We start from the raw sequence: 60,948 nt of genomic DNA, 5'->3' as shown, positions 1-60,948 counted from the left end.
TAATTGCACATAGTTCTCAAAATCGCGATTTCATTCATCATCATCCATTCCCTTACCCGAAGGACAAGACGCACCTGTTGAAATTTTCAAACAAAATTTTGAACTGCAATTTAAGTTTAACATTGAAACCACATTCAAAATTGACTCAAATGTAGTAGTTGGGTATTCAGTCACTACTATAGAAAAATTCCAGGCAAGTTTGAGTCCGCCTAGAGTGAGGCTAGTATAATAAATAGATAAATAAAGTTTTAAATCTTTGATAAAGTTGAACAATTGTATGATAAGTACTAAGTAATCTACCAGTAGTTGTATAAAGCGGCGGATCTAGAAATCCATTGTTATAGTAAGTAATTTTTATATAAAGTCGGACCTATTTACAGTAAACAAGTTACATGAGCTAATAAGCTCAAACCAAATAGCAAAATAATCCCGGGAAATGAAAAAATGTAACTAAATAATAAAAATAAAGAAATAATAATCAAAATATAGCGTGAGACAACTCCTGATATTTACCTTGTTGCAAGGTTCGGCTCAACAGAAGCGCCGAGCAAGGCTGTGCTCGAGGTTTAAATACCGTTCTTAACCAAAGAATGAAAGTAAACGTCAGCTGTATTATGATTTGATAATAAACTCAGAAGTAACCAATGAAAAGTTTTGTAATGAAATACATTTGAAAATAAAAGATAACTCTCTTCCTGTTTCATGAAATAAACAAATCGAATACGAAGATAGGCATTTACCGTTTACGTTGACAAGTACGTAGGAAATAATGGAATAGAGATAATATACACCGATCCTACCACATTTAGAACACAATAAACGACACAAGGGGCCGGTCAATATTTAATGGGGAGTTGGGACCGATCAATATTTAATGGGGAGTTGGGGCCGGTCAATATTTAATGGGGAGTTGGGGCCGGTCAATATTTAATGGGGAGTTGGGGCCGGTGCAAAATGCGATAGGACACACATATTTATTTTGACTTACGTACTGATAGTACTACAACTTTTTTTTTTTAATTTTCAACACTGATAGGACAGCGAAATTTTTTATTGCTAATGTATCAATGAAAAAAAAATGTTATGAATTGCATGCATGCTTTATTTCATGCCCAGGTTGAATTAAACTATAGACAATTTGCAATAAAATACTAGAAATTTGGAAATTTTTAATATTAAAGCATGTAATTAAACTCACAAAATACATATTCAGCTGTAAATAGAATGGCAAAAATTGCATGTAAAATTTTTTTGCATAGAGTATGGATTTCAATCACAGAAAATAAAAATGGTATACCCGGTATCATGTTTGTCATAACTTGAATGATACAGACCAGAATTTCACATCTTTGATAACTTGATAAAGAATACTGAGATCTGATAGTGCTGATGACAGAAGTAGTGAGAGTGAAAAAGAAATTTATATACCATCTTCAAGCAGGAGAAGAGTAAATTTTCCAGAAAAAAGCAAGGACTGTGAACTTTAACAATGATAATGAAATAGAATTATTGTTTAATCATATATATATATATATATATATATATATATATATATATATATTTGTTTATTTATTTATATAAATATATATATATATATATTATATATATATATATATATATATATATATATATATATATATATATATATATTTATTAGATAGGACACACACTACACTTTTTAATTACACATATGATGTAGGATAGGCAGTTTTTTGTATTCTTAGAAGATAGGTCATAGTGTTTTTAAAATGGTGATGTGAATGCACCGGTCCCACCTACCCACCCCCAGTGAATATTGACCAGCCCCACCTACCCACCCCCAGTGAATATTGACCACTGACCGGCCCCACCTACCCACCCCACCCCCAGTGAATATTGACCACTGACCGGCCCCACCTACCCACCCCCAGTGAATATTGACTGGTCCCTAAAAAGCAATCATTTTTTCCACACTCAGTGATTTAAATGATAAGATCTTTCGTTTTATTGTTACTTTTATTTGGAGAAACTATATTGTATTCCAAAACCTCTTAAAATTTGTGTCATTAATAATGACAGAAAATTTTATTTAATGACTATATGGGAGACATATTTCAAGCCCTGTAGAATTTTAAAAATCATCTAAATATTTTATACCAAAACAGAATTCTGCATGTGTATTTCTGTCTATGATATTTAGATGAATGTTTAAATACGATTTAATAAATCGTAGAAAATATTATTTTGAACGATATACTTGAGCCATAAATGGGCAAATATGGACCGAAAACCCTTGACTAGCGCTTAGATAGATTAAAAAATCTAAACCTTTTTTAGAAATCATACAAGAACTCTTCATATCGAGGGCATGAACAATAGCTTTAGAAAAATGCATAGGCGCACGGGTAATAAAATACTATGGACGAAATTGGAACAATGATTGTGCCATCCCCCCCCCCCACCCCCTGCATGGTGTGGATTTTTAGGTCCATCCGGATTACTCCGGTGACGAATGGTAATTGGTCTGAATCCTTCGTGCGTTAACAATTGAACATTTCAAACTTTTTGATAACTACTATTCCAATTCTTTTCAAATTTGGTATAAAGCGTATCAAGTTGTGACAAGAGGGACACAAATTTACAACTTACAAAAACAAAAAACCACTCCAATTTCTCTAGCTTGATATTTATTGTAACATTTCTAGGCCAAAGGTACACTTAAATCGGATGGAGACTTTTACATTGACCCTAAAGTCACTTGTGTTATATGATTGTTTGAAAGACAAAAGTCAAGTGCTCAGAAAATGAAACCGAAATTGGGTCGGCGTTGTACAAATGCTTTCAAGTATCAATATATACATGTATTTGCATTTCATTTTATTCAAGTACATTATTCATTTTATTCAAGTACATACATAATCACAGAATTCATACAACAATCATTTTTACATGATTAACAACACGGTTTAAAGACACTTGTATCAAAATATTGAGCTTTAACACCGATAGACTAAATCAACATATGGTACACAGTGATCAATCTCATAACTCCAATAAGCAATACCAAATAGAGAGCGGACAAACACGGACCCCCGGAGATACCAGAGGTGGGATCAGATGCCTAGGAGAAGTAAGCATCCCCTGTCGACCTGTCACACCCGCCGTGAGCCCTATATCTTGATCAGGTAAACGGAGTTATTTGTAGTAAAATTCAGTGTACCAGCATTTGAACACAATGATAGGTTGTACCGTTATAACGACCATAGAATTTGCGAGATGCTGACTTTAAACGAGACTGTTGGAACCCTTGCACCATCAACTTGTTTGTCAGTAGCCTGCTTCGATTTAAAAACTGACTATAAGCAGAACAAGGTCTTGCGTATCGAATCAGTTGAGATATATATAAACACCATATGCAGGTGATAATGGAATATTGCTACATAAATATGGGAAGTTGACGATGGAGAAGCTGAAATAATCTTCCTTTATCTTTAGAAGCTTAAGTCTTAACAGAACGCTTGAAAGTATTTTTACATTTTTTCTGAATGGCTGCGAAATATACCTGAATGTTTCAATACTAATAGTAATTATAAAAGCACCACAAGGTTCCTACTCTTTTATCTACGAAAATGAATTTTCTTTTTGCACTACTTGATGAAAGGTGAAGATAACGAACAGTGACCAATCTCTTAACTCCTGATCAACAGATCAACAAGATTCAATAGCCATTGTTTACTGTCAACACTTTATCATCTTTAATGGTGTTTTTGTTTTCCAGCAGATTAAATACTCGAAAACATGTTCTGTGTTTGATTAATTTTGAATCTGAATCAAGCTACTGACGAACAAGTTGATGTTTTAGGGATTTCAACAGTCTCATTAAAGTCAACATTTTATCCATATGATCGTTATATTATTATAATGATTTTTAGAATTTGCAAAAATTAAACCTGTCAGTAATCAAACAGTAGGTCAGCTGTTTGATGTATTTCATTCTATTATAAGACCGTTATTTACTCACTGATTTTGACTACAGATTACTTCATTTACCATATCAACTTGGATACAATTTTCGAATTTCTAGGTGGACCATGATATTTATATGCAGATAGAATTCAGTCTTTCTAAGACCATGATAAACACTTTAACTGTAATGAAAATAACGTTAAGATCTGTTTTAGCAGAAGGTATGGCAGTGCCATTGTCATATATACATTTAGTATCGTATCAAAGTAAATTATAACGGACTTAGCACGCTACCTTGGACACGCCAAATTTAATATTAAGTTGCACCATTTGGAATGATTCTTTTCTATTTGTCGATTTAAATCAGTATAGATCTACACACATGTACATGTAATATCGTATAAAGCTTTTAACATCACATTAGCAGCAAACAACCCTTTATGTAGTGTATTAGTATGTATCCTAACACACCAAAAACAAAGTCACCATTACAAACACAGAAATACGAATACAGTTGATTCATTTTTTTTTTTAAAAAGTGTCCTCAAATAACATTATATTGCCTGTTGCCCATTACTAATGTAAATTAAAACACAAATATACAGGATAGAAATGAAAGTTAGCTGGAATACCTATTATCTTACCTCGTGAGAAAATATATACATAGTCAATTATATGATTGCTTTATATCAGTGATCTGAGCATGTTTTGGAAGGACAGACATTTTATTTTCCTGGAATAAAAACATTCCACCTCTTCCACACAATATATTATTAAACAGAGGTAGTAAATGTAGATACACTCTATTGTTAAAAAAATGTCAGAGCCCAGAGGTACTATATATAGAGACACTCAGGCTAAAATCAAACTCTCAATTTGTTTTCCAAGTGGAAACATTTTGTGAGTAGGTGTGGATTCGGTACAATAAAGAATTTATTGTCTGAAGTTTAAGGTGTATGGAGATTTAATCATACATTCCTCAGGCGATATCTTCGGGATATATGATGTTGGAAGGTTTTTTCCCCAGGCATACACATGCATGTACAGTATATAAATCTTTGTATTCCCCTAACTACTGCCAGACAATTGCTGACATGAAGGTTGTAAAATTCGTTATGAATGAAATGCAGATTCACTGGATTTTAACCTGTCTCCAGCCCAGTTATTAACCACATTTTTAAAATCAAATATACAATACTCCATGGCCACTCCAAGCCTTTTCAGTTTTCTCGTCTTCATATGGTCTACACGCTTTAACTGAAAAGAGTATATAACAGAGAGGTTTTAAGTTTTGCACAGTGCATATCTCAGGCAAGAGGATAGACTGTTTTTTATTTATTTAAACAAACTTTGATTTTTATTGATAAATTCGATTTATATGTAAGACATACCATTGGTTTTTCGCACAAAGACTAGTAAAATTCCGAATGAACTAACACTGCAGATCATGCAAATTAGAACTAAGACCAGAACCACGCTGTTAACCACTTCACCGGTGTTCCTCGAGCTGAAAAATAAAAACATACTACCCTTTTTAGAATCCCTTTAATCATTTTCTTATTTAATTTTCGTGTTTTGGATTATGCATTTTTAAATACCAGAGATAGATAGCTCGACGAAGGAAATCCCTGCGTTTCAAGGTATCATGAAATTTAAGACATCCCAGCATTAGCTGGTCAGTTTTCTAGTCTTACTTACTTCTGGAGTTTGCCATAGGATCCACCGATTCGTTCCAGGGTTTTAGAGGCAGTATTAGGAGTAGTAGTAGTCGAATGCTGTTTTCTGTTAACACAAAAAGATAAATTATGATTAAATTAAAGCTTTTACTGTAAAGAGTTTTCAGTTTCGTGTATATTTTTACGGATAATTTAGATACTGTAAATTCCTGAACATACGCGAGAAATTTATTATCGTGTAATTTCGCGAGAGAATAAATGATGATAAAATTATTCGCTTTTATTTTTATATTGCTAAAATACTTGTAAAAACATCATCAGAGCCTTCGCAAATTAATGTTCTCGCGATTTAACGTATACGAGTCATTTCGCGATATTAAAAGTACTCGTGTAAAATAAGGAATCTACAGATATGTATATCGGATAATTTAGATATCGTATATCGGATAATTTAGATACCGTATTTCATATAATTTAGATACCATACATTGGATAATTTAGATACCATATATTAGATAATTTAGATACCAAATATTATATAATTTAGATGCCGTATATCGTATTATTTAGATACCGTATATCGGATAATTTTGGCGTGTTGGAAATGTTCGCCTTTTGTAGATGAGGAAAATTTGCCAAAATGAAAGTGCAAATTAAAATTTCCATCCATATAATTGATAAACTTGTTTAATGAAAATGCGCCAAAAATGAAAAGCTAAGATATTTTTCGAACAAAAATCCGCTAAACATTCCTGGCTCCCGGTAATTTGAGGATGAGAATTCGTAATGTGATCACACCATGAAATCAACAAAATATAGACATCCGCAAAAATTATAAAAGATCAAGTTAATAACAGTTCACCAAGCAACTCATGGCTAGAGTATTTACCTTTGTAGACAATCAGGATCTGAAAAGATAAAGTGTTATTAAAATTTAATAAATCTGTCATAAAATCTCTTTTATTCAAATCACGATTTAAAACATAGTAAGTATATTAATGTTACATTTGTAGACCGTATTTGAGAGATAGTGGCCACGTGGACAATCTGCGTTCTCTGGACAGAGGCTGACGTCGATGCTTCTGATTTTAACATTATACACTGGGCAGTAGTCTGAAATGAATGATGAAAGTGTTAGTTTCGAGACATACATGTTAGACAGCTGGACATGCCATGTATTTGAAAATCCCGATCCAAAGTCTTTCCGTAGGGATCCGGGTTAGAATAGGTCCTCAGTATCCTTGCTTGTCGTATGAGGCGACTAAATGGGGCGGTCCTTCGGATGAGACCGCAAAAACCGAGGTCCCGGGTCACAGCAGGTGTGGCACGATAAAGATCCCTCCATGCTCAAAGGCCGTAAGCGCCGAGCATAGACCTAAATTTTGCAGCCCTTCACCGGTAATATGGACGTCTCCATATGAGTGAAAAATTCTCAAGGGTGACTTTTAAAAACAATATACAACAAACTATCTGCAGTCACTCATTTTTAAAATCCCGAAATTCAGAAAGCCCCGATTTATGAATTGGAGACAAAACTTCCTCTCTATAGTCCCGTGCCAGACAACGTGGGGTAGATATGAGGCGGCAGAATTTGACACTTGCCTAACTGCCATATACTTTTCTGTGTTTAGTAAACCAGAAGTGATGAAAGGATTAAATAGGTTACTTTCAAGAGGAGTATGCATTGGTTCCAGCTGACAAAGTTTGTGATAACATTGTCTTTGTTTGTTAGGCTCATTATTTTTTAAACTGTAATTTAGAAGAACTTCGCTTTCATTCTATGTTAAATTCCCTTTCAAAAGACGAAGTTCTTCCAAAACTTTTCTAAATTCTTTACAAATAGATACATTGTAGGATTCAGTAAATGTTGAAGCTTCTGCCTTTACTCCTCACGAAATACTAATTGCTCTGTAGAAGATACTTGATAAATTTTGACGTATTGTACCACGACACGAAGTGATGTAAATCAAATGTGGATTATCAAACAATGCAAGTTAGTATTAGTAAATTATAAATTACATAACTTTTCCAAATCAACAGTATCAAAATGTTAAAATTTTCAACACTTTGCATCACCATTCCTCACAATAGACTAGATAATCAAATCTTTTGACAGCTTAGGCAGCTGTTTTTCCAACAAATGGAACTCGGAAATATTCGTGTTTTGTTATCAGTCACCCAAAATTTGGATGACTGACAACAAGATGATGACATTTTTTGTCAAACATCATTCTGAGTCAACGCACAAGTACTCGGAAATTGATACTGAAAAGTTGCTGGAGTTCTTTTGGATATCAGATCTTCCAACAATCTGTTGGAATTCCAAAGGGTACAAGCTGTGCTCCTTTATTAGCTAGCCTAGAATAAAAAAATCTTTTGCTGTAACCTTCAACTCAATATTTAGATACATCGATGATGTTTTATTAACATGATTCACATTTTAAAAATCACCTGTCAATTCGGTATATCCCAATGAACTCGAAATAAAAGTCAACACAAAGTCTTCCACATCTCTTGTGTGACTATAAAGGTTAATAGCAACTAAATTTTATGACAAACTCCAGCTTCTCCATTGTTAATTTCTCATATTTATGAAGCAATAGTCCGTTATCAGCTATATATTGTGGTGTTTATGTCTCTCAACACATTCGACCGCCGCTGTGGCCAAGAGGTTAGAGCGTTAGCCCCGCATGCGGGAATCCTGGCCGCGACAGACCCAAGTCGTTAAAACAAGTAGTGACAGTTCCATCGCCAAACGCTCGGCATCTAGGTGTGAATGTCACGGGTCCTCGGAGATGACCTTAAAAACGAATGTCCCGTGTCACAGTAGGTGGGGCACGCTAAAGAACCCTCACTGCTCAATGGCCGTAAGCACCAAGCATAGGACTAAATTTGAAGCCCTTCACCGGTCTTGGTGACGTCTCCATATGAGTGAAAAATTCTCGAGCGAGACGTTAATTAGCAAGATACAATCAATCTCAACTGATTCGATACGCAAGATGCTTATTCCTCCTAGGCACCTGATCTCGCCTCTCCAGGGGTCCGTGTTTGTCCTACGGTACTCTCACTTCCGCATTCGTTATAGCAAGGGGTAGCTCCACTTTGAAAGGGGGGGGGGGGGGCACAACCCGGAAATTCAAAAATGTTTTATCACAATAATACGGGCACATACCATCGGTTGGCTTTTTTTTTTTAAAGTGAAGGGGGAGGCCCGCAGCCAGAGGAGGAATTAACTTGTCTAAAATTATTGACAATCAGAAACAAAAAACACCAGATCTTATTTTCATAACTAATGAAAACAATACTATGCTCTGAAATGAACATTAAGACAGGGTGTTAATACATATTAATCCACTTGTTTACAAGTTTAAAATTTGTGATAAATAAATTGTTCAATATTGACCCTGAATGACCCCGGGAATATTGTATCCATAACAATTAAGCGTCCTGCAAGTTTCAAGCATTTTATCAGCCTCTTTATTGTACACCACTCATTTTGTCTGATTAAAGCAGAAAAAGAAACATTATCTTTTTATTTCATAGTCTAGCTGTTAGAGGTTATTTATAAACCTTGTTGGCCACATACAGAGTCCTTGTACATATATGTAAATATACGCTTCCTAGACTCTAAATATTTAGAGGATGTAGAAGTATTCTTGCACTTAATTTTTTACTCAAAGCAAACACGAGAATAGAGGGAAAACAACTGAAAATCCTATGATACAGTTAATTACACTAAAAAAGAGTAACAATTCCATTTTTAGTGTAACAATTGCCCTGTTAGGGAATTGTGTCCAACCCTTTAAACAGTCGTAGTGATGAACCATCGGAATATTTTTTCATGATTGATTATCAGTATAATCGGACGCACTATAATTGATTAATAATCGATTAATTTCAAGTATTAAACTTGTTTATTATTGATTGAAGAATGAATTGGTAAAGAATTTGGGGTGATATCTGAAATGCATTTTTGATGTATTTTTTATCATTGGATTCATTTATCAAATTAATACTTATGAATTAGTTACATTCACAGAAAACAAATCAAGTAGCAACCACCACCCATTTTTTTTAAAAAATTACCCAAAACAAAAAACATCAGGTGTCGTTACCAATTTTGAGTATGCTGATTTCAAATCTGGATTCCTTTTACTTCAATTTCTTATAGAAAATGAGGTATAGTGTCTTAAACACCCTACCGTCAGGTTGCCAAAAACGGAAAATGTTTCATTTCGCATCAAAAAGTGACCCAACTTTATTTCTTGAAACACCATTACCCAAAACAATAAAAAGCAGGTGTAATTACCAATTTTGAGTATGCTGAATCCAATTCTGAATTCCTTTTACTCCACTTCCTTACAGAAAATGAGGTATAGTGTCTTAAACACCCCTACCGTCAGGTTGTCAAAAATTGAAAATGTTCCATTTCACATTAAAAAGTGACCTGAAAGTTATTTCTTGAAATAAGGCATACAACAGAAAAGGAAAACAATTAATACTAAATTGTTCCATGAACATTCTTAGTTGTTTTGGAAAGAATATATCTCACCTCTGGACTTCACAGATACAGGAAAGGAAGAGGTATACGGAGCGGATCAACGATCTTAAATTTAATCAGATTGGGCCATAGCCTAATGAACTGATGAACAGGAGCAAAAGTAAAATTAATAGGAAAACTGATTTATTAAACATCAGCAAGTCTTTTCCGAGAACTTCTGGTAGAGCTGTCGAGGGGGGGGGGGGGGAGCTGAGTTGCATCATTATCAGAATTTACCGAAACAGTGGACTCTCTGGCCAGTCTGGGGGCTGAGCTAGTTGCATCAGAACTGACAGAAGCAGAACTCTCTGGCCAGCCGGGGGGCTGAGTGGTATCAGAATCTATTATTTATTTATTTTTATTTTTTCAAATTTCGGAAATTTAAAAACTGCATGATCAGATTTTTTGTAACACTAATAATTAATGTCCCTTTATTGCGATGACTCTTCAAGTACAAACCATGATATTAAAAAAAAATGAAATGAAATGACAGATAAATAAATAAAATACTTGTAAGTTACTTTATTTATCTGTGTAACTAGTGGCAGTGCAACTTGCAAGTGAAAATTGTATCATCTGTAGCTTATGACCCCTTTTGCCTTGCCTTGTAATTAATATTGTTGAAAATTTGGCAAATAGCATTTTAAACCCCCCAGTCCATACCCCACTTTTCTTTAAACGTTAAAAATCCAGCTAATTCAGTGAGGAAGAAATGTCACTACCATATTTCGAATTTCCTCTAGACTATTCAAATTAAATACCGCACTGCTATCAGTCACAGATTGACACTGGTAGGGGTATGGGGACCTGGTCTGCGAGTGTGATGGAAAAGATTCTGATGAAAATAAAGATTCACTCATCATTCAGAAATGTATAAACATTGTATTATTGTATACCACCGGTACGTTGTGAGTACGTTAATAATGGAAGTTATCTTTCCTTGGATATCTAAATCAATCAAATACTATATGAACACGGGCAATTATCGTCCATGTTTGACCTCAGTATAATTTATTCATGCATAAAATGTATTGATATGTCACTCTTTGTTGCGTATTTCACCGTTAAGTAAATGTTTACATATACTCGCTCTGCTTAATCGCTTCAATCTCAAAGGGATTTTCTGGAATATGCCTAATCATGTGAGATACGCTAAATATAGCTAGTTTAGATCCGAACGATCAACTTCGCATCATCCGTAGGCTCTAGGTTTATCCATACTAGCCCGTAAAAAATAGGGTGGAACCTCGTCCCACTTTTCCTGTAGAAATAAAAATAGAACATGACGCGCCACCTAGCGAGCGTGGTTGTTGCTAAATCAAGAAAGCATGAGAATAAATTACTTTAAGTTATATTTTGATTAATCGATTATCAAAAATTTTAATAGATTATCTATAATCGGGGACCATTTCGATTAGATTGTAACAGGAAGGGAGAAAATGCAACGGACCAGACCGGGATTCGAACCCCGGTCCCCTGAATTCTTTAGTCAGGTGTTCTACCAACTGAGCTATCTGGCCACCGGCGATCGAACCCGGCTGACCGCTACAAGATAATCGAATTTTTTTTTATTAATCAGTACATCATCGGAGAAGAAACTCTACTTATGATAAACAGAAGGAATGAAACTCATAGTAAAAATATGGTATGAATTTGCTTATCAAAATATCTTCCTTGCACAAAATAAAATAATTTACCTCAGACTTCGAAAGGCCGGGAACATAATAGCTCCGATCGAGGGAATGTCACATAAACTGGTCCTACAATATGATTCTATAGTCTGTTTCCCAAAAGATTCGATGTAGCGCGCGCCCTCTGTCGTCATAATGGTAAAACAACGAACAAATGTTGAAATGCAGTAAACCAATGAGCAAATTCGAATGTCGAACTATCATCGGACGGATTACCAAAACATTTTACTGTAACTCTCAACTGCAATGTGCAAATGCTCAAATACGGATGACGATGATCTAATTTCAAATTTATATTGAATAAATAATGCATTCACTTGTTACGCATCTACACAGACATTACATTCCTTTACATATTACGCCATTCAAATAACGAATATACCGTTAATACGTTATAAATTATGGAGAGCCAAAGAGTTCAATATTCTATCTTTGTAATTATGTATTTGTTGTTACTAAATGCGCCATTGGTTCAATGTAAAATAGAAAAATGTTATAAGGCTTTTGTGGTAATCCTAACAGAAAGGTGAAGATAACGAACGTTGATAGAACCTTATAACTTCTATAAGCAATACAAAATAGAGAGTTGGGCAAACACTGACCTCCTGATATACCAGAGGTGGGATCAGGTGCCTAGGAGGAATAAGCATCCCCTGTCGATCGGTCACACCCACCGTGGGCCCTATGTATTGATCAGTTATCCATAGTCAAAACAAGTGTGCCAAGAACGGTCTTACAATCGGTATGAAACACGTCAGACAGATCAATGATAGGTTGTATGGCAAACTAGATTGTTATAACGACCATAGTAATGTTTCAGTAGTAAACAATACTAATACGACCACTGCAATGCTTAACATCCACAAACAAGCTTCATATAATTATTTTCACTATATGCAGGTGTAAGGATTTATATATTTTTCTTTCCTTTTCTCTGAAAAAAAAAACAACCCAAAATGCGGCGTCGGGGTAGGAAGGGGGAAACTTTTCTTTTTGTGGAGGGAGGGAAGAAGGAGACGATTAGTTGGATTTCATACCAAATTACTCGAATTAAATCTACTACTGATATACAGCAGGTGCGTTAAATGTCTGTATATAGAGGTACCGTCAATATGTCAAAGCTGTAGAGATGCACAAAGCACAGAATAGCGCGATTCCATGGCATACTCTGCTATTTGCTTACATGTTGTTTCATTCAAACATAATACTTGCATTGGATGACCGAACTAATACTGTAAACTGTCAAAACACAGACAGAAGTCAATTTCGTCTTCGCCTTCATTTGTACGTTCGTGAAAATTCAGATACAGAAAGTAGTGTTTTAACGGAATCAAAAGGAAAACAACTCAACTCAAGAAGAGAAACTACATTACAAAAACAGGGCCTTAGTTAAGTTCAGTTCAGTTTTAATACTAATTACATAACTGATGTAATTCGAAAGGGGGCATAAACATGGTTGTGCCCCCCCCCCCCTTCCACTTTGAAAAAAGGGGGATGTATCCACTTTTCATACGCGCTTGTTATAGAATAAATGAAATTGATCGCTGTTCATTATCTTCACCTTTTCCATGTCTATAAAGTAAGAATGATACTTGTATGTTTACATAAAGTTATCAATTACAATACCATCAATGTTGATTGATTGATTGGTGTTGAAAGCTGACTCGGCATATAGCAGCCATATTTGGGGTTAATTTTGCTACACATGTACTTGTAAATAAACCACCTAAAATATATTACAGGATGTCGTGTCACGAATGGAAATTTATCTTCACTTTTAAGTTTGCAAAGGAGTGATACATCTGATTTATGTATGAGCGGCAGGAGAATAGGAGAACTAAAATATACCTGGTTCTATATTCTTATGAGAAAGAATTAATTCAAAAGCTTCTACATAAGAAGAAAACACTCTTGCTAAGGCCTTCAACTCGACATTTGAATTATATCGATGACGTTTAATTCATTAACATTACTCACCCTAATTCATAAGTCGATTCGATTTTTCCCAGTTCACTCGAAATATAACACACGACAGAATCTTCCACATCTGCTTCGTATTTACATATTTCATTGAACATAGATGTAAACGGCAAATTAATAACTCAATTTTATTACGGGATAATTTCAGATTTTCTATCGCCAATTTCCCATATTTATGACCAATATTCCATTATCACCTGCATAAGGTGTTTATGTCTTTCAACTGATTCGATACACAAGAGCTTGTTCTGCGCATGATCAGTTTTTAAATACAGACATACTACTGACAAAGAAGTTGATGTTACAGGGGTATCATCAGTCTCGTTTAAAGTCAGCAGTTCGCAATTAAATTCTATGGTCGTTGTAATATAACGGTCTGATTTGTTAAAGCAACCTGTCATTTGAGTCAAATGCTGTCTGAAATGTTTCAGACCAATTGCTAGGCCGTTCTTTACACACTGATTTTGACTACGGATTACTTCGTTTATCTGATAAAGATATAGGGCTCACGACGAGTGTGATCGGTCAACAGGGACTGCTTATTCAAGGCACCTGATCCACCTTTGGTATGTCCAGGGGTCCGTGTTTGCCCAACTCTTAATTTTGTATTCCTTATAGGAGTTTGATTCCTTATAGGAGATTAATCACTGTTCGTTATCTTCACCTTTTCATGAATGTAAGACTAGTAACTTCTTGATCATTTGGTACCTTGAGATCACGTGAGTTTCAAATATACATGCACATGTTAAAACCATTTATCAATCCCAACGTGCATTCGTTCCAAAGTATCACAGAACTGAAATTCTCTAAAATGTACAATTCTTGATTGATTTCAGTCTTGTTGACCTTTGTACTGTAACATACTGTAAAATTACATTTGTAACGTATTTGCATGAAAATTGTACTGTAATATATTCTGAATAATCATTTAAAAATTGTATATTCATTTGTCATATAACACCTCACTAGGAACAAAATAACAGCCCAGTCAAATAAAGTCTTTGAATGTTCAAGTACATATATTTTTAAACTCATATACTGATCAAAAACAAACAATGACATAAAATATTACCCTCTTCAACCCAAATTATATCGGCACAAAATTCCACAAGGTTTCCGTCTTCTTTGAGCATGCAGTGATACTGCGCAGGCGCATTGCAGAAATACCTCTCGGATCTCTCCTGCCAATTTTCTTTTGAATTTGGACATCGACGTCTGTATTCAAAAACAGATATTAATTGTGTTCCCAATGCTCCGTTTAAGTGAAAATATCCACACAATATTAACCAGCTATTTAACATTGAAAACATGATACAGCTCTGTCCGAGAGTAAATCACAGTAAGTACTATACTTCAATGTCACAGCTAGGGTTCTCACACTTCTAGTCATCAGAAGTACACTTCTAGTCATCAGAAGTGGCTACCTATGAATAATAATGAATAATAAACAAGAGACTAACAAGATTAAGTGGGGTCCGGGTTAGAATAGGCGACTAAATGAGACGGTTCTTCGGATGAGACCGCAAAAAACGAGGTCCCGTGTTACAGCAGGTATGACACGATAAAGATCCCTCCCTGCTCAAAGGCCGTAAGCCCCGAGCATAGACCTAAATTTTGCAGCCCTTCACCGGCTAACTTATAGAGCGTTCGTTTCGTGACCGGGAGGTCTTCAGTTCGATCTTGCTCGTGCAGATAAAAATGCACTTCCATATCTGCATCACTCTTTTATCCGGTCTAAACTAGACTACGACTGTATAACATATGGAGTATGAAGCGGTACGAACATCTTATATTAAACTAAAAGCCCTCGATGCAATCCACCATCAAGAACTTTGACTATGCACGGGGGCTTTTCGAACCTCTCCTGTAGATATATATGCTAAGGCATACCACCTTTCGATCTATATAGTTAAATCAAAAGCTAGCACTGACAATCCTGAATCTATCCGCAGTTGAAAGATTTATATAATATGACAAAAACGAGATGTATATAAAATCAATTGCTATACGAGTTAAAAAAAAACAACCCATATACATGATTCTGATTTACCTTTGGACATGTCTTTGAAACTCGCTGTGAAATTAGCTAGACATACGCTGAGAAAATAACTGCCATTTTTTAAATCACTTTTACCATTATCCGTCTTCTAATTAGGGGCGGTGGGCCTAATTTGAAACAAATTATATTATAAAGATTTTATTAAAATTTTGATATGCGGTAAATTATGCATTAATAAATTAAAATCAATTAAAAAAACGTATCGTCAGCGACTTCGAATTTTCGCGGGGGTGCTTTTAGATAAGTAGGCTATGAAAAAAAAACGTAATTTCAAAGGAAAAAAACAGGGCAAAATTCCCTCCTACAATATGAAAATTTGAACTTTAAAAATTGTACAATAGACTTTTAATCTAATTCGAAATATGACTTGAACTCGAAATAAAAGACAACACAGTCTTCCACATCTGGTTCCTACTTGCATATTTCATCGAGCATAGATGGTAACAGCAAACTAATAACTCAACCTTATGACAAGGAGGAAATTTTGATATATACACAAGGGGTCTGTATTTGCCCTACTCTTAATTTTGCATTCTTTATAGGAATTAGGAGATTGGTCACTGTTGGTTATTTTCACTTTTCCATGCACATTTTACATAAAGTTTCTAAACCACTACATCTAACGAGAAATAATTTTTAAATTCGTTATCCAGTGGTTTCGTGTTCGTTTAGATGCATTCCAATTTTAAAATGCAATAGGAAATGTGCATGACTAACACATGTATTTATAGAAACTAATGTGGTATTTATAATGATATACATGTATTACACAGAGGAAGTTGAATATTGCTGTTAATTAACAGTCACCTAAGTATGATATGATTTTGTAAAACTCACAGGAAAGACACAATGAAGTTGCTCAATCCAAGCACAAGTATTACAAATAAAGAGGATTATTGTCAAACAATTTACAAACGAAAACCAGGCTAATAATCACGGGACGCGGTTACTCACAAGTATACTTGTGAAAATCTGTACTGGTAATGATATCCTCCATAATTCATACTTACCTAATTAACCTAGTCATGATCACTCGAGGAGCAAGTCATACAATGTTCTCACATACAGAAAACAGACTGTATCGACAACCTAACAGAAAAAGGACCGTTCAAACAATGTCCTAGAGCAGAGAAAACAGAACATACAAAAAATGTCCTAGAAGAGAGAAAACAAACCATACAATGTCCTAGAGCAGAGAAAACAGACCATACAAACAATGTCCTAGGACAGAGAAAACACACCATAAAAACAATGTCCTAGTACAGAGAAAACAAACCATACAAACAATGTCCTAGAGCAGAGAAAACAGACCATACAAACAATGTCCTAGGACAGACAAAACAAACCATACAAACAATGTTCTAGTACAGAGAAAACAAACCAAACAATGTCCTAGGACAGACAAAACAGACCATACAAACAATGTCCTAGGACAGACAAAACAAACCATTCAAACAATGTCCAAGGACAGACAAAACAAACCATACAAACAATGTCCTAGTACAGAGAAAACAAACCAAACAATGTCCTAGAGCAGAGAAAACAAACCATATAATGTCCTAGGACAGACAACACAAACCATACAAACAATGTCCTAGTACAGAGAAAACAAACCAAACAATGTCCTAGCACAGCGAAAACAAACCATACAAACAATGTCCAAGGACAAAGAAAACAAACCATACATACAATGTCCTAAAGCAGAGAAAACAAACCATACAATGTCCTAGTACAGAGAAAACAAACCAAACAATGTCCTAGAGCAGAGAAAACAAACCATATAATGTCCTAGGACAGACAAAACAAACCATACATACAATGTCCTAGTACAGAGAAAACAAACCATATAATGTCCTAGGACAGACAAAACAAACCATACAATGTCCTAGGACAGACAAAACAAACCATACAAACAATGTCCTAGTACAGAGAAAACAAACCAAACAATGTCCTAGAGCAGAGAAAACAAACCATATAATGTCCTAGGACAGACAAAACAAACCATACAAACAATGTCCTAGTACAGAGAAAACAAACCAAACAAAGTCCTAGAGCAGCGAAAACAAACCATACAAACAATGTCCAAGGACAGACAAAACAAACCATACAAACAATGTCCTAGAGCAGAGAAAACACACCATACAAACAATGTCCTAGTACAGCGAAAACAAACCATACAAACAATGTCCAAGGACAAAGAAAACAAACCATACAAACAATGTCCTAAAGCAGAGAAAACAAACCATACAATGTCATAGGACAGAGAAAACAAACCATACAAACAATATCCTAGGACAAAGAAAACAGACCATACAAACAATGTCCTAGTACAGAGAAAACAAACCAAACAATGTCCTAGAGCAGAGAAAACAAACCATATAATGTCCTAGGACAGACAAAACAAACCATACATACAATGTCCTAGGACAGACAAAACAAACCATACAAACAATGTCCTAGAGCAGAGAAAACAAACCATATAATGTCCTAGGACAGACAAAACAAACCATACAATGTCCTAGGACAGACAAAACAAACCATACAAACAATGTCCTAGTACAGAGAAAACAATGTCCTAGAGCAGAGAAAACAAACCATACAATGTCCTAGGACAGACAAAACAAACCATACAATGTCCTAGGACAGACAAAACAAACCATACAAACAATGTCCTAGTATAGAGAAAACAAATCATGCAAACAATGTCCTAGGACAGACAAAACAAACCATACAAACAACAAAATCAGGTTAAATGACCCCGGGAATGAAATTGCTATGATTTTTACTATGGTTTTTGAATAATGTAATAAGATCACACTACAAAATCAGCCACAACAATCAACAAGGTTTAGACAGTTAGACGTCGGAACTGGGGACTGAGGGACTCTTTTTGTAAAAATTAATCGCGCGCGTGTGTTTGTGTGATTATTTCGTTCCAATCTTGATGACCTTGAACTTTATACATGCAAGTTATTTACCCTGTTTAAAAAATGCAGTAAAACACAGATCAGTAGAGTTAGCTACTAGAAACCAGCTACTAGTAGCTGGCTACTTAAAAAAAGAAAAGTTGGCTACTAGTAGCCAGCTACTTGAACCAGGAAAAGTTAGCTACTAGTAGCCAGTTATTAGTAGCCGGCTACTAAAAGTAAGAAAAGTTAGCTACTCGTAGCCAGCTACTACAAAATATAAAAGTTATAATTACTGATAGCCAGCTACCAGATAAAGGTTAATGAGTTTGAAAATTATTATCTATCAGATTTATTTCTAAAGAGGACGAGGAGTCGTATGAAATTTCATGCTCAAGTATCCCCAAGTACATAACGTTGCAATGCAAAATACGAATAAACTTTTTCAACTGTGTTTACTTTAAAAATGATACGGATTGAATTTAGACCTTCATTCATTTGATATACCATCCATTTTGAGATATCTGCTACTTTTACAATTTTATTCGAGTTACCCTGAAATTTCAACATTTGTGTGAATACCGTAAGAAACTTTGTGTTTATATTAGATATCTGACTAATTTACAACTATCCATGTGAAGTGGAGTGGTATTAGGTATCTTGATATGCCATAAATTTTCAGATATCACCCTTAAGGAAATCAACTGATCATACCATTTGATTCCTGATAACCTGAAATTTCAAGGTTTTCATAAATATCTTAAGGAACTCTGTGTTTGTATTAGATATCTGACTAATTTTCTTGCCATCAATTTTCAGATATCACCCTTAAGGAAGTCAGCTACTTATACCTTTAGATTGCAGGCAACCTAAAACTTCAGGTTTTTCGCAAATACCTTAAGGAACTCTGTGTTTGTATTACATATCGTATTGGAGTGATATTAGGTGTCTTGACATGCCTTCAATTTTCAGATATCATGCTTAAGGAAGTCAGCTACTTATACCTTTTGATTCTAGGTAACCTAAAATTTCAGGTTTTTCGTAAATATCTTAAGGAACTCTGTGTTTGTATTAGATATCAGAAATTTAAGGTTACCTAGAATCAAAAGGTATAAGTAGCTGACTTCCTTAAGCGTGATATCTGAAAATGTATGGCATATCAAGATACCTAATACCACTCCTCTTCACATGGATAGTTGTAAATTAGAGCGATATCTAATACAAACACAGAGTTCTTTAAGATATTTATGAAAAAACTTGAAATTTCAGTTTACCAGTAATCAAAAGGTATACGTAGCTGAAATCCTTAAGCATGATATCTGAAAATGTATGGCATATTAAGATACTTAATATCACTCCTTGTCATATGTGAGATGATAAATTAATTAGATATCTAATACAAACACAGAGTTCCTTAAGATATTTGCGAAAAAAAACTGAAATCTTAGTCTACCTGGAATCAAAATCCTTATGGGTGATATCTAAAAAATGATGGCACATCAAGATACTTAGTATCACTCTCCTCTTCACTTTGATAGTTATAAATTAGTAAGATATCTACGAAAACTCTTGAAATTTCAGGTTACCAGGAATCAAAAGGTATAAGTAGTTGACTTCTTTAATAGTGATATCTGAAAATTTATGGCTTATGAAGATATCTAATACCACTCCTCTTCACATGAATATTGGTAAATTAATGAGATATCTAATACAAACATAGAGTGCCTTAAGATATTTGCGAAAAAGTTGAAATTTCAGGTTACCTGCCATCAAAGGGTATAAATAGCTGACTTCCTTAAGCGTGATATGTGAAAAATCATGACATATCACTATACCCAATATCACTACTCGCTATACGTATCGTTGTAAGTCAGTTAATTATATAATATAAACACAGAGTTCCTTAATGTATTCACACATATCTTGAAATTTCATTGTACCGATAATCAAAATGTATAAGTAGTTGATTTCCTTAAAGAGATATCTGAAAATTCGTGGCGTATCAAAACACCCTCTTTCACTTCTTGCCATGTGTATAGTCGTAAATTCGGCAGATATCTAATACAAACACAAAGTTTCTTACGGTATTCACACAAATGTTGAAATTTCAGGGTAATTCGAATAAAATTGTAAAAGTAGCAGATATCTCAAAATGGACGGTATATCAAATGAATGAAGGTCTAAATTCAATCCGTATCATTTTTAAAGTAAACACAGTTGAAAAAGTTTATTCGTATTTTGCATTGCAACGTTATGTACTTGGGGATAATTGAGCATGGAATATCATATGACTCCTCGTCCTCTTTAGAAATAAATCTGATAGATAATAATTTTCAAACTCATTAACCTTTATCTGGTAGCTGGCTATCAGTAATTATAACTTTTATATTTTGTAGTAGCTGGCTACGAGTAGCTAACTTTTCTTACTTTTAGTAGCCGGCTACTAATAACTGGCTACTAGTAGCTAACTTTTCCTGGTTCAAGTAGCTGGCTACTAGTAGTCAACTTTTCTTTTTTTAAGTAGCCAGTTACTAGTAGCTGGTTACTAGTAGCCAACTTTACCGATCTGTAAATCACGCTCATAACGAAATCATGCTTGATATAGGGAAAAATAACGAAAATATGATTGGTTATAACAAACCGTTATTCGATAGCCCAAGAAGTTTGCTATAACTGTGTGTGTGTGGGGGTGGGGGGTGGGGGGGGTGGGTGGGGGGGGGAGTGGTTGTTAGGGGAAACTCATTTACAAAACAACTTTATATCTAACATCTTTTTACCTTATTCATCCTCAACTTTTATTGATGAAAACTTAGTTGTTTCTACTAATATCGATGGAAAATACAATGAAGCAGAAGATTATCACTTTAAAAAAAATCGGTAAAACATTTTGTATTATAGAGTCCTTAAAAATGATATCAAGATGAAAGTGATATCCAGTGTCAATGATTTTATGTATATATAAAATAAACAAATGTTATGAAACATGTAGAATTATTACGGAGTTTACAAAAATGTGTTTTATATGAAATATGTGGTTTATAAAAACAAATGTTTCCAAATATAATTATATTGCATCAAATTGTACGGGTAAATTCCCCCGGCCAATGCGGATTTTGAATTCCCCCGGCCAATGCGGATTTTAAATTCCCCCGTCAATGCGGATTTTGGGGCTAGTAATATTGACTTTTCGTTAATCCACTATGTCACTGTGCGGTCAGAAATCGAATTCTATTGGACTAAACCTGATCCAAAGTAAACATTAAAATTATTGAACATCTAATTATTAGAATCAATCTATCAATTCCTTTTGCGAAGGTGGGATAATTTATCAAGGCATAACCAAATATATTATTTATTCACCTCATGTTACCAAAAGTCCCCTATGTAATAATATTTATTATTATATGATTGAATGATTCCTAGCTCTCTAATTGGCTGAGATCCAACAATGTAGAAATCATACTACGTTATGTTTACCTGCACGTGACCTTTCAGGTGAACATAAGGAATTATTTTTTCCACATAGGACCAAAAATAGACATTCCAGGTGAACATAAGGAATTATTTTTTCCACATAGGACCAAAAATATGTCGTTGAAACTTACAATTAAAGCAAAGAACAATCTGGAAGGTTTTTTTTAATCATTTAATAATATAATAAAACAATTATTGCTGTTTTTGAGGTCAATACGATGATTTAGCCACCTTCGAAGTACAATATTCGCCTCGCCCTTCGGGCTCGGTGAATATTGTACTCCTCAGGTGTCTAAATCATCGTAATGACCTCAAAAACAGCAATAATTGTATACTATCAATAACTTGAACTAATTGATATAATCATCACTTGCATACCATTTTGAGAAATTTGGTAAAAATCCCACCTGCACTGAATATAACCCTATAATGCACATATATAGAACACTGCCGAAGGTTATAGCACGTACTAGAATAAACCGACGTTAGCATAACCTTTAGGACATGCGGAATAAAGAATGATAAAATCAAAATAATCATTTAATAAAAACATAAAATCATGATTTCTCAGTAAGAACATGGAGTATTCTTTTTAGCGTCCGAATTTGCATCTTTTCATGAAAATGCTGTCGCAATGGCACTTCACAGGAAATTTGTATTAGTTTGTATATTCTGCCGGAACAGTCTATGTCACGTGATGGGAAGGAACAGAGATGCATTCAGATCACCCACACTGTCTCCGATGGCCCTTGCTTGTAACAAATGTGGCCTTTGAGCACCAGTCCTAAAGTCACTATAATTACTATTTAAACTCTGATTCACAAGCATTTGGTCTTTGATGTCAACATTTCCTGAAAATCTCTTTAGGTTCACAACATGTTTTATTCCTTGCTTTGGTGTAGATGTCCCAAGGAATTCGTCTCCAAAAAATATACTGAAGTCTTGTGGTACTTTTTCGTAGCCATAGTTACTGTGTGGTTTACGTATGCTGTCACTTCCTTTACCGATTACATGTGCGCACGTCTTGTTCTTGCTTTCACAAGCGTCCTGAACATTGTCTTTTTCACTAGACTGCGTCAACAGCACGTTGCCTAAAAAAGGATAGTATATAAAGTACAAACGCACTAGCTGGTATCGAAAATATTTTGCCTGTAAAACCTACAATTGGATGTCTTTCTTAATATCCTTACTTGTTAAAGATCCATTGCTTTTCCGCTGACGGCGTCTCACACAAATATAGCAGAGGACAACGACTATGACACAGAATAGCACACATACTGCTACCACAGCAATGAATACCGGAAGTGGAATGGCTGAGGTTTCAGATAGACTATCTAAAGCAATAAACAAAATAAAAAATAAAAATTCCAGTACCTCCCTTCCGAAGTTTAAAGAAAGCAAAATAGAACTCCTTTTTCGTAAGCTAAAATCTGAACAATACTGAATATCGGGACATTTTCGCCTTTGCTTTCCGTTCGCTCTCAACCTAAAGGCCACCTCACACTTGAGCGAATTTAGGGAGACGAAGGGGAACGAATGGGGAAAATGGAAAAAATGCGCGCGAATTCGACGAATTCAAATAAAATTGCCTTCAAATCATCCGATTATAAACTATTGTCAAATATGATCAACGAACGGTAAGTGAAGGATAAATATGACTTGCGAAGGATCACGATTTTTCGGTTCACTTCTTAGAGTAAATTGTAGCCGAAGGCGAGCGAAGAGTTGATATGGCCCGATAAGACGAACGGAAAAAAAGCGATGGTTTGATATGACGTGCGATTGAAAACGAAGACGAACGAATAGATCGGGCGTTATCGGACATTTGTGTGTAGGGGGGAATATAAAAAGGCGACCAGTTGTGTTCAAATTTCATTTCTGCCAGATAGATCGCAATACAAGGATCGCAATATGCCTGCAAGAGATAAAGGAAAGGGAAAAGGCAGAGGGAAGGCACCGAAGACTGCATTACTGTAGTGAAACCCACCTCCGCGGAAAGCTCACAACGGCAGTCTAAAGTATCGCCTCCTCCTGAGAGTCCCACAGAGTCACGGTCTACGACAACATCAAGAGGATGTTGCCAGTAATGCCAGTGGTGATGATGAAGATAAAGATCCTACTCCACAACCAGGCAACAGCGCAAGGTAATATTATGATTTTGAAAAACAATTATTGAAAAACTCGTTTGTAATTATTACAATAATTTATTATTATTATAAATGTTCGTTTCATTTATTTTAGTCAGGCAACGTCTGGTGACATGAAGACAGCCGGTGATGGTGAGCCCAAATCTGGTGGTAGAAAGCGGAAGGATGGCAGTGGGCGGTCCAACTACCGCAAGGACATACATCCGGGAAATGAAGACGAGATGGTGGAGTTTTTCAAGGACCATCGGTCGCTGTGGGACCTCCGGCATAAGGATTATGGGAACAGGGACGTCCGCCAGTCGTTGTTACAGCAACTGTTCCAGTCGGTCCAGGTCTCAGGTAAATATTTCAAACGATTTTAATGAAACATTGAATAATCCAATATGATATTATAACATATATTAATATCAATATATTAATATAATATTTTTATATTCTAGTGACTGACATAGAAGGCTGGTGGAAGGGGATGAGGGATACCTTCACTAAGTTGACAAAAACCAAGTCTGGTGATGCACTGGTACAGACTCTTCTGCTCAAGTACCAGAGCTCTACTGACGATGAGGAAGAGGATGAGAGGCAATCACCAACACACAAGAAGTCTCATTGCAGTGATATGCAGTACAGTCAGCAGCAGTCCAGTAGTGGTGCCTGTGGTGGTTATGGTGAGTGGCAGCCACAGCCCGTCAACTGGATGTCAAATCCACCTCAAGCTAGTCCCTGGGAGTCTGCTGGGAGGGGATATATGCATCAGTACTTCAACAGGATGCAGCAGGATCAGCAACAACAGCAATACAAAGGCCCGCCACAGCAGCATTATGTCCCTCAGCCTCAACAGTCTCAACCTCTGCATTCTCAACCCCAGCAGTCTCAGTCACGGCCTAGTAGCTCTAATAAAGAACCTGATTCTAGCAATATTGTCACCAGGGCTTTAGTGGCATCAGGCATCAACATGGACTCATCCCAGGTGAATGATAATTCCCTGATTGACTCGGTAAATATGACATTTGCCTCAGCGACAGAATGTAGTAGATCATCATCCAAGTGACTGTCTATATCATAATGACTGTTTGTATGTCATACTTACCAGTGTATATTGATTGGTTGTTTGCTGGTGTTAGTTGTTTACACTTATAAACATTGAAACACAACACAATTCCAAATACAAACAAAAATTTATTTTACCATTTCCCCTCCCCACATAGTCTCTGGCATTTGACTTGGTTTCACATCTAGGGGACCATTCTATCCTGCCATGGAACACTTCCTACTTCAGAATTGCACCAGTGCTTCAGTAGGTTCCTGATCTTCTTACCGTCCTTGTTCTGGTTGTTGTTGCCCGTGACAATGACGGTGTCATGAAGATTGCGGCCTCTCCTCCATGCTCCAGGGACCGGGTTGCCTCGTATCTCATCATGTTCAATCAGGGCATTATTCATTACTGGGTAATGCATCCTCATCAAGTTGTGAAGGATACAGCAAGTCTTGACTATGAGTCGGGCTGTTGATGGCAAGTGGTTCATCTTGGAGGCTAAGATCTGGAATCTGTTGCTAATAATTCCAAATGCATTCTCAGAGACACGACGAGCCCTGGACAGTCTGTAGTTCAGGATCCTCTGCTCCCTGGATAGATCCCTCTGACCATAGGGTTTCATCATGTTCTTGGCCAGGCTGAAGTCATCGTCTCCCACCAGGAAATATGGTATGTCCATATTGTCATGGGAGAGAGGGTCTGGGTCTGGAAAGTTGATCGATCCATCCTCCACCAACTCCTTGAACTCCGAGTTATTGTAGATCTGAGCATCACCACTTGACCCATAGCCTGAAATGACAGAAAGACAAAACAATATAAGTATATGCTGTACTTCATATTTGGGTATTTTTCTCGAACATCACCCATGCGCCACTCCGAGCACAAAGTTGTATGACAAAAGGGAGGATTGCAACTTCCTGATTGTAAACATTTCATTCCTATGTGGCAACATACCATCACCACCAGCATATGGCGTGTTTATGTCGCAGCTGATTCGGTACTCAAAAGCGTATTCAGTATATGAAGACTTTCGCAGCTGCGCTAAGTAGCTGGCACGTAAGTTACTTGCCCAGGGTTTTGTAGACTTTAGGCTAAAAAAACACTTACGCAAGTTCCTCGGTCGTCATCAAGATCTTCTGTGTCATTACGGTGTCTCTGTTACTAGTATGACATGGAACATCTTTGACAAGTGCTACTGATTACCCTTTATTTTGAGGTATGGAACTTCATGACGGGTGCCACATACTCACCCGTCACGAACACATGATTTCACCTCATGGTCTCCTGCCAGATTTTTGTTGTCATGTAGTTTTTGTTCCCTTAAGTACATTGTTTTGTCTTTGTCTGTGGATATTTGTCATTTGTTTAACTCTTCTGCACGATGCGAGGTATTCTATACTTACATTCACGATAATAAAAATAGTATGTCATACATATAAAAAGAATGTATCACACTTACCACCAACATCGCACCAGACAAATTTGTAGTCACTGTCCACTATAGCCAGCAGGATGATACTGAAGAAGCCCTTGTAGTTGTAATATAACGAGCCAGAGAGAGGAGGCTTTCTGATGGCCACATGCTTTTCATCAATAGCAGCCACGCAGTGGGGAAAATTCCAACGCCAGTAGAATCCATCAGAAAGTTGTCGCCATCCATCAGGGGTCGAAGGGGCTGTCATGACTTCATCTGCATACTCTTCACGTATGGCCTGACACACCTCTCTGACCACTACAGATAGGGTGTTTTCAGGTACTCTCCAACCATACTGCATATCAGAGTACATGGTGCCAGACACAAGATGACGGAGAGTAGCTGCCAACTTGAGACCTTCGTTCAGCGGCTCCCTGAACCAGGTGTGCTGCCTCCAGATTCTTCCTCTGACCCTCTCCAGGATTTCATCGTAGAGTTCAGGGGGCATGCAGAGAAATTTCCTGAAAGTCGACGGATCTTCTCTTCGGAGCTCAACCAACAGCTGGTCAAAGATGCCAAAGGTCCTTCTTCTGGCAGGGTTCAGCCATGTCCTTCTCCAGATACGACGTCGTCTGAAGCCTCGTCTCCATCTGAAGCGACCTCTAATAAATTGGTGTAGGTTCAGCTGCTGGAGTACAACTTCATTCTGAGCCATTGCCAGTAAATACTGGACTCTCAGGCGGGCTGCGTCTTCCATTTCACTTTAGAATCTTTAAAAATGTGAGTTGAAATATAAAACTGTGAAGTGCTTTTGAAATTTAGGCCAGGAATGAAGCACAATCATGGTGATGGGCCTTTATATATGAGTAACGTGGTGCGTGGCAGGTCCGAGAGGCTCAGATGGCACCCAATTTTTCGTCTGGTAACTCGCTCGTGTTCGTATCAATTCGCAATCCATAGTTTGCTATAGTGACTCTTACTCTTGCGTTCGTGTATGCATCGCTATTCAAATTTAGTAAAAGTTAGTCTTAGTTGCCCTTCGCATAGAAGATGGCAAGCGAAAATACGTTTGTCATAGTAAGTCTTCGTTTATACACGCATGTCATATTTAGTCATCGTGTCGCTTCGTTTTGGGTTGTTTCGATATCGGTCCGTTTTGGCAACAGTGCGGTGAGGGACGATGCATGACAATAACACACGAACGATAAACGAATAATTATCACAGAGTAAATAAGAGATGCGAATTCAAGCAGATAATAGACGATTTTTCAATTCGTCGGGAAATTTTAAACATGTTCAAAATTCCAGCACGAATTTGAATAATCGCAACTGTTGGTTCAGAAGGTCAACGAAACCAAAAACGAAGGCTAACTATAATTTACTATCAATTACCATGGAAAACGATTTTTTCAAAACTTTGATTCGCCAGCCATCGCAAGGCTTATTTCATGCAATTCGGTCTAGTGTGATGCGGCTTTAAAGTAAGCGCACTCTAACTGGGCGACACTGAATTTAATTATTGCCGTTACAGAGTAATACATGGCTGAAGGGTTAAATTCAAAATGGAGTCTCTCTTTCCAGTGTGTCCAGGCGAAAATAGCGTGAAATAATACAGTATACCATTAACGGTTACCGCACTGGTTTAACCTGTGTCTGATAGTAGGGGTTTGAATTAGGACAATCTTTAACGTCCGTGTTTGGTAATAATTAGCAACATCGTAAAACAAACTTCGCAACATCTATGTAGATTTGGCTATTACTGACTATCTCACAAATACTGTAACGTTATATACATGATCTGTTTTACACTCCACTCATAAATTATGACTATACATTAGGTCCTACATAGTACAGGTCAGGTGCGATGAGTACGGGTTGGATTTAAAATGAAACTTCTCAGTCTTGTTATTCAAATGGTGAAAATTTCTCAAATAACTACGTAAAATAACAACAGAAAAGATCGCTGACTTGTTACCCTGCAACCTGCAATGGCTGAACATAGGCTGGGACCCCACCTGACCTATCCACAGACCTATAGTTCTCCGGGGATATAGACCATAGGATCGTCTATCTTAATTTTCACCCCCTCCCCGAGAATTACAGATATGGAACTAAGCTGATCAAGAATCTGTATTGAATTGACATTCAGGGGAAAGGGCGGACAATGTGGACATTCTGTACTGAGTCTGTAGATCAGGTTAGAAGTCGTAAGGTACCCATGTTAATTTGTGTTTTCACAACGGTTGTTAGATTATATATAAATTCGCGGGGTCTAAACAACAAATTAGGAGGTCCCTATAAAGTCAATATTTACAATTTTCAAAACACATATGTAAAATCATTCTAAAAATCAACAACCAAGAACGGTAAACTAGTGCACAATCGAAAGGCCTCCATGTTTCGGGAAAATATCGCCATATACGGATACATAATGCGAATTCTGATAGATACAAAGTCCATCACTGAACCAGTCTACGACGTTTTCTCGGCGAGTTTGTGTAAAGGTGGTCAATGAGAGACGATGGACGACAGTGCATCATAACTACATGTAAAACATAGGGTTAACTTTAGAGTAAGGTAATTAATTGTGTTTTCTTACTATTGCACATGAGTTCGTCGTTTCCATTTTCACATTCCTTAACCCCGTTGCAGAGGAGACTCTGAGAAATGCATGTGTCGTCTGAACAGCTGAACTCTTCTGGTTTACATGCTGCAAAACATTTACATATATACATTTAATATAATGAGATATATATATATATATATATATATATATATATATATTTATATATATATATATATATCTAAACGGTGTCTTCCCACTTAGCCAACATTTTGAAAAAATACAGGTAACTCTGTGTTGGCTAAGTGGGAATTGGGTGCAGGTAGAGAACAAAAGAATTTAATTACAGGTAGGCTATAGTCTGTTTTCAGATATAACCAGAATAAGGCAATAAGAATATTTTGTAGGATATATACATGTATAATGATAGAATATATTGAGATTCTGTCCCTTTTTAAAATAATTCATTTAATGATATTATGATTTCTATAATCAAATGACTTTAAAAATTATCTTTTTTAAATAATGAGCTGGTTTGTTTTCCTTCTATTTATGAATTTTATTTTGCTGGATATATAATAGTTTGTCTTCTTTGTCTTTTTAATCTTAATTTTGTAAATCAATCACTTTAAATTATAGCTTAACGTTAATGTACCTAAAAAAAAAAATACCAAGTTTCAAATGATAAACATTAAATATTTATTTAGTTATTTTGTTTTATCATGCAAATATACATGAAATCTCAATTTAGAATTACATTTATGGTAGATACTATTTCAACTCTAAAATACATGATATGAAATAAAAAGTGCTTGTATAAAGTAATAATATTTTATTAATGTTGCATATTAAGGTAGATCTATACTCGGCCTTAAATGGACTCAATCATGAAAAAATTGCCTTTACAAGATAAATATACATTCCAGTAATAGATAGACATTGAAAAATATATATGTTGACATGCTATTTTCGTTGTTATTGCTTCTCAAAAGTAAGCACCCCATCAACATTAATGAAAATGCACTCCTCCTTCTTTATTTTTCTTATTAATTATTATTTTCCCAAACAAATGGGCTGTAATAAGCAACATAGACTATATACCCTTTATTTAATGGTATGTAATCATTTATTCTAATAAATTGGAATAAATATTTTCACAATGTATACTTTATGAGCCCAAACATGTGAAAGGAAATACTGTAGGAGATACCATTTGACGTCAATATTGGTCTTTTCCCTAATTTTGATGGACTACACCTTGAATAAATTGATTTTGATTTACAGATTATTATCTTAGAATAGGGATTTGAGCAAGAGAATCAAATGTTGACATCTTATTTTAGAAGCTATCAGCTCAACAACAAGTACACCCCCCCCCACCCCCACCCCCCTTAAAATCTTGAAAAATTATACATCATCATATTTTCGTAAGACATGTGAGCATATTTACAACCTTGAATAATAATTTGAACTACATATGTATGCTAAACTATAACTATTATATGATACATGTGGTTTACAATTAAATTTTACATTTTATCTGAAAAAAATTATAGAGAGGCTTTGCACAATGTAAATGTAAAACGAAAGTAACAAACTGAATTTTGATGATTTTGCTTATATGATTAATGTATACGTGTAATGTGTGATATATCTTATATCCTGAGACAAAGTTTTATATGAATCTCTACAGGTCATGAAATCATTTCATGTACATAAATTGGATGTATGCACATGTACACGTACACCACTTACGCCAGTCTAAGTAGATGCAATCTCAATAAGGAACTAATAGATGCCGTCCCAATAATTTTGAAAAAGGAGAGAGGATGAGGAAAAAATGACAAATTCATGACGGTCGGTGAAATAAAACAAATTATTTGCAGCTGATCTTTGAAGCTTGTGTCAATATCAGTAACATTGTAGCAGCGAACACAACTACGATATCTGTGGTCACTGGAGCAGCAAAATGTGAACTTTTCTTTTTTACACAGCGTACCATGTATTTGTTGATGATAATTTGGAACCTATTCTAACCCGGATCCTCATAAATGAAATATTATCATCAGTGCTCGAGCTGGGCTTCGCCATTTTCGCCAATGGCGAATTTTTTTCAAAAATGGCGAAAAAAAATTGAAAGTGGCGAAAATCCCTTTTTGCAATAAATTGTATTTTTAATCCTTTGTCAGTGACACATTATCGCCTGTTTGTTTATGCAGTCAGTCAAAATCTGTTTATTCAGTCAACGCGTGCGACCGGAAATCTCGCGTCGCTCCAGTGCACACAGAGCTGGTCACAGCCTCAGGTAATTTATGGCTGCAAAAAAGTCGGTGATTATGTAATAAAGTACATCGGACAGCTGTTTACCCTGCTGTGGTCAATTGTTTAACATTTAAAGTCGTATTCATTATCGTGTTATCATCTCCACATTAATGTCAATTCTTAACCAGAGAACCGACCGGTAATTAAATTGGCCGTATTATTGTGTATAATGTATACATGTATATGAATACATCAGTTGTTTGTTTTTGCGGCCAAACTTGGTGATTACAAGTTTTGATTTTGATGTGTTTGATTTTAGTTCGAATATTTCATAAACAATGCGGTCGGTCACCATTGATATGGACATAGCAATTTTAATAAATAATTTTCTTTGAAGTTCGGTGCGCAACAGTATAAAAATGCTAATCTCATAAGACTATGCACCCCATTCTATTTTGACACTAAACTTGTAGCTTCTGACCCTAGTCAGTCTAAAATTAAAAAATATCTATGTTTGGCTTTACAGTCAACCCCACCTGCTCAAACATCTGATTCTCTCCAAATTGCAAAATCTTCCATACAAAAACGGAAATTTAATAGGGAATGGTTGAGATACGACTCTAAATTGGGCTTGATGTTTTGTGACATCTGCATTTCGGCCAATGTGCACAACGTTTTCACTGAGGGGTGTAGCATCATGAAGTTTATATTTATATGATTTATTATCTGAATTTTGATTTCCATAATAGAATTTATCAAACAAATCAACTTCTTATTATTTCAGAAAGAAATGTTTAAGTATGGTAGCTGGATATGATTAAGTAATGTAACTGATTCAAAATGCTAAAATAAGTGTAATGAATAAAATAATATATAATATGATGGAAATAATTGTAAAGCATGTGATTATTTGTGCCGCGCCACTCCCCGAAAAAGTGGCGAAAGGGAATTCTGGTCCAGTGGGAGCACTGATTATCATGATGCTCGTGGAAATCTGAATTGGTCTGACCCCCCCCCCCCCTTTCCCATCTATGCCTTTGCCTATCTAGCAAATACTCTTTGAGAACAGCAATCTAATCTCAATTTAGTAATTATACATCCAATTTAAACCATAAATAATTATTACTATGTACACTATTCTAATCAGGTCTATAATAGGGTTAATGTAAAATCTTGTTTAAAAGAAATGCATATCTATATTTCTTTTCAAGATTTTATTTATTTTCATTTATTTTTTTAAATTTTTTTTTTTACACAATTAATCTTTTTTTTTTTTTATGTCATAACAGATAATTTCAATTTTTTGTTTATCAATTATATGTTACATGTACAAATCTGGATATTGAAAAGTAGATTTATATATCAATCAGTATAATACTTTCATATGTATTTATGTTACCTAACATTCATAACCATTTTTTAACATAAATATATGCTTTTGTTTATTTGTTTTCATATTATTTTAAAGCAAGTCCTTCTCAGGTAAAACATTGACCTGTGAAAACAGACTATAGCTTGCTGATCACTCAGGTGTAAAAATCAAAATGTTGGCTATGTGGGAATAGGATTTTTCAAAATGTTGGCTAAGTGGGAATAAACCATATATATATTACTTTCGAACGTATATACAGCGTGACGCACAAATTAACGTGACCCCCACCCCCTCCCTTATTGCTGCACGAGTTATAACTTTCAACAGACTTACGACATGATGCGTTGACAGGAACACATGGCCACTGTCCGCATGTTTTGTACATCTCTGGGATCTCTCCACAGTCCCCAACCTCCCTCTCGTACACATCCATTCCGAAATTCTGAAAATAAAAACATCAGATTTTCTAAAACATGAGTTAAAGTGTATGCTAATTTAAAATTGTTACCTAGCGATACAAGTAATTAACAGCATGGCAGTTGACGAAATTGCATAATCTTGGGATGTTTGAATAGCCTGTGCCATAGACGAGCAATTAATATAAGAGTAGACGAGCAATTAATAAAAAAGAATTAAACAGCTCGAGACAAGGTTTTACGGACGATAATTGTCATCGGATGACTTTCAGGAGGACAGTATACTGAGAATCATGGTAGGTCATCTACAAGCAATTATCCTTCTTATTTATGGTCACAAGTGTTGCCAATGCTAAGGTTTGGTTGCCAAGGGGTGGTTATTTCAACAGCAAAATATCGTTCACGGTTTCAAATCAACCAATATTGCCATGGTAAACATTGGAACCAAAGGCATCCAATGGTAAGGTTATATCGCTGCCATTGGGAGTACTGTAAATAAAAAGGCATCCAATGGTAAGGTTACATCGCTGTCATTGGGAGTACTGTAAATAAAAAGGCATCCAATGGTAAGGTTATATCGCTGTCATTGGGAGTACTGTAAATAAAAAGGCATCCAATGGTGAGGTTATATCGCTGCCATTGGGAGTACTGTAAATAAAAAGGCATCCAATGGTAAGGTTATATCGCTGCCATTGGGAGTACTGTAAATAAAAAGGCATCCAATGGTAAGGTTATATCGCTGCCATTGGGAGTACTGTAAATGCACTCGGTGTCGGGAATTCTTCCTGGTATTGCCCTTCAATTAACCTGCACCATTTCTATCTAAATTGTGAATACCAATAGGTTCCCGATTCAGCAAAGTCATATGTACACGTAACAAACTCTTATCCAATTTTCAAACTTAACACCTTGAATGAAAACTATTGACTTTCGAAGGATGAAACCATAGGAGGGGGAAATCCAAACTGTCTTGCATGTATGTAAAATCAAATTCCAATGACACGTACAAATGGTATCTTTACAATTAAAGATTCGGGTTCCTTTTGACATGGAGGGAAAATCTAAAGTTACCACCATTGCATATACACATTTGTAGCAGATACCTTGTATTATAAAGACCTGGGTTACTAGCATTATAAAGACCTGAGTTCCGGGAGCCAGCGAACACACGACCTGTGCTTGTAAACGAAATCGACTAGACACAATATCGCCATCGAATTCAGTTACAAGAAGATAATGAAATCATGTTCAATATATCCATACAAACTTTTATCATCAAGCCCAATATTAACAGGATCAAATAGAAAGGTCAATTTATCGCAGTGGACAAAGCAAATTTATAGCATCAAGTAGAGGCGAACTATAATGCTCTATTCAAAACAAAAAACACTGCCCATTACAATTTGTTCTGACAACTCGTGAAGACACCAAACTCAATTGTGGAAGAAGAAAAATTCAGAATACAAAACGAGCGAAAGCTCAACAATCACATATCTATAAAGACATTGGATAAGAGAGTTTCAGGTAGCACACAGATATACATACCAGTGCGCTGAAATCCTCAACTGTTTACACATAAACCTGTCCCTTTCTGAACATATGTTAATTGCAAGGAGCTGACAATTATTTCGGAGGTTTTCACCAATAAATAGCGCAAGACAAATGACGGGGGAAAATCCATATCGGATGAGTAAAGAGGATCAGTCTGGCATCGGATTTAAATCACAATGTGAGAAAAGGAAATACAAAGGGGGGAAAACAAAGACGCTTTAATTCACTGGCCTCCTGTGGGTACCGTTGTACACAATGACAGTGCTCCAAATGCGATTTTGTGGCCGATAATGGAGCAGCGGTGGGCGTGGGAATGATCCGCGCGTGCCAAAAAAAGAGACCATTTAGAAAAATATTTAACAATCTGGTAGGTTGACTAATTTAGAACATTTGGGAAATTAACAACTGATGTTAAATTAACTAATTTAATCCCCCTACGAGTTTATTTAAAAATATGTTATCAAGCAATTGCCCCACAGTTTCTCTGTCCAAAACATAGTTTTGATACAGGTAATATTTTAGATAAAATTACGTAAAATTATTTCATACATAATCTTCTCAGATAATTTCTTGTTTACTTTGACATAATCTGATAACGTTTAAAGATTACAACGTCGTGTCAAAGGACAATTAAATCATGGACATGTCATAAATGCATTTTAACCTCTGACAAAATATCCCTTGGAATTGTATGTATTTCATTCTATTATACATTGTACACAACGTAACATTTTCTTTTTTCATTCTATTATACAATGTACAATAACATAACATTTTCTTTTATTGGTATTACCTTTTTATACGGAAGACTCCTATTATACATTAATAACGATATCCATCATCTAGTTTCAATGTATGTATGTTCACCGAAAGTACATGTATCTCCACAGTCATCATAGTGTGACCACGTGGTCAGCATTATACCCACGGAATGTGACCTCCTCCATAGTGTGTGTATTACACTGAGAGCAGCCGGTCCCCCCAGGGGACGCGCTGATTACTATAGTGTATCGCCTGATTTGACGCACAAATTCCAGTCTATGTGAATCAGTATATATAGGTACAAATGATCGGAGAGCAGGTAAACAAAGGCAAAAAGTCATACAAACCCACCAATTAATACACTGTATGTACGTAGTACAGGTATTTATGCATAAAGGGTTTGATTTCCAAGATATCAGGAAGTATATAGTAAAACCATATTCATATTGGGTTAAAAATGTGTGGGATTTTCACATTCAGAGAAATTGTGCTTATTTGGAGAGACTCTTCGTTCGATAATTTGGAAACCGACCATTAATAATTTGCGATTCTATTTTACCCCCAACAGAACAACTGGAACTGTGAATTGTAAAAGCCTTATGAATGTTTTTTTCCCCTCAAAATAAATAAAGAGATTTACAACCTGCAACAAAAGCTAGATACATATTCAGATGTTTGTGATGGGAGATTCAAGTAATCTGTCCACAAATTATTTGAAATAAATTACATAAAAATTTTGTAGAAGGTCAGTAGCAAAATATTTTGCAGTGTAAAATAACGCCATGTGTATATTAATGCTAAAAAGAAAAAAAAATGTAAATATCCCATTACAAGATACCAAAAGCAGATAAAACACCGGTCGTGGTCTTGCGATATATGAATGAAATTTGGTGAAGCGATGCGTTGCGAAAATAGCAACACTACATAATCCTTCTCCTGACTAAATCATTAAAAAGAAGTTTGATATAATGCTTTGGAATAGAACAGGCCCTGAGAAATGGACTTAATGGCCTTACAAATCGCAGTGTAAAGGCAATCGGACCCATTTAAACAAGGACACAAGTTAAACGGTTTATCAAAGTGTGATTCATTCCATAAACAATGGGAAGAAATTACAAGAGCCAAAACGTTTAAAAAGCTAAAATATCGGATTACGGGTCAATCGGAGCGGATTAAGTAGAGCTGCGGATCAATTGGAGTGGATTATACGAAATGAGGTGTCAATTTAGTCACCGATCATAATCATTTCTGCATACAAATTGAGGAAAATAGGACTAACGTTATTCCCTCACCAAACACTAAAACAATACAATATATCTTGTTAAAAAAAATTCTATAGCATGGACAGTCAAACAGACGGACAAACAAAGGATGATCAGAAAAGCTCTCCTAACTTTAAGATATATCTATAGGAACATTGCTACAATATAACATAGCATATAAAGTTCCGTGCGCGAGGGTTCCAAATTCTACGAGAAGTTCTGGTGCGACGATAAATCTTGACAATATTCAAAAATGCACAATAAGATTTTATTTTACGACCGATTTTATATACGCCTCTCTTTCACATTTTCGGTAAACCAACAACTATATACATGTAATTCATTCAAGATTCCATTTCACATTGCAAAACTTACATTTTGCGCTTTTCCTTCTCCACTTCGATGATCAATTAGGCAGCAATACACATTAATTCTTCATCAGCAATATTTCGGAAAGATTAAGTTTTTCACAAGTTTCACAGTTTTAGTATTTCCTGTGTGCTCTCTACAGCGGCAGTGGCCACACTTACTCGACTGGTTGATTATTGTTGATGTCACCTTGAGAAATTCCTCACGATAGAAGTTTATTTGAGTTAAATAGGAGCTTTTTATTCATACAGTTTCCTTTACACGAGATATTCTAATCACACCTTTCCTATTTGAAGCGGTGCTTTGACGCTTATATATACAGTAGAAAGTAGTGCCCGACGGGGAAACGTTTTACAACTTATACATAAATGATTATCGGTGTGAATGGAAAAACTTTCAGTGTTTACTTACGCTAAAATAAATAAAATGTATAGGATGAAAAGGAAGATTTTGATAATTTTTATAGGAACCCGACCCTTAAAACTTTATCAAAACAAGTAATTATACAACTTTGACATTGTAAATTCAAAGACAAATTAACGACGACCCAACCATGATATTCATTAACACATAAATCATGTCTTGATATAGGATTTTAGCGAACGAACTATCTCTTTCATTCAAGGTGATTTCATTCTCCATGTATGTTCCAGTAATTCACGAGAAGGGTGATATTTCATTTTTGGCAGCTGTCCTATATAGATTTACACCAATATTGGGGGAGTGTTGACGTTGAAATGTAAATGTTACAACTGAATGATCAAGTAAAAAAAAAAGCGGAATTCTAATACTCTCCACAGGTATATAGCATGCATATTCATTTATCAATATTTTGTGGCAGCTTTCAAGACCCTCCAGTGACGACTCAACTGTAACTTTTACCTTCATGCACACCCATTACATTGGTTGTTTTTAAAATAAATTTTCATACTAATGAAAAACGCTTTAAATATATAATTTAAAAAGAGTACAACACATTTACTAGGTAAGTACAAAATTTAACAAAGATGAAGTAATGGTGGTTTATACGAAAATCGTTTCATTTGTTTAAAGACGACAACCCAACTTGGATATATATTCCTGTTGATTGCTGCCGGCTGAGACAGACCATGCCCTTCGGCAAAATTAGATATGAATTGAGCAACATTCCTCAAAAAAAATCAAAACCGTATGCATTCTTAGGCCGCCTATATTTATTTCCATGAGTTCTTGAAACCAACCCATTTGTGATCAGATGATGTATCAGAGATTCCAATGTAAACTCGCCAATGTTGTATGTTATCAAAAAAGTTTGTCGACAAACTCCAACATCCTTAAATTCATAAATGTACCGAAGACGTTTTCTATTTGAATCTCCATATTTTGACTGTCTACATTTAGATTTTATTTCTAACTTCGCCATTTTCATTTCTTGTCATCTCAGATAAGGAAAAAGCGTGTTCTCTGTTGTCTGAAAAACTAAATGTAGAAATAGTTTTTCGCACACTCGCATCCCTTTCCAATTAAAGATTGTAATTTCATATCATCTGTGCAATGATCATGGAGTGATTTGGCAGTCCCTTCCCCCTCGTTGTCACTGTCATCAGACAAATTGCCGTACATCTGATTTTCAATAAACATGTGTACCCGGGTCTCTAAATCGGTTGAAATATCGTCTGATTCACTGTCATCACTGTTTTTGTTAACAGAACACGCACCTGCATTCTGATTAGTAAGATTTCTTGTGGGAAAATATTCATTGTTGATATTGTCTAGATTCAAAAATTTTTACAGAATCTTTTTTAAACGTTATACGTGAAATAGAATAATTTGATTGATCATCAGGTTTTAAAAAATATTTTCAATTTATTCATCAAGCATATTTTCCGAGAGGGGGGGGGGTGTTAAAGGGTAAATCTACAGATAGAATTAAAGTAAAACTTTTGCTGTTGATCTGTTTTAATTTTGGAAATATATTAGTATTTGCAAAACATATTTCACAATTCCAGGTTAGTGTTGCCAAAATACAATCAACAAAATTCGAATACTTTTTTTTTTTACGTGCAAACAAAAGATGAGCGACATAATTATTACTAAACGTACAGCTAGGCCTACAAATAGGCCAATGGTAAATATTGTCGGCAATTTTTAGGATTCAATGCTATTTTTGTACATATTTACAGCATTGTAAGATACGTTCACAATAAAGGAATAGTATACATATTGTAAAACTTTATAAAAACAAAAAAAAAAACAACCAAAAAACAAAAAAACCCACATAAAGTAACCCAACAGGTAGCACATTAATTGATTGGCTGTTTTATATACATGCAACTCATATTATATCAATCTAATATTTCAAATAAGAGGGGGGGGGGCAGACATACGTTACTTTTAAAAAATGTGTGTTCGATATATGTCACACATAGATTTAGGATGTCTGATGAAATATTTCCATTTCTATAGACTTTCATTTTACATGTAATTCCTGAAGAAAGGAAACATCTGTAAACATATTATTCTCGACGGAAATCCAGTATATACATAGCACTAATTAACATCAATACTAAACACTTAAACCGATATAATATATAATAATTGTATATATAACAGATAAATGAAACTTGTGTGTTTTAAAGTGCGTACTGACAGTTCCATGACTTCTCAAGGAAGCGCCTAACACGTCAGTGAAAAAAACAATGTTACAGAAAGTCATGCTGTCATATCGTAAAAACGTGACGTCGACTTTACCGCTTGATTTGTCGATAACGTCATAATGAACTTAACATATATATATATATATATATATATATATATATATATATATATATAAGCAAATCATGCTAGGTTTTTTTTGCCATAGACTGTCGTAATCTGTAGATTGTAATCGTTAATTTCAAATATGTACATACTATAAATATGTTTTTTTTCCTGTTCTGTTCAAATAAGTTTATAATTTGATTATGATATACGCTCCATTACTTTGGAGGAAATAAAGAATATCTTATCTTATATATGAACAACTACTAAATAAATCTTAGGGACGACCTGTCCTTTCCCTAGGACAAATAGAAACACTGTTCCTAATAAAAAGCAAATGTAAGGCCAGGCAAACACGGACCCCCTGGATACACCAGAGATATGACCTGGCGTGCGCATCCCCTGTGAACCGGTCACACCGGCTGTGAGCCTGATAACATAAGTCGTACGTTAAATTATACTAATTAAAAAGAAACGCTTAGAAATGTTTCGCTGAATAATTTTAAATAACTTTTTTCATACTTTTTTGGGTAAAGAATGAATCGCGTAATTACCCCTTCTTACAGCTAACGCTATGGTTTACTAGATAGATAGTTTACTAGATATATAATTTTAGGACAATAAAATGTGTTTTTATAAAATCCTAAAAATCTGTCTCTGTTGTAAGTTCACAATGCACGTGATTCAGGTATCAAATGCATGGGTTCACGATATTTGATTGAGTTGGCTTTTTTTTTTTCTTTTTTTTTTTTTTTTCTTTAGAAATACCGCGTCTGAATGATGCTCAACGCAATGATTGTACGACTTGAAACAGGTGTGTCACAATTTGCAGTTGTCAATGTCAAGATATGTCAATATTTTACAAAACACATTTGGAGCAGATATCAACAGCATGGTTAAACAATTGATCGTCATAGAGCGGGTAGAGCACGCGTGACGTCAGCAGCACAGGACCGTTTCATCCGATTGCGTCATTTTCGTAAACGATATACAACAACGTCATCTACAGCATCTTCTGTTGTTGGGATTCACATAATAACATATCAACTACGGGATGCTGGGATTAAAGTGCACAGACCTTTTCGTGGCATTCTTTTAACTCCGCAACATCGTCGAAACCGACTTCAATGGTCTCAGATTCAAGAATATGGCTGCGGCAACGCTAGTAAACAGTTTGGTTTGATAGATCTCGATTTTTACTGCAGAGGTCTGATGAAAGATTCAGAGTTTTGCGCAAAATTGTATTCAGAAGGCAGACCGGTTTGGGGGTGGGGTAGTGTTATGATGCGGGCAGCAATACCCTATACAAGCAGGACAGCATTCGTTTACATACAGGGTACTTTGACGGCTCAACGGCTTATTGATGAAGTCATACAGTCACACTACTGCGGCATCCAGGAGCAGTATTCCAACATGACAACACCAGACTCCATATTGCTGTCAAACACGTGATGTTCTGCAAATACACAATATCCAGGTTCTTCCTTGGGCATCCAAATAACCAAATTTGAACCCTATCGAGCATACATGGAACAAACTGAATAGGCGCATCCACCAAAGACAACTGCAGCCCCAGACTCGGCAACAATTGACCCTAGCCCTGCAGTTATAATGGAGCAACTATCACAGATTGACGGAGCTCTTGTCAAAATGTAAGAAAAATGACGAATTTCACAATACTTTACAATGGTTTTTTCTTCTACACTATATATTACATCTTTTTATCATAGTACACTGAATTGAATCAAATGAAAGTTCGCTTGTCTCCACATCCTCGGGTCCTTGTGAACCAGTTGTGTAGTTCATTATCCCCAACATATTGCAGGCAGAGGTTGATAATGACGTGAGGCGATGTGTTTCCTGTATTGGAATGCCGTCCTTTGGTATACTTGTATCTTGACATCTGTCACAAGATCTGTAGAAGCTGTCAGTAGCCATTGCGAATTATCTTTTTAAAAGTGGAAAGTGCAAAAATCACAAATCTGAACGAAACTCTCACACTTTTGTGTATAGTGATAGTAAATGTTTAAAAAGCGAAAATTACGGGAACCATGCATCGTGTTTCTATGGCAACGAACCGTGCCCACAGTTAATCATTAGATGAAGAATTTTTTAATCGATTGACAAATATTTCTAATAAAACAATTTCCCAACAATGTACAGTTAAAGGAAATTCTTAGATTATTATAATTGTGTTTTACCAAAAAAAATACATATTCTCCTCCTTATTTTTAAAATAAGTCATAAATTAAGGTAAAAAAGAGCATTTATGACTTCTTTTTTGACACTATTTTCTCTGAATCACAGCAGGGCTGACGTTAATTCAACATGTCTTTTTAAGACAGCTATTTATACTACCAATGTAGTAAATAAAAACAGTAAGACAATTTACTCTTTTTCTGTAAAACCGTCCAAACTATACTAGTGTCTGTTATTTTACACAATGATTATCTCCCTTGATGCCAACTCTCTAGAATTAAAGGAAGAAATGAATGAATATCATTTAGCAGCCATCTTAAAAAATTCTGGATGGTCATCAAGGAATTGATTTAACAGAAAACTTAAAAGGTAATGTAACACAATTTTATATAAGCCTTGTTTATTTACCTTAAACTCAAAAAATATGCATCACATACTCTTAACTGTATTTATTTTGGACTTTAAAGATGTATATTTCACTGTTCTTTCAAGAACTTTGTCCTTGTTACCATGGTAACAACAAAGTGATCAATAATATTGTATTATTTGAGTTTAAGTGACTCACATATGCAATTACAATGATTTTATCAATAACACTACATAAAATTTTAGCATTCTTCAATGATTTTTTTTTTTTTTTTTTTGCACATTCCAAAAAATTCTCCATGATTACTGACAGCGTCTCCTTATCTCTGGCTGCATTCCATAAGGATTCTCTTGATAGTTCAGCTTATGCCCAAATGTCCTGACATGATTGACTCATATTATTTACCAGAGTAATGAGTACGAATGATACGAAGTTCCTGTTCTCTGTGAATATCCTCTGGTCGACTGTCGTCCTTACATCCCAGCTCTTTTCCCGCTGCTATGACCACACTTAAACTTTCGGTCGACATTTTTACCAAACCAAATACGTAAAGCAAATACTTTCCCTCAATTGAATTTTCACAAGTACTCAACACGGAGCGCTAACAGAAGATGCAATGTTTTTTCTATACAAACTGGTGAAATGTCTTCATGATGCAATAGATAAATTAGCAGAAAGAAAGTGAGTATGGGCGATGCAATACTGTAGTGTTACTTACAAATATGACCTATTATCGCCAGCTAATTATGCCGACAGCCACTTTTGACTACAAACCAGATCCTCCAACTTTCACGCTAAGGTGATAAATTCACTTCCGAGATCCAAGAATACAGCAGCCGAATCACGTCTTTCGTGTACAAAGATGAAGGGGGGGGTTACAATCGAATGACAAATAATTTTCTAAATGAGCGAAATAATTGTATTTAATTACAATTTCCAACAGGGTAGAATATATATTTAATCACATTTATTCCATCTTCAGTCATCTCGAACCTGCGAAGCAGAGCTGACTTCAGTTCATCCTAATCTAGAGCTTTAGTTGAAGACATTAAAGCGTACACGTCAAGAGCTTCCCTGCCCAGGTTCTTTTGTTCCAATGTTGTGCAGTGGCGTACCTCTCAAACCTTCTAAGATCACTGTCTATTTCGTCACGCGTTTCATCAAACGGAGAGATTTTTGGTGTTGTAGTGTTTATTTGACTGTCTGAAACTAAGCTTTTGACGCTACGTGAATTTGAAATCATTTCAAGTTCATTTTGAGCATTTAATTCTTTCAACTTTATCTACTGATCTAACTTCTCTAAATCTAATCTGATCTAATCTCTCTCCTCTTTCTCTCTCAAAGCCATTCTTTTATCTCACAATCTTTCAATGTCTCACCCTTACCTGCTACGCCCAAACAAACTCATAAGTGGTATTTCGATGCGAATGTATACGGGGTATCTAAATTTAGATTTGAAGTGAACACCACTAATTTTACCTGTATGGAAACAAGTTAGTGATAAAATTATACACATTTGAATCTTTGGTACAAGTTTAAAACTATGGAAAGTTGTTTGGACATAAAATGTGACAACATCACTAGACATTTTTTGTAGAAACTTATTTGCGGCCATGGTAAGGCGCTGTGAGGCAGTCATTGTGCTGGGGAGGACACGATATATTGAACTTGGGTGACATTGAACTGTTAATTATTGTATATATCATTAGTGGTTGGGAACCTTCGATTATTAACCCAGCGTTTACATCATTTTTGTGTTATCAATAAATCATTTATGATGTATTTCTCATGTTTTTAATTTTACTATGCGATTTTTATCGATATATATTTTCCACTAATTCTACAAAACAGTTTTGGTTGGTTTCATATTGATTGACATCCCGTTCGAGAATTTTTCACTCATATGGAGACGTCATCATTGCCGATGAAGGGATGTAAAATTTAGGCCTATGCTCGGCGCTTACAGCCTTTGAGCAGGGAGGGGTCTTTATCATGTCACTCCTGCTGTAATACGGAGCCTCGGTTTTTGTGGTCTCATCCGAAGGACCGCTCCATTAAGTCACCTCTTACGACAAGTTTTGGAGTATCATTTGTATCCCTCCTACCACAAAATCTCGCTCAAAGTAATTGTGTAAAATGTCACGATGCTGATCAATCCAATATTTCACCGCTCCTATTTCCAAGTCCACGGGTATATTTGTTAAGAGACAAACTACGTCGAATGAATAAAGTTCCGTATAAAGGGACCTCCCGTGTTGCGGCAGCGTTGGCACGTTAAAGAACCCTCACTGCTACGACCCTGAACGCTAAGCATAGGTCTACATTTGTGGTACTTCACCTACAGCTGGCAAAGTCTCAAAATGAATGAAAAATTCTCGATGGGACGTAAAACAAACAAACTATCAACCAATCGTCTGTTGAGGTTGTGGTTGTTTCGAAGTCTTTTTTCTTTATGTTCGCGCATAGTCCAATAACCCTAGAATATATGACACCTTAGACGCTTTATCAGAATCCCAGTACAATAGTACCATTGACCTTAAATCAGGCTACTGACAAGTCAGCTTAGCAGACGACAAGCAAAAAAAAACATTTTCTTATCCAGAGGTGGTCTTTGGCAGTTTACAGTTCTGGCTTTTGGGCTTTGTAATGCTCCAGCAACTTTTAAAAGACGTATAGAGTTCTCCATGGATCATTTTATGACGTATGTTTAGTCTACTTAGATGACATCATTGTTCATTCAAAAACATTGGAAGAACAGATACAGGACCTTAAGAACGAATTTTGAAAGAAGTACTTTTCCTGGGACATGTAGTTAACGAAATAGGTGTTTCAACTGACCCCAACAAAATAAAGACTGCTAAAGAGTGGCCCACACCAAAATCTACAACAGAAGTTGCATGTAGAAGCTTCTTAGGATTAACATCCTACTACAAAAAAATATTCTGCACTACAATGACAAAGCTTAACCTTTACATAGGCTGACAGAGAAGTCAGTTAAGTTCCAGTGGAATGAAGAGAGCAACTCCTTACAGAGTCTAAAACAGGTCCAACCTTATATCCAAAATAAAATGGCCTCTTCATCCTAGACACCTATGCCAGTTTTGTTGGCCTTAGTGCAGTTCTCTCCCAGGTGCAAGATGGAAGAGAGACTGTCATATACTACAATACTCTAGGCAAGAGGAAGTTACTGTGTGACTAGAAGAGAGCTACTTGCTCACTGAAATACTTTCATCGTTACTTGTATTGACGACAAACAGTGACAAGAACATACCATAGTGCCCTACAATGGTCACTATTTTAAAACTTCAAAAGTCCAAAAAGGCAAATGGTCCGATGTTTTGAGGTTTTAGATTCATACGATTTTGAAATCTAACACCGTGCTGGTAGACTTCACAATAATACAGATGTCATTGAATATCCAAGGAGAGACAACTTCGCCAAAGAAAGTATGCGTGACTCATGCAGTGGCGGATCTAGACTTTACTGGGAGGGGGTTGAGGCCCGAAGGGGGAGGGCATTGGGACCCCCTTACAATGTGAAATTATTTTAAAGATTGATTCAAAAATTTAAATGCATTTTAGACTGAAATTCTTGTTCCTTCTCCCTTTCATTTAGTTATCACATCCTTTATAGAATTTAAACAAAAAGAACTTGTTGATGAAAAACCAAAGAGCGGGATGGGGTCCGACCCCCCCCCCCCCCACCCCCCCCCCCCCCCCCCCCCACTAAATTCGCCACTGTTGACAACTTGATAAAAAAAAGAATGAATCACCAGACTCGACAAATATATTACTTCTAGAACCACTAAAATAGCAACAAAGAAATGACTTAACACTGAAATACATCACTGATGCCAAAGAAAAAGGCTACAACCCTCAACGGTTAGACGACAGTTATAAATACCATGGGAGTCACTAGAATTGAAAGATGATATTTTATAGTACAAGTTTGAGAACAACAGAGGATTTACCTCATGGTTGGCTGTAATTCCAACATCAGTAAAGGATGCTAATCTAAGCCAGCTTCATAATGGTGTTACAGGAGGACACCTAGGAATGAAGAAAACTTTACTTAAAGGGACTGATTCACGATTTCCCCCCAAAACTTTGTTTTTCACTTTTAATGATCAAAATCTACTGTCTAATGTGTTTGAAAGATTTCACATGAAAGTTAAGGTTATGCATTATCACAGAAGCCCATTTTAGAGAGTTTAATATTTGTTTTGTAAAGAAAGATTGTGGTATACTATTGTTTACGAAATTTTCAAAATAAATGGATATCGATATAAGTGTATTATACCTTTCACATTTCAAGCATTTTTGGGGTAAAATGAGTCATCTAAAAGTTAAAATTTGTGACTATGCAAAATTAAGATCATTGTACATGTATTACAAAATGAATGTTTCACTTGTTTGTTTGTTTACATTAAAAGACTCGAGTTTTTGTTTACATAACACAGATTTAACGCTAAAATATTGCTTTTATTCTTGCATTCAGAAGGTTAAAATTTTGGTTGTCAACTTTGAATGAGTTATATTTTTAATGATTAACATCAAAAATGAAAAATATTGTAATATATTCAACATGTGCCTGCCAGAAAGTTGTCGTTTACGATTTTATTGGGAATAACATGTCACCTTATCTAGTTACGATTGTTGTACTTCTTTATATCATCGTAATTTTCTTGTTGTTGCCTCATGTAAAATCGTAGGATTAATAATATCAGGGAAAAGAGGGTGGATTTTACATATCATGTTTTGGTAGCCATCATACTTTTGCTCGGATCGTCACTTCCGGTTTAGTGACATATTAACTATGTGTTCTATAATTCAAGTTTACAATATTGGATCAGATTCTACATTTAAGTTTCAGTTGTGTATTTTGAAGCTATAAGTAGTTGTTTATTGTTAACATAGATCTTATAATCAGTCAGCATAATCGGGACTACATTTGTTGATGTTATCATCGGTAGTTGCGATATTCATACGCTACATAGTTCTGTGCTTAATGCAAAGTATAGGGATGTTTTAAAATCATTGAAGTTATTACTTAATTGGCTTACTTACGTTTATTTCAATTGTTAATTTTACCTTGTTTTATTTATTACGATATTGTACAGCAGCTTGTGTGGCAAAAGTAGTTCTGTGTGGGACCTTGTGTGGGAACTCTGCTTCCCGTACAAGCTATTGATTAGTTGATAATTCGTAGGACATATTCTTATTGGATAATTTGAGTCATGTGAGTCAATGTGACAGAGGATATGAGGTTCTATAAGAAAGCAACGTTCAAATCTTAATGAAGAAAAACAAAGACACCGAGGTACCTATAATGTAAATTACATCTAATTAGCCTACCACACTCGACGACCTAAACTTGTGTTTCTGAAGAATCAGCTTTGTTTCTTGATGTTGTTATATATAGAAATCCTATCACATCACGACCTATGTGTACTACCTATATTATTATGTTATAAAGAGATGCTGTATGTTTAATAAATGTTGAATATGACTGATCATCATCTTGAGTATTATTCAACAAAGTATCTACATGAGTGGAGTCTGGTCTATTTACAGGAGAACAATTAAATTAAGGGCACATCCTGATAAAAAGATGAGTTAGGCCTATTTAGATGATGAAGCAATGACCTGTTTACATGCTGAGGATTCAGAAATACTAGCCACCCCTGAGGTAGCTACAATATGTCTATAAAAAATCGTGAACCAGTCCTTCTGGTTTCATCTTAAGAGAGACGTTGAACGCTGGTGCAGATACTATCATTTCTGTGGAAGTCAAGACCACCACCAAAGACGTGGATGGCACATCTCTGATAATGTAGAAGCACCTTTTGAACGTGTTGCCATGGGCATATTAGATTCTTTTCCTGGAACTAATGACCGCCGCGATGACCGAGAGGTTGGAGCGTTTGCCCTGCATGCGGAAGGCCGGGGTTTGAATCCCGGCCGTGACAGACCTAATCTAATTAAAATTAGATGTTAGATCCGCTCGCGTACTGGCATACATTACATCTAACAACATCCCATAGAGGGTCACGTCAGAGGTCAAATTTATGTAAAAATATCGATCAATCATTGCGAAGACGGAAGTACCTTTTGTGACCAATGAGAAACAGTTGTACAAATTGTGTTTGGTTGTTGAAGGAAAATGGCGGCGAAAGACAGTACATGCGAGGCGATTGAAAACGTGTTGAAACAATTTAATATAAATTTGACCTCTGACGTGACCCTCTATGGGATGTTGTTAGTTGTTATGTATGCGATTACGTGAGCAGACCTAACATCTAATTTTAATTAGATTGCGACAGACCTAAGTCGTTAGAACAGGTAGTGACAATTCCATTGCCAAATGCTCGGCATCAGGAGTGAATGTCACGGGTCCTCGGAGATGACCTTAAAAACGGATGTTCCGTGTCACAGTAGGTGTGGCACGCTAAGGAATCCTCACTGCTCAATGGCCGTAAGCGCCGAGCATAGGCCTAAATTTGAAGTCCTTTACCGGTCTTGGTGACGTCCATATAGGTGAAAAATTCTCAAGCGAGACGTTAAGCAAGATACAATCTATCAATCCGATAACTAACAAAGGAAACAAATATCTAATTGTAGTTTGAGGTTATTTCCCCAAGTGGTTAGATGCAATACCTTCAAAAGATCAGGGGGCGCCCACTGTATCTAACCTTTTATAGACAGAATACTGTTACATAAATATTTGCTTCACGGATTTTGTATATTAATTTGCAAGTGACTAAGTATCACTGCGCCGAGTGTCCCAACCTCTGTCTTAGCAGAGGTTGGGACACTCTGTGAGCGTCACATCTTTGAAAAACATATTGTTTTGGGGTTCGAGTGTTCCGTCTGTAGAAAGATCTTCAATAGACCGAGCAAACATGCCAACTGATGTGACGGCAGTAAACTCGTAGTACTGAAGAAGCGAAGCAAAATAAAAAAACAACACATTTACATCGTCATTTTATGAGGGACCTAAATAGAAATTGTTTTATTACCAAAGAGGAAAAGAAGATTATGAGTCCTAAGGAACAGAAGAGGACCCAACACTTGCACAGGAAGCGATGTCACCTGAGAAACATGAGTGAAAGTAGACCAGGGAACCAAAACAAGGATAAGCAACAAAAGAGGGATCGATCAGAAGACAGAGGAGAATCAATCCGAGAGAAAGAACAGTGCCCACCATCAAGAGTGTGAACAAAGAAACAACCCCCTACAGTAATCTAGAATCAACGTCATCATGCAGGCAGTTACGTCAGCAGTGGTGCCCATAGTGCCAACAGGGGATGCTTACTACTCCTAGGCACCTGATCCCACCTCTGGTGTGTCCAGGGGTCCGTGTTTGCCCAACTGTCTATTTTGTATTGCTTGTAGGAGTTATGAGATTGATCACTGTTCGTTATCTTCACCTTGCATGTTGACGAGGTGAAAGGTGAAAATTACGAACAGTGATCAATCTAATAACTCCTACAAGAAATACAAAATAGATAATTGGGCAAACACGGACCCCTGGACACACCAGAGGTTGGATCAAGTGCCTAGGAGGAGTAAGCATCCCCTGTCGACCGGTCACACCCGCCGTGAGCTCTATATCCTGTTCAGGTAAACGGAGTTATCCGCAGTCAAAATCAGTGTGCCAGGAACGGCTTAACAATCGGTATGAAACACATCAGTCAGCATTTGACCCAATGATAGGTTGTATTGACGAACTAGATAGTTATAACGACCATATAATTTGCGAAATGCTGACTTCAGTCAAGACTGTTGAAACCCCTGTACCATCAATTTGTTTGTCAGTAGCTTACCTCGATTTAAAAACTGACTATACGCAGAACAAGCTATTGCATATCGAATCAGTTGAGATATATGAACACCATATACAGGTGATAATGGAATATTGCTACATGAAGTTCACGATGGAGAAGCTGAAATCATCCCGTTTGTCATGCAGTTGAGTTGTCAATTTACCGTTAATGTCTACTTTCAATAAAATATCTAAGTATGAAGCAGAAGTGAACGACTCTGTGGTGTCCTTTATTTCAAGCTCACAGGGATATATCAAATCGACATATGCACTGTCATGATCGTGTGCAGGATTGGACAAAACAAGATGGCAGACGGCATTTCCAAACAAAGGTAGGCTCTTAAAACTCTTCATTTTACCGACTTATTAGACGACGAATTTATGAATTTGAAACACTGCCTGGCCAGGGAGGCATCATTAAGTTGATTGGTTGTTGGAATTCCTACTCATGTACACGTACAACTCTAAATTCATTGATCGAAGTTGACGATGTTGCCTCGATAGAATTCGAAGCGGGCGAAGATGTTTCTAATCATGTTTTCATGCATTTCAAGAAAGATACTTTCGGTAAAATAGACTCTGCACATATCTTTTGATGAAAACTTGAACCAGTGTATGCGATTTGTCCCTTAAATTGCCTTGGTTAGATGGATATCTTGACTTGAACATTTGCTAATGTGCAGGATTGGACTCTGGTCGTTTCCACGATAAACGTGCCGGATTGGACCTCAATTTTGGTTCAGGATTGGACCCTCTTTTTATCTTTATTTTCAAAATCCTTTATATTTTCGAATCCCCACTTCACTTTATCATATTTTAGTTTGATTAATGTAGCTTATTAGATTCTCAGACATTTCCAACATTACCATGGTGTATTTTGATATTTTTTTTTTACTGTTATCAAATTACATCGCCGTTTAAGTTCCCAACGACGACAATTGCTACTGTAAAAATATCCATTCGCTATCTCCTTCAAATTGAACCAATATAGCAGATCTATACATGAATCACCAATCTTTGCATACGACCAGATGTAACGTTGACTGTTCGTATTCAGGATATATAAGGCCATTTTGACCTAAAAAAAAAAAAAAAAAAAACACGTGGGAAATTATCATCATTTTATAATCCTCTGTAACAATATAAATTCGACGTTTCCTGAATTCAATTAACCCGCTTACATATTCCCTAATTCCAAATTCTGTTATATAGACGTTCTCCTTTGTTTCAGGTATCAAGCCCAAGAACTTCATTCCATGAGATGGGTACACTTCGAATGTGCGAAATTTGTGGTGAGGAATTCAAGACCAATTCTGAATTGCGTAGGCATGTAAAAAGGAAACATCAATCAGAGAAATTGTCTTCGTTTGTGACCAGTGCAACACACGCTTTTGCACATTATAAAAGAAACATGAAGTAAAAAAAATTACATTGTTTTCTGAATACACGAAGTGCATACATATACCATGGCAGCCGTTTTTTATATCCGTTTATGTACATTATGAAACGATTATTTTTACGGTATTATGCTTTGTTTTACAGAGATACTACTAATCTTTTACATTGCATTTTACACATGTTGATTTGTTATTTCATTGAACCAGAAGTGTTCTTAATTTTTACTTGTTATTAAATATATTTCAAATTTATTGCGTTTGTATTGAACTGATAACAACTAGTGAAAAAATTGTGTTGAAGAGTAACCTCTCATCTGAGCAGCAAATATTGAAGAAGAAGAAACATCATGGACAAAACTGCTTTTGATTTAGGTTCATATTTCAGCTACAGGAGTGATATTGCGAATTTCTGAGAAAATATCCTTTTATATTCTTTCATCAGTATATGCACTCTAAGGTTGAATTCAATGTAATTATAAGAAACGAAAGGTTTTTAAATACAAAAATGCTGATATTTACTACATTCCAACAAACACTTTTACCGTAAGTAAATATCCTTGTAAGTGAGTTGGCCTCGATATCTTGCACGACATATGCACTCAAGATTATTAGAATTAAAATGATATGGAAAGTTCAAAAGATGATAAATCTCGTTTTAACAATCAAAACTGGTTCCAGCAGAAGCATACACATGAAAGGCACAAGTGCATGTGGACAGATGATTAAGTATTGAAAACATGAACACCTCAACATCTTATTGTCTTTATTGTCATTGAACAGCTTTGTGAAATGTAAACCATCGTGCCTAAAGAGATTATTATACGTCAAACCATGCTCAGTTTTAATAATTCCATGCAGATATCACAAATTTTAAGTGGTTGGGAATCGAACATGGTCTACACGTGTATATACAATATAAATGTATTTGCTTCTGCAAAATGAAGACTTTTCAACATGTTGATCTCCGAGAACAAGGCTCCTTCTAGCGTGTGGCAGAACTTTAGACTCATGTGCGCGGTGAAATTCTCAAACACTTAAAGATTTTTGAGCTGGCTCTTCCGGCTTACTGATAGTTCCTTGCTCCACGTGCTCTTCTAGGTTTGTCAAAACCATGGTTTTAGTAGGAGACATAAAATAGAACACACTTCATTCACTTGCAACTTTTAAGTTTAAGGAAGTCCGCTCCTGACTGGATCTGTAAGAAAAAAATGCATGTACAGTATTTAAGAAAGGGTCCAATCCTGAACCAAAATCGAGGTCCAATCCGGCACGTTTATCGTGGAAACGACCAGAGTCCAATCCTGCACATTAGCAAATGTTCAAGTCGAGATTTCTATCTAACCAAGGCAATTGAAGGGACAAATCGCATACACTGGTTCAAGTTTTCATCAAAAGATATGTGCAGAGTCTATTTTACAGAAAGTATCTTTCTTAAAATGCATGAAAACATGATTAGAAACATCTTCGCCCGCTTCGAATTCTATCGAGGCAACATCGTCAACTTCGATCAATGAATTTAGAGTTGTACGTGTACATGAGTAAGAATTCCAACAACCAATCAACTTAATGATGCCTCCCTGGCCAGGCAGTGTTTCAAATTCATAAATTCGTCGTCTAATAAGTCGGTAAAATGAAGAGTTTTAAGAGCCTACCTTTGTTTGGAAATGCCGTCTGCCATCTTGTTTTGTCCAATCCTGCACACGATCATGACAGTGATATGAATGAAAGTTATAATTAAAATAGACAAAACGTCATCGATATATCGAAATGTCTAATTGAAGGCCACAGCGAGAGATTTTTTCTTCTCACGTAGAAGATTTTGAATAAATTCTGCTTCATATGAATTTAGAAATAGGTCAGCTAACAAAGGAGCACAATACGTGCCCATGGGAATTCCAGCAGACTGTTGGAAGACCTGATCACCAAAGACCACGAAAATATTGTCAATGACGAACTTTAGCATATTTTTTTATTTCAACTTCAGAGTACTTGTGCGTGGAATCAGAGTGGTGTTTAACAAAGTAAGTTTTTGAATGACTGATCACTAGATATGAATATTTCCGTTGTCCGTTTTTGTTGAAGAAGCAACTGTCTATGATATCAAAAAGTCTAGTCTTTAATATATCGTGAGGAATGGTCGTGTATAGTGCTGAAAAGTCATAGGTTTTAATGTTGTTGATTTTGGAAAAATTCTGCAATCTCAAGTTTACTAAAAGTTCTTTAAAAATTTTTAGAATCCACATTTGATTAATACCACTTCTGGCATATGTAGTCGCACAGTAAGTTTGAAGTTTCTCCTTCACAACTGTTAATATTTTCGTGAGGAGCAAAGATAGGGGTAGAACACTTACTGGATCCAGCAATGTATCTTTGTTTGCAAGGGTTTTTATGTAGTTTAGAAATCCAGTATAGGTACGATAATTCATATTCATTCGACCCATTGACTGGGATATTAAATATGTCTAAAACTGAAGCATGGTTTTGAAGAACTTCATCTTTTGAAAGGGCAGTTGGAGTATAAGTACGATTACCAAAAGTGGAAGTAATGCCAAGTTCGTTGAAAATTCAGTTGTAATAATGAGCCTTACAAACAAAGACATTGTTGTTACTAGCTTTGTCAGCTGGAATCAAAACATATTCCTCATGTAACCTATCTAATTCTTTTATCACTTCTGGTTTACTAAACACAGAAAGATAGATGTTACGTACTTTTGTCTAATGCGGGATTTTAATATTCCTCTTATGCTTTTAACCCATTCTGACAATGTATCAAAATCTTCTTTTTCATATTTAGCCCATCGTCTAGCATAATCTTCGACATAATTCATAATAGAGACCGAGGTTATCTGTATTTAGGACCTTTTAGAATAAGTGATTTGAGGTCCTCATTTTCAACTATATCAACATCACCAGTAATGGCATGTCCAGCTGGACTATAGTTGAAAGAAGATGAAGAACAAGAACACGTTGGTGGATTACGTATTAAGATGGTCTACATCTAGGCATTGCAATGTGTGTTTATAATTAAAAAGTTTGGATGCATAGCTGTAGGAAATACAGGGTGTAGACTTGAACTTGAAATAAGTTGGAATACCCGACTGAACCCTTTTATGACGAAGAATGTTGCTTATGTTGAAGGCATCTATTCCTTTGTTTGTAAATTAGAGCTTAAGGAACTGGTGGCATGATTTGGAAGGAATATCATAAATGACCCGTGCTGGTTTAAAGAGCATGTGATGGGCAACATCCATAATCATAGAGTTCAGTCTATATTCAGGTGTTGAAAAATCCAAGTATAGACTAGCCATAGCTTCTTCAAATAACGTGTATAAATCTCTCAATGGAACAGAGTAGTCTCTCTCTCTTCGCTGATGAATTTTCGGAAGATGAGCTGTAAGAGGCCTTCCATAACATAACGAACCTTTATCTCCCGACCTACCTTTTCCTCCTGTGGTCAGAAGTGTCCGTCAAGTCCGAATCTGCCATCCCCAAGTCATCTGTCTCTGAAGAGTCTCAGATGAATGCCAGTCTGATTGGTTACGTCTCACCCGATTCTTCTGTTGTCTTTGCTCCGTACTCTCCATCTGTTTATAATCCAACACAAAAAGACAATATCAACACGAAATTACTGAAGATTAAGGAGTCCCAAAAGAAAAGATTGATTTTGAATGTTGGGGGAGGAAGTTGAAACCGTCATCGTGTGGAGGAAAGATTATGATCCTTCATTTTGGGATAACTGCTTAAGGGAGGGTTAGTGTTACAACCCTACAGAGTTACAACTTTCATTCAGTGTTTAACCTGTCAAAAGGAAATGTAGTACTGATATTGAGATATCTATTAATTGTTCAGTGATCGATTTATTAATCCAATCATTTATTTATTAAATTGTTACTTTGTTAATGATTATTTGCTAAGTCTTATTTACATGGCTCGTTTGCTATGATGTATAGTTATTCAGTGTTTAACCTGTCAAAAGGAAATGTAGTACTGCTATTGAGATATCTATTAATTGTTCAGTGATCGATTTATTAATCCAATCATTTATTTATTAAACTGTTACTTTGTTATTGATTATTTGCTTAGTAAACAACACGACTCGTTTGATATGATATATATTTTGTATTGTATTGTACATCACCATACGATTACAACAACACGGGATATCGATATTTATCGTGATAACACAACAACACATACTTACAATCATATTAGATTTTGCTCAAATCAATCGTGTTTATCATCTTAATAATATAAGAAGTTATTTTAATGTTTGTTACTGCCTGATTCGCTTTTCTCCCTTTACCGTATTGTCAGCTGCTGGCAATGCTGCAATGGAATGTCAGTTCGACCTTGCCTCGACGCCTTGCATGTTGTTGAACATTAAATACATTATTGTTTCTCTATTTTCCAATATTATAAGTGCACATGGCGACTCACTGGGATACACACATCGTTTTCCCACGATCATGAATAAAGATTATTTCTGTCACGTGACAAAGATGATAAAAGTGAGATCCCGACGCAAATTTTTCACTTCGGTCGCATCAACTTGCAGAAATGAGTCGGAAACAGATCGGGCAGTAGTCCGACACCAATGAGAAGGTGCATATAGCACACCTTGTTATCAATTAGTAATTTGATGTTAGGTTCATTTATGACTATGCTGGTTATCATCATCTGCCTTAGCAATATTAGCACCTTCATCCCCCTTTGTTTCAGCCCCTTAATTTCGTATTTTAACACCCTCTCCCAAAGCTTCAGTATCTCCTCATTTTTAGATGAAAGGTGTGATCAATCTCCAAGCAATAGAAAGTAGAGAGTTGGGCAAACACGGACCCCTGGACACACCAGAGGTGGGACAGACAAACACGGGCTCCTGGACACACCAGAGGTGGGATCAGGTGCCTAGGAGGAGTAAGCATTCCATGTCGATCCACTGAAGATGTGTGTATCCTATATTGTAACAGAAAGTGCCCTACTCTTTAATCTTTGTCTTCACACTATCTATTGACGATCAGTACCTTCTAAAGCCAAGTCAAGTGTTCTTTCAAATAAGAGTCGGCGACAGATAGAAGAACCGTGACAAACGACTTCACTCCCATTGAAGTTGATTTATGAATAATCACTAATCCGGAATATTCTATCATGCTTTATCTGTTAAGCCCCTAAACACGAGGTGTGTTCTGCAACAGTGTCAATATGGCAAAGGAAATACTCATAGTCTTGTTTCCCTCCAACTCTACTGGCGAAAAACTCAAACTCCTGACCAGAAAACGTAGACGAGTTAATTTTGAAATGAATTTCAATTTTCAAATAAATGTTCCTTCTATAAAAGTGATGTTGAGATCAAAGGGAAGCTTGTCCAAGTTTTATAACATAGTTATTACTAGATGTGTTTATATGTAGTTTTTGTTATTATTCTCTGTTGATATTGGCCACATTATGTAATTCTTTTCGTTTGTCCTGAAGAAGGGACGGGTCGTCCCGAAAATTTGACAATCTGGTTGTTCGTGTCGTTGGTCATTTTAGTGCTTTGTATAATTTTTTGTATTTGACCTTGTATCCATGTTGTGGATCCGACATTTTTAGGTAGCGGGTGTTGTTGGAACTTAGTGTTTTTATATCGTTTTGACCAGCTCTATCATTTTGATCCACTCGCATACCTCTCAATCTTGTTTCATGGCTTTCCTTTTATTTATTTATTTTTGTTTTGTTGGGTTTTTTTTTGTTTTTGTTTTTTTTTATTAGTGTAGTTGTAGTGCTAGATGTGTTTATTTGTAGTTTTTGTTATTATTCTCTATTGATATTATGTAATTCGTTTTGATTGTCCTGAAAAAGGGACGGGTCGTTCCGAAAATTTGACAGTCTGGTTGTTTGTGTCGTTGGTCATTTTAGTGCTTTGAATAATTTTTTGTATTTGACCTTGTATCCATGTTGTGGATCCGACACGTTTTGGTATCGGGTGTTGTTGGAACTTAGTGCTTATATATATATATATATATATATACATATATATATATATATATATATATATATATATATATACTGAAAACCGGAAGCATAGGTTACAATTTCAAATTCATTGAGAAAACAAATGGAATATACATTTTCATGTTCACCGATTATTAAATTGTGGGTCATATATTTCTCCTTTCACCCCTCGCAATTCATTGCAAGACTCAGAGGGGGTATAGTAACGGGACCGTTCGTGCATGCTGAGTATGTGTGTATAACACAGGTCTTGAAGACACGCTTCAGACCACATTTTGAGCTCGGTTGATTTCCCAGTTAGCATTGTTATAAAGAGATAAAAGATCCTTATTGATTTTGGTGTCAAAATTCAAAGTCACCAGTATATTTCACAGAAAAAGCTCGTAGGCACCCTACATGCCACATTTTAAAGAAAAACCTTTAGGTACCGATCATTGCGAAGGTTCTTGTCATACATGTAATGACAAATCGGTTATTACATGTGAATGTATTATCATTCCTCATTCTTTGTTTCACAGAATTAATTTCTCTCTGATGTCTACGAGTATCTCATTTATATGTACCACTACATATTTATGAATTTCTGATGTGGTGGCAGACCAAAAACTGAGTTGGTTCAACTTTCACTGCCTATTAATCGAACAATACTAGTATGTCTATCAATTAACACATCAATGTGTAAACAACTTTATTTGTTCGATGTTTGAACATTATGTACACATGTCAAGCAATATACTACAACAATGAAATGGATACATACAAGTAAATTCTTTTATCTTAAGATAAATTATACACATTGCCAGTGATACATTAATTAATCACAACTAAAGTGATTTTAACTCGGTTATTGAAAGAAAATTTAAATTACGTTTGACTTTGTTTCAATCTAAAAATTTCATCAAGATCTGACCAGTGTTTGCGGTAGCCATTACAAAACAGTGTTGGTAATAACAGTTAGATTCCGTCCATACAGACAGATGGACAGACCCGGGACATCTGAATTCTACACATAAAGAACGAGTCATGTGGGTGGGCTCAAGCTATTACACAAAACAATGCATGATAACATGTATGAACAATGGATATCTTATTTATTTTATGATCCCCAAACGGTTTCGGGAATCTGGCAAGATTTGTATGATCTTGCAGTATAGTGGGATAAAAACTTGAGCGGACTTATCGAGATCTCCATGTCAATGAAAAATCATTTTACTATACAAACAAGGCATCACAATATATACAAAAGTTATAAATTATGTAACACGAATTACTCAACGAGTCAAGCACCTTCAAATCGCAGAAGACACACGTCGTCGATCGACGTCTTAAAGTTTTGTCTTCTGAATGGGGAGGGACTTCTGAATGTGGAGGGATTTCCTATCTCGTCGTTCCAGGAACTCCGTGACGCTGTATAAAAACATCCCTACCAAGAGGATCGTGAAGGTGACGTATAATTTGATTTCAGTCCTTACAAAGTTTCCGTATCCAAACGCGAGAATGAATCCCATCGACTCCCACAGACGATAGTTGGAGAAAGCTGCCTCCGAGTTGTCAACAAAGAGATAGCCGTAGTATGCTGGAAAACACAGACAGTTCTACATTTGATTGTAAATTCTCATTTAATAAATATATGTAATGGTCACATTAGAGCACTTGGCGAAGAATAGCATCTGATATCGAGTAAATCTGTAAGAAAACAATTTATTAAAAATGCGAGGCGAATCCGAGCAGTTTTGTTGGAAAATATAAGGGAGGCAAATCCAGTTGTTGTTTTTTGTGATTGGGGGGGGGGGATAATGATTAAAATTAAAAACCTCACTCTGAACGTTATTTCCCTGTGATGGCAACAAGTATACACCCTACTTTGGCAATGGTGAGATCGAATTGAAATCAAAGCAGTCAGTTATTCTCAGCCGTTGGTAGTTTATCATGGAGAAACTGTTCGCAAAGATGGGAATAAGTTAAGGTAAAGGTAGATCATTACACCAATTTTTTATTTAATGGCTCTTTAAAACACCTCTTATGAAGTATGATTACACTATCAAAAGAGTGATAAAGCTCTCAATTATCTTATATGAATTTTTTTTTCGGAATGATAAAAAATGTGTTTTGTTTGCAGATAAGAGATTCTCGAGTCCAAATTTCGCTGTGATTTGGTGCATGATATGAATATCTAATAAAGCATACCTAAACCGCTCAGATAGATGTTCTTATTCTTTGAATAAGAAAATATTTATGAATATTGAAGAGGTTATTTGTTAATATATATATTTTTTTAAATCTACGGAGAAAATCTTCCAAAATATTTTATATTCTATAGACATAAAAACACAAATAAGAAAATAATTACTTCGAATAAGAAAACCAAGCGGTGAATCTAGAATTTACCATTGATTTGTGTTTGTATGACTGCGTCACCCATCCCCCAAAGAGCAGCCAAAATGTAAAACAAATAAACCGCGTCAGGATCCGGAGTCCACAGCAACAACGTTATCTGTACGCCGCCATGTACAAGGAAAGCTGAAAAGAGATTCACAGGGGGATAGGGTGATAAAAAAATGTCACAAAGTCACAGATCTATCCAACTAAATCAATTAGCTTACAATGTATTGGAACAATAAAATTCCACTCTAACATGAGCGTAACAAAACGATTAAAATGCTCCGTTAAAATTATCAAACATTAGAGTATTCTATCATTATTGTTATATAATAGATTCTGGGAAATAATATATATATATATATATATATATATATATATATATATATATATATATATAACAAACAAAAAAAAGAAGAAATTATCTGAATTAGTGACATGTACTAAAAACTAGAAGAAAAGTATTTTCATTGTCTTGGACAGCATATTCAACAAATGGTGCAACAATTGTTCAACCTATATTATAATCATTATAAAACTAACCTTATACAGTGCAACAGAACAGAACATTTCAAATTGTGAATTTGAAATGATGCAAAATCAAAATTACGTCGCGTTTCTTCGTTATAA

At 35.8% G+C, this 60,948-nt stretch overlaps 3 protein-coding genes, 2 long non-coding RNA genes and 1 other non-coding gene across 9 annotated transcripts in view; 1 reads left to right on the top strand and 5 right to left on the bottom strand.

Moving 5' to 3' along the window:
• Nucleotides 1–2,649: 2,649 nt before the first annotated feature.
• Nucleotides 2,650–15,990, bottom strand: LOC125681503 (uncharacterized). The gene is made up of 7 exons (XM_048921648.2): nucleotides 15,883–15,990; nucleotides 14,905–15,256; nucleotides 6,627–6,734; nucleotides 6,511–6,529; nucleotides 5,644–5,727; nucleotides 5,337–5,452; nucleotides 2,650–5,202 (listed from the first exon to the last, which is right to left on the bottom strand). The coding sequence occupies exons 2-7, from the start codon at nucleotides 15,140–15,142 to the stop codon at nucleotides 5,129–5,131; spliced, it is 639 nt and encodes a 212-aa protein (XP_048777605.2). The 5' UTR covers nucleotides 15,143–15,256; nucleotides 15,883–15,990; the 3' UTR covers nucleotides 2,650–5,128.
• Trnaf-aaa (transfer RNA phenylalanine (anticodon AAA)) lies at nucleotides 11,608–11,681 on the bottom strand. Its single transcript has one exon. It is a non-coding gene; the product is annotated as a tRNA-Phe (tRNA).
• A 6,808-nt stretch (nucleotides 15,991–22,798) lies between the features above and the next one.
• On the bottom strand, nucleotides 22,799–36,144 carry LOC130053332 (uncharacterized). 3 transcript variants are annotated; one of them, XM_056160418.1, is made up of 5 exons: nucleotides 35,823–36,117; nucleotides 33,396–33,504; nucleotides 29,465–29,575; nucleotides 23,462–23,605; nucleotides 22,799–23,362 (listed from the first exon to the last, which is right to left on the bottom strand). In XM_056160418.1, the coding sequence occupies exons 1-5, from the start codon at nucleotides 35,850–35,852 to the stop codon at nucleotides 22,962–22,964; spliced, it is 795 nt and encodes a 264-aa protein (XP_056016393.1). In that variant the 5' UTR covers nucleotides 35,853–36,117; the 3' UTR covers nucleotides 22,799–22,961. The 3 variants fall into 3 exon arrangements, with proteins under 3 accessions (XP_056016393.1, XP_056016387.1, XP_056016392.1); XM_056160412.1 differs by lacking the exons at nucleotides 22,799–23,362; nucleotides 23,462–23,605 and adding an exon at nucleotides 25,575–26,240 and having other exon boundaries at nucleotides 35,823–36,144; XM_056160417.1 differs by lacking the exons at nucleotides 22,799–23,362; nucleotides 23,462–23,605; nucleotides 35,823–36,117 and adding exons at nucleotides 25,575–26,240; nucleotides 35,024–35,309.
• A 14,609-nt stretch (nucleotides 36,145–50,753) lies between these two features.
• LOC130053336 (uncharacterized) lies at nucleotides 50,754–52,197 on the top strand. The gene is made up of 2 exons (XR_008801899.1): nucleotides 50,754–50,883; nucleotides 51,783–52,197. It is a non-coding gene; the product is annotated as an uncharacterized LOC130053336 (long non-coding RNA).
• Nucleotides 52,198–52,696: 499 nt separating this feature from the next.
• On the bottom strand, nucleotides 52,697–53,778 carry LOC125678871 (uncharacterized). Its single transcript, XR_007371636.2, has 2 exons — nucleotides 53,601–53,778; nucleotides 52,697–53,143 (listed from the first exon to the last, which is right to left on the bottom strand). It is a non-coding gene; the product is annotated as an uncharacterized LOC125678871 (long non-coding RNA).
• A 4,835-nt stretch (nucleotides 53,779–58,613) lies between these two features.
• LOC125683021 (protein unc-93 homolog A-like) overlaps nucleotides 58,614–60,948 on the bottom strand; it is an 11,818-nt gene continuing 9,483 nt past the window's right edge. For both annotated transcript variants that reach the window (XM_056160401.1, XM_056160398.1), the window contains exons 6-7: nucleotides 60,328–60,459; nucleotides 58,614–59,515 (exon numbers count right to left, since the gene is read on the bottom strand). In XM_056160401.1, the coding sequence (XP_056016376.1) occupies nucleotides 59,265–59,515; nucleotides 60,328–60,459 (383 nt within the window). In that variant the 3' untranslated portion in view covers nucleotides 58,614–59,264. The remainder of the gene's footprint in view (nucleotides 59,516–60,327; nucleotides 60,460–60,948) is intronic.

The sequence above is a fragment of the Ostrea edulis genome, chromosome 1, assembly GCF_947568905.1.
Source record: "Ostrea edulis chromosome 1, xbOstEdul1.1, whole genome shotgun sequence".
NCBI lineage: Eukaryota > Metazoa > Mollusca > Bivalvia > Ostreida > Ostreidae > Ostrea > Ostrea edulis.
This window is presented reverse-complemented; position numbering and strand designations above follow the sequence as displayed.

Bases quoted from the DNA above. Each gene is read 5' to 3' on its own strand.
- LOC125681503 (XM_048921648.2), bottom strand. From the start codon at position 15,142: ATGTTTTCAATGTTAAATAGCTGGTTAATATTGTGTGGATATTTTCAC. The intron at 6,735-14,904 runs GTAATATTTTAT...CATTCATTTCAG, and splicing joins TATAATTTGGGTTGAAGAGG to ACTACTGCCCAGTGTATAAT. The intron at 5,453-5,643 runs GTAAGTAAGACT...TTTATTTTTCAG, and splicing joins TCCTATGGCAAACTCCAGAA to CTCGAGGAACACCGGTGAAG.
- LOC130053332 (XM_056160412.1), bottom strand. From the start codon at position 35,852: ATGTATAATAGGAGTCTTCCGTATAAAAAG. The intron at 33,505-35,822 runs GTAATACCAATA...TTTTATTTTCAG, and splicing joins GGAGTCTTCCGTATAAAAAG to AATTTCGGAATGGATGTGTA. The intron at 26,241-29,464 runs GTAAGAAAACAC...CTGTCATTTCAG, and splicing joins CGACGAACTCATGTGCAATA to GCTATGGGTCAAGTGGTGAT.